The sequence below is a fragment of the Pinus tabuliformis genome, chromosome 6 (assembly GCF_031772625.1).
Source record: "Pinus tabuliformis cultivar Carrire ecotype Pingquan chromosome 6, CPIR1, whole genome shotgun sequence".
NCBI lineage: Eukaryota > Viridiplantae > Streptophyta > Pinopsida > Pinales > Pinaceae > Pinus > Pinus tabuliformis.
Window position 1 is genome coordinate 660,595,211 of NC_142292.1, and position 72,089 is coordinate 660,667,299.

Below are 72,089 nucleotides of genomic sequence, written 5' to 3' on the forward strand. Positions count from 1 at the left end.
TCAGCACAGGTACTGATGCCAGATGATCAAAGTAGTACTCAGTGAGGAGTATTGCTAGAGCACATTCCTCGCTAAGAGGGAGTGTTGATTTGGGGTAGCGTCAGATGTGCTCTAGCCACAAAATTTGGTGGAGAGGCTGGGGCACATGAGATAACCAAGACTTAGAAAGGGTTTTGGTAGATTATAAACAGATCAGGAGATATTAAAATAATTAATATTTTTAATGGAGTCCTTAAGTGTAAACTTGGGAAAATAAAATATTAATATGTATTAACATGAATCTGTGTTAGAGTGGTCCAAAAGACATGGATCAAGCCAGATCTATTCTTAGCCGTTGATTAGGGACTTAATCTAGGCCGTTGAGATGCCAACATGAAAATTATAATAGGAGGCTTGAGGGTCACTTGGAGAGTGTTTAGTCATTCTATTCTCTCGAGCGGGGTTTGCTAAGAGAGATAGAATCAGTGATCGGGAGAGCAGCTAAGGGACATTGAGTATAGAGAAACAAAGAAGGCAAATATTATGTCGGGAGAGCAGCGCAACAGCCAAGGAGGGTGACGCAAAGCCAACAAGGGCTCACACAGGGCCACGCAGAGGCAGCCAAGTGCTGCGCAGAGCACCAGAGGGGTCAGCATAGCTGACGCAGAGGCTCCCAGAGTTGACGCATGACCTCCTAGGGTTGACGTAGGCCTAGGAAGGTTGACGCAGGGCCAATGCTAGGCTAGGAGAGGCTGACACAATCCAAATTGGGCAGATGCTGGGGTTGCAAAGCAGTTTTTTGTTGTGGAACTACCGGAAGGATTTTTTGGGGTTTCATCCAGGAGATTTCTCTCAAACTATGAGGTATAGCTGCTAAGGAAATTCTCTATTTGGTAGGCCAGTTTCGGCACCCAGATTGTACTATGATATTGATTAATAAGAAAACCCTTGGATAGCTGCACTGATTTTCCCGCATTGGGTTTTTCCGGGGACATTGGTCCAAAAATAATGGTTCCATGTGGTGTGTTTGTTATTCTTTCTTTTAGTTGTTGATCTATAATATGTTGAGCATGCACTGGTGTTTATTTTCAGTATTTACTTTGTAAATAACTTGTTAAAGGAAAAATAACAAGTAGGTAGGAATAAATTAGAAAAAGCGCATGAAGGGTTTCTAAACTAAGTAGACTTAGAAACTTGAACACCTAAGTCATCTTCCTAGATAATGAGCTGAAGTCCACAGGAAGTGACCTGTCGAAGGAGGGTAATGATGAATCCCTCATCATTGACTCGAAACAAGGAATAAAGTGGAACAATATTCAGGACTATAACAATGATTCAAACAATGTATAGGTAAATAACTGCATATTGGACTTCTCTTGAACATATTGGCGACACGACTCCAGAGTGTGGCAACATCTGACTCAACACAGGACTAAAGGTCATGAAGACATTGTGGAATAGTCAAATGAGAGGCAAGATGGATTACCCAAACCTAGGAGAACAAGTGACTAAGTGAGATATCCCAAACTCGACATGAGAAGAAAAGTGGCATGTTCAAGAGCTACTTGCTGCCTATACAAATGATGTCTCATCTTCATTTTCCCCCACCATTTCTAGCGAGTACCCCAGTTATTTTTATCTCAATATTGGAGGGGATATCATATGCTTGTCATGTAAGTTCATTCTTCGAATGAATCCATCCTAGTAATTTTTACAAACCCTAGGAAGGAGAAGATTGGTCTCGTCGGGGTGACAAGGCTTTCTTCGTAAAATTTTAACAAGTTTGACAGAAGAATAGCTCGACATCTTTTTCATGGTTAGAGAGTTTGAGAAAGAAATGAAGAAGAAAACTCCATCATGTCCCTTTTCGTAAGTTGTCCCTTGAACCCGAAAAGGTAGAAAACAATATCCGAGGGAACCTCTCGACCATGTCGACCAAGGTGTACCTTTTTTGTAAATGCTCAGTCTTAGCCTGAAAAAGGGGTAAACGTATATTGAGGTGACGTCGATTCATTTACTTGAATGAGTTCGAAATGACAAGGACTCAACAATCTTTTCAATTTTCGAGAGTCAGAAAAGAGTTGAAATATGACTCTAGGGGGGTTCCTTTTTCATTTATTTTTGGAGTCCGAAAAAGAGATAAAAATAAAACTCAAAAAATTGGTCAATAATGATCATTGTTCACATCGAAGGCACCTGTAACTGCACATGAAACACACCTATCATTGATATTGAGAAAATATTACAAAATTACTTTGACAAAATGACTTTCAAAACTTATAAATAGGTAAAAGAAATTTAATTTTTTACCATTTTACCAAACTGAGCTCTGAAAGTGATTTTGTGCCCTATTTTCCTTGATTTTCCAGTGGTTGTTGCGGGAGAACCGGGACACCATTTTACGAACCGTCTGTGATAGGTAAGAGGATTTTTAAAAAGAGGATTTTTAAAATTTAGGTCATTGGCGACCATCACATGTATGGTTATCGGACCCGAGATGATCGTGCTAGAGCCCAAAAGCTCGCGTGATACCATCACACTATTTTGAAAAATATGCACGATGGCGCTGAGAGCGACTTTTAGAAATTAAAAACTCATTTTTAAAGCAAAAAATGTTGATTTTATCCATGGAAAAAGCACTAAAAGGTGTTTATATGTTGTTTGCAGGAGAAATATGGTCGTAGAATGGAAAGAAAGAGGCCATGAGGTCGAGGATCACCAAGCATCTCAAGATCCAGCATGTATAAATTCTTTGAGGGATTGTGGCCTACTGAAATTCTTTCGGACCACAGGGTTGAGGGCATAGATGGAGTTATTGCCTTATTTGATCAGCCTTTGGGATGTAGATCATGAGATCTTCATCATCAAAGGGAAAGAGCTGGAACTAGAAGAAATGGACATTTACTTCATCACGGGATTGTCCTGTCGAGGGGAAGCCATTCAACTCTTTGGATCCTACCAAGGAGGTGAAAGTACCAGGAGTCTGGTCCATAGATACTGTCCTGGTGCTGAGATAACAAATAGAGGCAAGGTGAAAATTGCAACTATCACCAATAACCTTGTTCTGAGAACAATATTGTTCACCATGGCGCATGTATCTAGCATGCAAGCTCTTCACGAGGCTTCCAAGTCTCAGTTCCAGTACGCTATTGCTTGTTTGACTCCCACCATTTTCAATTGGTGTGGAGGTCTTTTGGTGAACATGAAGCACCAACTGACCAAGGGCAAGCACGAACACTTGAAGCAGTTCGGGTTTGGTTCCATACTAGTGACCTTCTTTTTGGAGCGAATACTACTCTTCTGGTACCAGTGGGCAAAAGTACCACATCCTGCCCCTCGAGATCCGAGGCTTGTGAGATGGAGCCAACTCATGCCTCGAGGAGGCACGAGCCAACATATGCACTACCCTCCATAGTTCTTTGCATGGATTGAACGCCAATTACTTATGGTGGATGACTATGCTTATGCCGGCATGGATTTCAGAGGGGATCCAGATCTACCTTTGCCACCAGGTGAGCAGTGGACTAACGTAGGTAAAAACTTGTTTTTTGGATTTTTTCAAGTTTTTATAATTTTTATGAGAATGTAATCTAAGACTCAATTTATGACAAATGTGCAGATGTGGGACCAGAAAGACTGCCAGGCATGTCACCAATAGCACGATGAGCTGCCCATCTGATAGTGGTTGCAGACTACGAAGAAGGGGTTGACCCCTTAGCCGAGATGGAGTGCAAACTGGAGGCAATTATCGGAGGGTTTCCAAATTATGCCACCATTGATGATGTTCCACTGCGCTGGCAGAGACATACAGTCGAAGTCTCTGTGAGACTGCGTCGGCTGTTAGGCTGAGTGATCAGAGCAGTCACATGCTACCATGAGCATTGCGCAGTTTGATAGCTCTTCTAGTCTTTTACACATTTTGTAGGCTTTGAAAGCCAAGTGTCTCAGAACACTCTATTTTTTGACATTTTGATGTAAATACTTTGGCATATGCGATCTATATATATATATATATATACATGTTTTATTTCTACTTATGTGTTCGTAACATGATTTAGTTTTACAAATGACGCAAATGTCTATCAAGAAAAAAATTTGCTAATGCATCAGTTAATGTATTTAAATTACGTGGAATATGTTGATATGTAATGTAATCAAAATTTCTTTCCAACAAAATTTCTTACTGAATAATGATTGTTCAATTGTAACACAACAAGCTGCGAATCCAACTTAACAACTAAATCCCTAATGCCAAGAGCAATTGCTTCTGACAAGAGTTCAATAACTGCACTATACTAAGCGATATTATTGGTTGTTCGGCGAAGGCAGATACCTTGTAAGTTGACCAACTTGCCATTAGGGTCGTAGAGCACCCATGCTGCGGAAGAGAGGTTCTGTGTGCTATGACAAGCACCATCAACAAAACCAATGTAATGACCTGATGACATTTGCAAACCAAGTGGAACACAAGGTAAGCAGAAAAACATATGTCTTCAAAGCAAACAAAACACCAAAAAATAAAAATGCATAATGATGTACAAAAGTTATTATATGAATTTCACGCATAATAATTTTTGAGATACAACCCATTATTGGGTTGTGTCAATGCATTTCCCTCATAATCACATAGCTCATAGGCACCTTTCTGTAAGACATGCTTGACAATGTAGGGCCCATGCCACATAGGTTCAAACTTGCCTGCCCCCAACTTATCGTTGACTTGATCATAAAGAATGACCAAGTTTCCTTTAGCAAAAGTACGAGGAGAAACGGTTTGGTCAAAATGAGCTTTTACTCGTTGCTTTTTGAGTTTCGATAATCACTGCATCGATGCAACGAGTCTCATCAAGTCTCTCAAGATATAGTAGCCGCTCCTCTTTAGGAGAGGTATCCGGAAGAAGTTCGATAGCTAGCTTAAGCGAAGGGATTTCATAATCGATTGGAAGAGTTGCCTGTAATCCGTCCACTAGCTAGAATGGAGTGAATCCAGTTGTTGTCTTAGCAGAGGTTTGGTAAACCCAAAGGGCTGCGAAAAGCATTAAATTGCAATCTTTTCTGTGCTTCCCAACGATACGCTGAAGCATAGTTATCAAAACCTTATTGACTACTTCAAATTGGCCATTAGCCTGTGGATAATATGGAGTTGAGCTATCATGTCGAAGGCCCAACTGAGTAGTTAACTTCGCCATCATGTGCTGATCAAAATGTGATCCATGGTCAGTCACGATAGCTTGAGGAACACCGAAACGTGCTATAACTTCGTTAAAAAGGAACTGTGTGGCAGTAATACTGTTGACATTGTATGTAGGCATCGCCTCAGCCCATTTCATAAAATAGTCGAAGATGACTATGATATAACCATTCCCCCTAACCGAGTGAGGGTTACATGTCATGAAATTAATGCCCCATTTGGAAAATGAGCCAATGGTAATTACTGGGTTTAGGGGTGTGGGAGGGACATGCTGTTTGCGGTTGAAAAGCTGGAATTCGTGGCATTTTTTGACAGCTAGAATGCAATCTTTGAAGATAGAAGGCCAGAAATAACCAGCGCGAAGGATCTTCTAAGTAATGGCATATCCATACATATGACTGCCATAGGCACCAAAGTGGAAATCATTTAGGACCCGCTCATCTTCTTCAAGGGTGAGACATCTATGGAGGACAGAGTCACACCAACCCGATACAAGGTATCACCGAGGATCTTATAAGGTTTGGACTGATGCCGGATCTGGCATCGGTCTGAGTGAGAAAACTCAGATCAGAAGGTCTAGGTTTGGAGATAAACAATAATGTCTCCATACTAGGGGTCAAGAGTGCTGATAAGAAATAGTGTTTCATCGGGTATCTGCTCAGTAAAATCAGTTGGGGTGCTAGCAGATAGAAGAGCACAGATTAACTTGGGAAAGATGAGTGATTTATTTCTGCAGGATGACAATCCATTTGGAGTATTTTCCCCCCAGTAACTGATGAGTCAGTATATAAGTCATGGGGTTGTAATAAGAAGTTACAGTGGTTTTCCTTAAAAGGATATAGTGGCGAAACCTTTAGATGACATGAACTGCCACCAAATAAAGATTCTCAACATGAGCATAATGGGACTCAGTATCAAGAATATTTTGGCTCAGATAATAAACCACATGCTCGTTGCCATCATCGTCATCCTGAACTAACACCATAGCAATAGCGTTATTAGTTGTAGCCAAATACAGGAAATAATCACGGCGATAATCAGGGGGATGGAGTAAAGGAGCACTAATCAGAGATTTCTTTAAAGCATTGAAGGATTTTTGAGCAACTTCATCCCAAATAAAAGGAATCCCCTTCTTAAGTAAGCGCATATAACCTTTGGCAAGTTCGATGTAATTAAGGATAAATTGACAGAGAAAATTAGCTTTTCCTTGCAAGCTCTGCAATTGCAGCAGTGATGAAGGAGGGGGTAGATTGACTATGGCCTCAACTTTCAAAGGATCAATCTTGATCCCTTCACGAGACACGACAAAACCTAAGAGTCGGTCGAAATCGACACAAAACACACATTTGTGTGGATTGAGATAGATATTATAATGTCGACATCATAAAAAGATAGCTCTTAAGTGATTTGGATGGTCACGATGTTTAGCCGAATGAGCAGGAAAATCATCGAGGTACGACTGAACAATATGTCAAATGTCATGGAATGCATAGGACATTGCTCGCTAAAAAGTGGCACCAACATTCTTCAGACCAAAAGGAAGCTTTTTGTAAGCGAAGGTACCCCAAGGACAGATAAAGGTTGTTTTATGTTGATCGGCGGGTGAAATTTTAATCTGGTTATAGCCAGAAAAGACATCCATGAAAGAAAAAATATCGCTCCCTGCTCATTCATCGATGATCTGGTCGATAAAGGGAGTAGGACAATTGTCTTTTGGACACGCGCGATTCATATCGCGGTAACCGACACAAACATGTATCGTGCCCTGCTTTTTGGCAACAAGGATGATATTGGATACCCAATCTGTCAATGTAATAGGATAAATGAAACCTGCTTTCAAAAGATTCTCTACCTCTTCTTTGATAGCAACAACCTTTTGAGGGTGCACAAGGTGAAGCCACTGTCAAGCAGGCTTAGCACCATGATATGTTGGGATCTCATGCACAACTATGGCTGGATCAATACCAGACATATCCTCGTATGACCAAGTGAAAACGTCTCAGAATTCTTTAAAAGATGAGTATAGCTCTTGATCTCATCTAGAGTACAAGAAACCCCAATATGGATGTTCTCAACAATTCCCAATTTAACGGAAATATCAATAGGCATCGCAACAGTGATGTTTCCCATATTACCCTTCGATAAAATTTCATGTACCCGAATAGGCATTTGAAACAGAGGTGTAAAAGGATGAGAAACAGACGCTTTAGGATAAGGAGGCATCTCATCGAGGTGAGGAAGAAAGGAAGAACAATGATGCGAACCATTCCATGGAACTTCCTCCAGAGACATAACCTCCACGATACTCTCGTCAGTGGGAAATGTCTTGTTCAAGGGATCCAGAGAATCCCAAGAACCAAGCCAAGGGGATGGCACATAAGTGTCCAAGTTTACACTGAAGACAACATAACTTTCTGAAGCGGCCATCGAAGCTAAAACAATTTCTTGATAATTTATCTCCAATGGACTTAAAGGCATAGCAGCACCAAAAGAGTCAATTTGATCTTTAGAAGGGATAATCCAAGGATCCGTGGAATCCGAGATCATATTGATTGAATGAAAATGTGGAGGTGGGAGAGTAAAGGTACCCATCAAAGTGAAGTCTTTGAAATTACCGACGCCCATGCTCTCGTGAGGAATCTCAATATTGCCCACATAAGGAACATTACCATTGGACAAACCAAAAGAAAAGAAAGAAAGTTGATCAACTGTGATGATTTTTCCTTCATGAGGAAAATGAAGTACGCAGAACAAAGAAGACACTACAAAAAACATGGCGTGAGTCTAGCTTTGCTCGAGAAGAAGGTTGTAGTTGAGATTAGCATCTACAAATTCTACTTCTAATTCAATAGTCTTTCCTTCCAACGTAATCGGTAAGTTCATGAGAATACCTTAAGGTCACGAAACTTTGTCGTCAAAGGCTTCCAAGGTGTTTAGAGATTGGTTAAGAGGAGGAGAGCCAATGGATTTCCAACATAAAACTGACATGATGCAAGTCGAAGCACCTTCATCAATAACCGTTTGATGAATCGTCTTTCCTTTGATAAGGACCTAGATCATAAAAGTGATCTGATGAGGAAGACGAGGTACATGATTCTCTATATCAAAAGTAATCAGACTCGAATAAGAAGGATCGATAGCACCTATAGCAGACAATAGTGATTTCCATTGCATTGGACAGGATTGGAGGACCTCTAAGGCATACATTGTTGAAGGTGCCTGAGCTAAATCCTCAACAATATTGTAATGTTATGCAGCGTTGGAATTCAGATTGTAAGATGAATTCTGAAGAACACCTTTAAGGGGTGGTCAGATGATGGACTCATCATTAGGGCGCTTGATATGGAGTGGACCAGACAGAGTAGAAGTAGAAGGAGCATCATGGGCTTCTTTCTTCGTAGTCTGTATAGATGTAGCTTGATTTTCCTTGGTTAGAGTAGCGATCAAGATAGGTGACGAACCTTGCATCATGAATACTTGGGAACCTAAGGAAGCAGAAGACTAAGGCCGGTCTACCAATTGGGTCTGCTATGATGGAAAAGGTTATTTTAAGATATCCGGAGTCCCTTTTAGCAACCGACTAACCTTAGATCATCAGGGATAATATTTAGTGTAATCATCCTCCTCACAGATGAGGCAAGGATACTTCGGCTTTCTTCGAGAAGCGTCATTAACAGAAGGCTTAGGAGAGTCCTATTTTGGGGCATCACTTTGGCCTTACCTGCCTTTCTTTTTACCTTTGGAGGATTTATCTACTGTGGTAGACTGGATAGCATGTACCTTAGAGGTTTTACTAGGACTGGATGAATTCTTAGAGGGATTATTGGAACCAATGTTCGAGACCATTTTCTGCTTCGAAGAAGCTTTCACAGGAGTCTAAGACATGGAACCAATCACATCGTCAACAGGTGGTGTATTTGGAGACTTCGATGCTATCAGATCTAATGATGGTCTCGGAGCATCAGGTAACATCTCATACAATGTGCCAAATTGCAAATATACGAGGTCTAAATACTGAGCACGGGCAATAGCTTGTTCTTCGATAACACATCCACCCATGGCTATGTCCTTAGCAATCTTGCCGACGAATGATTTTGTGAACCATTTTGTCAACAACTCATCAGCAATTTCAAACTTGATGAGGCGACGGTTACATCTCCATTCATGGATATGATCAGAGATGTGGGTCGCAGTGTCTTGCTTTAGTGATGTAAGCAGATGGGTGTTAGTTTCATAGCAAACCGGCAGCTAGAAATGAGTAAGAAAATCCATAGCAAGAGAGTTGAAGTCATCGTAGGTGCCTCGAGGAAATTCGATGTACCACTTGGCGGTAGCACCAATGAGAGTTCTTTGAAAGAGTCGAAGACAAATAGAATCATAGACATATGAATTGGAGAAGTACCAGAGGTGATATGTCATCACATGGGCTTGTGGATTCTCCTTATTTTTTCCCTCAAACTTGGGGCAATCACTTGGAATCTTCGATGGAACTAGAGGCTAGTAAGGCGAATGAAGAATGGGATCATTCATGAGTCTGGAAACATCGGGCAGCTCCAACATAGCCAAGAAAGGAAATTGCGTGTTAAACGACATATAGGGCCTTTGAGGAGACCCAAAGTGTGGAGTCCACCCTTGTTGGTAAGGATTTTGCCCCCATAGTGGCGGATTTTTCTCATACGGAATTTGATTTTGTCCCCACTAAGGGTTACCTTGCCCATGAGGAGGATTCAGTCTTGGGTAGGTTTGAAATTGTCCGCCCATAGGCCACTTATGAACATTGTACGTGGCATATGGGTTATAAGGCTGCTGAACCTGCTGACCCTGGACGTAAGGATTTTGAACCTGCTGATGCAGGGGCTGACCCTGACCTTGCAAAGGCTAACCTTGCTGATACACATATAAGGCTTGTTGCTGCCAAGGCTGACCTTGTTGCTGCAAAGGTTGGATTTGCTGCTATGAAGGTTGGCCCTGCAGCTCCAGAGGCTGGCCTTGTGAGGACAAAGGTTGGGAGGAATGTTGAACAAAATACATCTGCGGCTGCAAAGTTTGTTGTGACTATTGCAAAGACTTCCCTTGCGGTTGCAGCAGTTGTCCTTGTGGCTACAATGATTGCCCGTGTTGCTGCAAAGATTGCCTTGCTACTGCAAAAGTTTCCCTTGCTGTTGTGAAGGCTTTCCTTGCTACTGCAAGGGCATCTGGACAGTTCCTCGGGTGATACCTTGAGGGTATTGGTAGTTCCCAAAATTGATCTGGCCATATCCACTAGGCACAGTGGATTTTCCAGGCTGAACATAAGGCCCAACTTGAGGAATGTAAGGTGGATTTAATATAGCTTGCGAACCATATGGGACTTAAGCCAGTTGGAATAGGACCTGAGCCATATATGGCTACTGATATTGGACGTTACCTGACCTGGATGGACCAACAGGGTTAAGAATAATGACATAAAAGGGTTGATTCATTTGAACCATGTGAATTTGTAATCCACTCACAATGGTTTCGCCAGACATCATGGGGATATTCGGATCTTGCCCCCCGGGTGGTGGCACAGTCTATCCACTCACTCGAGGGGTAGAAGAACTTACTGAGACCTGACTTGAGACTGTCGGTTGAACCGGAAAAGTCGGCCGAAATGACAAGACAGGTTGAGATAGAATGGTAGGTTAGACGAGAAATGAAGTGATGAAAATTTGTATAGTCAATTGAGAGGTTGTGTTTTGAACGAACGAACCTGATGTAGGCATAACACCAGAAGACCAGATGGGGTTCTGATACAATGACGAGGCACTATGAGTGCCCCAAACCAACTAAGCTAGAGAGGTAAACATGCTGCAATATGAGCTCACTAAACTCAGGATAAGAGAGAGATGGGAATCTTCCCATAAAAGGGAAACCTTCTGGAGGGAACTCGTATCCCTGCTCATCATCTACGTGAGGAGTGTGTGTAGCGGAAACTTCTGAATGACCCAGAGAGGAGACTAGGATCTCACCTTCTGACTCCATGGATGGAAACAACTGGTGACAAGGAACTGGAGTTGTCCGCGGAAATAACTCCGAAGGAATACTAGGTCGATCGTATGGACTAAACGGATGTTGTGGAAATATCACAATAGGATCGAACAATGGGTTTAGTGGATAAAGAACCAATCTTTGCAGAATTTCTGGAGCCTATGGACTCTCGGGTGTCTAGATGGGATTATCAGAGGAATCCAGATCAGATTCTTGTGGTGACCAAGAATCTAAAGGAGGCGAGCAAGAAGACAAAGGTTGGATGCTCAAAACAATTCCAACTTCAACACCTTGATCCTCAAGCGACTAAGGAAGTTTCGGATGAACTCCTTCAGAGGACCCTTCAGTATCAAAAAATGAAGGGGAACTATGAGATGGACTTAATTGTTCAGCCACGATGGCTTCTCCTCAATAGACAAAGGGAAAGGAAACAAATTGATTAAGGCTTTAACAATCTTGAAATTAACAGGGAATTACTCAATTTGGTCTAAGAAGCAACTGCTTGGGATGTCATGTTTATCGTGGGCAGTTATATTTTAGAAACAAAAACAATGCCTTTTCATCTTTTAAGAGTCGAGAAAAGGGCGAAAAGATGACTCTAGTTGCTTTAAATAGTTTTGTGAGTGTGAAAGGACAAGTTTCTCAATGATCTCTTCAAATTTAAAGAGCCAGAAAAGATCAAATGATTGCTCTGGTGAATCTAGGTAAAAGGAGTACCAAGTAACTGTGAACTGCAATATACACCTCAACCAATCAATTGACCAAGGAATTGACGTACCTGCAAGAAATCTCCCAGAATGCTGTGTTTGGTGTATCATGTTTATAGGGCGGAAGACTCAGCTTCCTATGGATAAAAGATTGCAACCTAGAGGGCTCTCCATTTATATATGCTACATACGGAGAGTACAAGTCCATGCTATTTTAAAGACACGGAACACGTCTCTAACCTAGACCACTAGATATGATCGTCAATGTTTCAAATGCTCCTTAGGTTAATTGGTAGGTTTTAAAGTTGATCTTGTAATTATGTCTCAATTTCAAGGCCTTAACGATGTTGTTTCTTCCTAAAATGCAAACTAGATGATGAAATGAAATCTTTCAATTCGATGAAGGCTAGCTATGTAGGGAATAAAATCACTCAAATCATGCACCAAACCAAATGCAATATGCATCTATGACTATCTTCGAGTAAAAAATGCAAAATATGAAATCTAATCCTTCATATGATAAGAAAATGCAATGCCAAATATTTAAAGCGAAATCTCTAGGATATAATGATGATTTTTCTTTTCTCTTTTCAAGATGCAACAAACGAAATATAGTGAAAAGGGAAAGAGAATGAAAGAAAACCAAGAAGTATGAAAATCACTTTCACATCAATGATTTGAATGCAACGCAAAATGTTCCAAAAACTAAGAAAAGAATTGCACTTTCACTTTCAGTTTGGAACATAAACAACTTCAAAGAAAACACTTCCTTTTGATCCAATGAGACGATTGAATTGTAATCTATCATTCGTCCAATGAAGCTTAAGAAACTTTCACTATATCCTCTAATGAAAACAACTTAAGTCACAAGAACCAAAAGTAATCTGCAAGCACGTCTAAACACACAAAGACTTTTGAACGTAGGCAAACAATCTGTGATCGGAAGACTGACGAGTGTACTAAGGTTGACCTAGAAGACCTAGAACCCTAAAAGGCTAATCAAACTTCAAAAACACTCAAGCCAAGTCAAAAGGCAGTTGCAAGCAGACAATGAGAGAGCCAATGAACAAACACACTGGTAAATCACAAGGAGAAGACAACTGAAACTGAAAATCACAGAGAAAACCCTAAATTTCTAAGTTTTCTGCAATCATCACACTTGTCAGCAATAAAGTAGTGATCATCGCTATTGTAACTACAAAACCCGTGATATCATCGCAACTGTCAGGCCCATAGCCACGATGGTCGAGGAAAAGGAAAAAGAAATCTAAAATTTTAAAAAACAGCTCAAGCTAACGATCTTCAAACATCTACCAGGTAATGACATGGACTGCAAGATAACAATGAAGTCTAAAATTAATGGTTGACCAAGGTCATCAAAAGACACGGTGAAGGAGAGGAATGAAAAGGTCATAGGCTCCCCAACGGAGTCGCCATTTTGTTGTCAAGGTTAATACTCTCTACAGATAGAGACGATCCCTCTAGCCCATTGAGTGGGTCTAGCAACTTGAGAGGACAATCAACTAGACATCTTCCTAGATTATGATTGAAAAATATAACAAGAGAGGAGGCATACCTTGCTTTGATGCTAATCCGATTCCCTTTTTTGAAACCCTCGAACTGCTTGTGCCAAGGTCTTGTTCCTGCTTCTTTCAGTGCTTATGTACCTGCAAAAACAACCAAGAGACAACAAAGCATACCAAAACCAATGGCAAATCCAATAATAATCTATTTAGTTGATCAAGGAATGCCAAACAAATACATACATGAACATATATATTGGGAATATGAACCAACAATTGTATTATTATTTAAAAAATGAAAGGGAAGCTTATAACCATAACCTTGATGTTGAAAGGCTCTCCTTGAGTGGTAATCCAAGCCCAAGCCAAGAAACTCTCCAACACTCCTCCAAGTCTAATGAATGGTCTCTAGCATAAGCTCAACATAAGGGTGCAAATGGACATTGATCAACCATTTGGGAAAGGTAGAGGGTAAACTTATAGGTTGGGAGAGGGAGTTGGAACTCCTCCAAAGATAGGATTAGGCCCACATATTAAGGAGGTAGGTCATAGGGATGAGACCAAGAGGTCAAATTAAGAGGATTCGACCTCATCTATGCGAAACCACCTCCAGCTCGCCACTCTAGAAGCTTCTAGATCACGAAGCTTCTCATCCTCTTTGGGAAAACTTCATTTTTGAGACCATCGTGAGTATGAGAGAGAACAGAGCGATGCCATCACTAGCTTAACAAGGTGAAACAGGCGATCATCGCGGTTTTGAGCTTCATAAGGGTGATGATTCTCATTTTAGGGTTTCATGAGCTATTTCTTCAGGGAAAGCTCTAAATATTTTCCAAGCAAAGTTAAAGGAGGGATTTGAGCTGTATACATTGATGAGTATACTGTATAATGATCATGTTTCAGGCACTTCAGGGTATGTCACAGGGAAGTGCAGGAGGCGTGAAAAAATACTGTGTAACACCAATATTATTCAATTAATAAAAATAAGTAAATAATTAAAGTAGATCGATTTTAATTATGAATTGATCATGTGTGGAGAGGGATCAAATTATTTAAATTGTAAGAATTTTTTAGAGTTTTACATTTTAAAAAGATATTTTGACCTTGATAAATTTGCTTCTTTATATATATGTGTGTATGGGGTTCATACCAAATGTAAATTGTATATTAATACATATTCCTATTATTACAAAACACGCATTGAATTCTCTCTCTATTAAACATAGAAAAACTTTGAGTATCATGCAATTGAAATATTTTAATTATAAGAAATATTTTACTTTTAATTTTATATATATATATATATATATATATATATATATATATATATATATATATATATAATTAATATTAAAGTATTGTATTTAAGGTAAATATGGAAATATTGTATTTGAATATTTTTTTTTGGTTATTAATACGTTTTTAAAGATGCTAGACATAATCTCTATATTAAACACTAGAGTCCACAAAACACCTATCATATTTTTTTGCTTTCAATACTTTCTACATATTTATACATACATGTGATATTGAAATATAATTTTTTTTCTGAAATATTTTTTTGCCACACACACACACATATATATATGACACTTATCAACTCCATCTTAAACAATGAATCAATTTATCTCTTTTGCATAAGATGTAAATAGCACACACTAATAATAATTTTTTTAATCTGCACTTACGTTTTTTATATACAAAACCCATTTACTTTTTTTCTGTAAGCTTAACAGTACCTTTCATTCATTCATCTATAAATAGGAAGGTTACAAATATATAATTTGTTCAGTGGCCTCAAGCTGCCCAATGGGACACCAGGTCTGTTGGCCACTGAATCATATTATAAGCCATCCAAAACATAAATAGTTTGAGTCTATTTATCCAAGCCTTATAAGGATCACAGTGTGGAAACCAACTAGTAAGCATAACACTGAAAACATAAATGATACTCAACATATACAACCAAAATTAAGCCAAATTAACAGGCATAACTTCGACCAACTAATCATCTGACGATTCCACTAGAGTATGATAATTAGCACTTGATCCTAGCAATTCAGATTACGGCAGACATGGGATATGCCTCTCAATGCGCCCAGGCGAGTGTTCTGATTCTGCAACTAAAGTTGAATTAGCTGGAGCTCTTTTTGAATGTCTCGGAGGCCAGACTCGGCCTCACTTTCACTATCTTGTTGGTGGTCGCAGTCATTACTTTGGCCACTATGCATTTCATTAACCAGTAGAGATGGACGGACTGTGTAAATAGGGTGAGACGGTCACGAGTGTACCCAGGGTCTGTGAATAGCTCCCCCTAGTCTTCGACTGATGGTTCAAGCTCAGCTTTCAAATTCAAGTCTTGCCTCCCAAGTCGCGATCCATTGTTTCACCTGCGTCACGGTCCCTTCGTAGTATGCCTAAATCGTGGCATGAATAGTCTCAGAGTTCGTTTTCCAACCCCTCTACCGCGCAGTCCGATTGGAAGACGAACCAACTTCTTTTCCTTTGCCTTCCTGGTGTCTTTGTCCCCTTCTGCCTCGGCTCTAGGCTCCACTGTGAGGTTGAGACTTCACCATATCTTCCAAGGTCGGGCCCCCTTTCTTCACCCTTCTCCCACCTTCCCACACTCATAAACCAACCCAATGTACAGAGGTCGGAAGTGGATACAACATAGGCAGACCTGGAATATGATTTATATAGAGAACCACCTGAAAGACAAGCATTAATTTAATGTATGACCAGAAAAACAAATGAAGCGTCGGACAACACTGCGTCCCTTCAGAATTCCACCACCCGAGCTAGAAAGCATACATAAATAATAAACCTTCGGGAGTGGGAGGTACCACCAGAATAAAAATGGTTGCCCCCATGCACCCCCTAAGCCCTGAGTCCATAGACTCAGCCCTGATCATTCACCAGAACCCTTACTCTCCATAGGGATTTCCCAGACAATTCAAGCTTTAAACGGGGAACCCGATTATCAACACGCAGATGAAACATCATGAGAAAAAACTGGAAACCAGTGAACATGCCCATGTGAGAAAGGATGTTGCCAAAAAAGGTAGAAATCGACATTACATAGTCGAGAAGGATAATATTTCTAGTCACAGAAAATATTAATTTAACTAGAGTTTCCTTTCCCCTCTGGACGTGAGGCTTATCACGAGTAGCAACCCCCAACCTAGGATACAGAGATAGAATTATAATGTACCAGAATTTATATGCCAACCTTGAACTAAGACAGGCAGTAGCTGGGTGTACTCGCGTTCCCAACATGCGAACCTGTAAACATCAAACTTAGGCTCCCTAAGAAGCTGAGGACCCGAGTTTATACACCGGACAGATGGTCTTAACTCCACCTCCACTCCCACCACCTATAGGCACCGAGGGTTACCAACCTTCACGTCGTGGATCTGCCTTGATCTGCGACGCTTCATGTTATCACAATGAATAAGTGTGTGAGGGTGTGGGGGATACCACCCACCGTCCCAAACCAATAAATGATCTGTCATATCAATCAAGCCCAAGCAGATCTCCAATTGTTTCACACCCCGATCGGGGATTCTGATTAGGAGCCAGGTCATGGTTCAAAATCAGAGTCAATTGGTTCATTCCTTCATCCCTAATCTCACTTATCCACAACTTATATATATTCACTCCTAGGTGAAGACAACCTAGTTTTCTAAGAAGTCCGCAACTTTGTTGCCATTGCGGCGGAAATGCGAGGGGATAATATATTTGAAATCTTGAATAAGTTCACTGATATCTTGGATCAAATGAGTAGTCCTCCAGTTCTTACTAATACTTTCCCACTAGGACCCCTGGTTGAGATTTTTAATGGTATCAATGACTAGAGAAGAGTCGCCTTCCACCACCATTTTTCTAAGCCCTTCCCTTCTGGATATTATCAATCCATGTTTAAAAACATTAACTTCAACTTCATTGTTACTTTCCATGCCACAATGCGAAGCATATATTCGGATAAACTGGCCCTGCGAGTCCCTAATGATTCCTACAAAGCCCGCATCTCTAGGGTTACCTTTGGAAGCCCCATCAAAGTTTAGCTTGAGAAAACCATTAGGGGGTAGGAGAAGCGAGAAGGGGATTGGCTAGGAGGCCCCTTTAACTTCAAAGATGAGGGTAATAGCATTTGTGGGGATAATTTGAGATTAGACAATATCCATGCTTCTTGGGGGGTGACCTTCCAATCACTAGAATGCCATTTCTCTGCTAGTATAGTTTCTCTTACATTTTGGAGTATTCATTTCCAAATTTCCAAGTGTGATAGTTTCCGGTCCTTGAAAATCCTTATGTTTCTTTCCTTCCATACTGCCCATAAAAGAAAGCGGAGAGATAGACACCTGGCTCAATTTACAACAAGACTAGAAAAATTTGCTTTCCTCCAACTCCCAATTGTGGATAAAATACTAGTATTATCTTGGTCTAGATGACCAAAAAGTGTATCTATACTCTGCCAGAGTCGGGCTACAAAGGGGCATAAATTCAATATGTGCTCCATAGTTTCAGTCTGAGAGGTGCACATATTGCAGAAAGAGGGCCCATGGATTCCTCTCTTCTATAATTGGTCCTAAGTGAGAATCCTGCCACTGCACACTAGCCATAGGAAGTACGTTACTTTCGGCCATAAATGTCTTGTTCATATTTTCCTCCAGAGTGGATTATATGGATCCAGAGGCTCCTCTGTTGCCAGTTGGTAAGCTTATTTTATGGTGAACATACCTTTGGTTTTATAGCCCCACCTGAGAATGTCTTGTCCTTCTAACGATGCAATCCTTCTAGTGTGCAACTCATAATCAAACGCATCCCATTGATTTGAGTTAGGAGGGTTGTGCCAGTCTTGTTTCATTTTCTACTATCTCCAGCGAATCCCGGAGTATGGGTCCCAAAACTAATTAACCGTCATGTTGTGGGATTTATTAGTAAAAAGGAAGATCTCAGCGAAATCCTGGTGACTCAAGAGTTTTTCCCATTGTTGCCACGAATCTTTCTAGAATAGAGCTCTCCTTACATCTCTGATTTCCTTGAAGCTATGGTTGCAGATTAACTCTTTATTCTCTGAAGCTAAGTTCCAAATTGAGGATCCTCTTGGAGTTCCCTTCTTTCTCAGTCTTTCCTCTATAGTTGAGGGCATGCTATATTTTCGGCCATAAATGACCTTCCAAAGATTAGTACCACCTTGAATCCATCGCCACCAGAGTTTTTCCCCCATCACTTGGTTTAGGAGAAAAGGATCCCGAAGACCCACCCCCCAGCCATTTTAGGTTTATTCAACCGATTCCATGAAAGGAGCGCCCATTTTTTAGCTTCCTGAGCCCCCTGCCATAGGATTTTTTTGAAGATATTTGTCATATCAAAGCAAGCAATTTTAGGAGCAACTCAACCCGAGAGTTGATATATTGGGATCAATTGCAACACAACCTTCAGTAAAACCACCCGCCCAACAATGTTTAGGGATTAGAAAGACTAGTTTTGAAGTCAAGATTGGATGCGCTCAAGGAGGGTTTTCTAACAGGAGGTCCTAAGAGAATTAGTCACTACGGGAATTCCCAGGTATTTGGATGGAAGGGAGCCAATGTGGAATCCAAAAATCCTGGCCAGGAAGGATTGGGAAGGAACCAGGGTGTTGAAGAAAAAGATATTTGATTTCTCATTATTGATCTAAGTACCAAAAGCTTGCATAAAGTCTTGCAGTATGGATTTTAGAGCCCTGGTTTCCTGAAGAGAGACTTGACAGAATAACATTATATCATCCACAAATTGTTGGTGAGATAAGGGAAGGTCATTGCCCCACAAACGAATACCTTTTAAATGGCCTACCTGGATAATGGATTTTATATATCTTCCCAACCCTTCCGCAGCCAGAATGAAGAGGAAGGGTGAAATAGGGTCCTCTTGATGAAGACCTATGGACGCATTGAAACTGTGGGAGGGAGATCCATTGATGAGAATCGAGAATACCAAGGAGGAAATGAGAGAGGAAATCCATTGGATCCATCGATGGTCAAAACCAAATGCTTTCAAAATGTTCAGCAGAAAGGACCAACTCAAGCGATCATAGGCTTTGGATAAGTCCAATTTTATCATCATGCCCTTAGATTTAAGACTCTTAAGAGAGTGAATTGCCTCCTGGGCAGTGACAATTCCATCCAGAATTTGGAGACCTTGGACAAAATTGTTTCGCTTAAGAGAAATCAGAGTAGGAAGAAGAGGTTTAAGATGATTGACCATAATGGTGGAGATAATTTTATATATGACATTGCATAAATCAATAGGTCTGAATCCATGAGGATCTTCAGAATGAGTTGTTTTCGCAATCAAAACTATAAAAGTAGAGTTAAGAGTGGGATGTACCTGCCTAGATAGTTGAGATTCTTTGACCACTTCCAAGATATATTTACCCAAAATAGGGTAGGTTGCCTGAAAGAACTCTACAGTGAAGTCGTTAGGTCTTGGGGCTTTGTCCTTCTCCAAGTCTTTAACTACCTCCTGAACTTCCTCCATAGTGATGGCCCTCATCAGTGCCAGGTTTTGGTCTCTGCCGACCAATTGTGGGATATGTCTGTAATGCGCCTAATTGCTTCCGATCTATCTTGACCCGGTTCTGACATGAGGTTATGAAAATGGTCAACTCGAAGGTTTTCCATATCTTCATGTTGGACCAGTCGATTCCCTTCTTCATCAAGCAACGAAAAAATACGGTTGTGTTGCCTATGCTGGATCATAGCTTTGTGAAAGAAACGAGTGTTTCTCTCCTCTTCTTGCAGCCATTGAACCCTGGATTTTTATTTCCAGAGTATATCCTCCTGCTTTCTTCGTTCCTTGATCTGAGTTAGGATTTTTCCTTATTCTACCTTTAGGGGTCTTGAACTCCCTTGGGTGATCATCGGTTGTTGTACTTTTTTCATGCGATCTTACAAGATTTCCTCGTCTACCTGAATGTGCCCAAATTTTGATTTATTCCATTTTTTTCTTAAGATCCTTTAAACGGATTTGAAAGGTGTGCATGCAAATGCGCCTTTGAACTGAACTGGATTTCAACTAATCCTTTACTTTGTCCAGGAAGGATGGGTCTCGCAACTAAAAGGACTCGAACTTGAAGGGTCGATTATGGTGGCCCAACCTAAGGTCCATTTCCAACCACATTGGCTAATGGTCAGATCAAAGACATGGCATAATGAGGGCTTTGAAGAAAATTTCCTTATTGATAAGGTCTTCAGAAACCAAGAATCTATCTAACCTAGAGGCGACTTGGTGAGCTTTGCCTCTCCTGTTGTTCCATGTGAATATCCCGTTGATAGTGGGAATATCTACTAATTTTAAATCCGCTATTCAAGTTAGGAAAAGATCCATTTATGGCTCTTGTCATCTTATCCCACCCTTTTTCTCTTCTAGTGAGGTTATGAGGTTAAAATATCCCCCGATCAACCAAATGTTTTCCCCACTCATAGTTCAAAGCTTTCCTAAATTTTGGAGGAAAGCTTCCTTCTCCCTTGGAATATGAGGTTCGTAGACTACCGATTGTAATACTCACTCTCTAGCCCCAATATGTCTAAATCTCCGAGATAAATCACGGGGCATACTGATCAATGGTAAAAAAGAATCTTATTAGGGTTCCAAAGAATGGAAATGCCCACTGCACTACCCCATTACATCTAAAGCTATTACTTCGTACGTGAGACACATCCAACTGAGCATTGCTTCTAATCTTGCCCTTGAAACCTTGGTTTCTTGGAGAAACATTATTTGGGGTTTCTCCTTTTTTAGGCGATCCTGTAGATATCTTAGTTTACCTAGGCTATTGAGGCCCCTCACATTCCAGGAGATTACAATCATTGAGAAACTTTGTTGATTTGGTGGAAAACCACCGATAGTGGTACCACCCATCCATAATTGACTAATGAATCTCCTACCATTTGGATCGATTCTTGAATATTTTTCCTTCCACGTTTCTTGCCTCCCTTGTTTTGGCTTCCGGGTTCTTGTGAGCCTCCCAACTAGGAGCCAATGGTATCTAGTGGATCAAGTGGCTTTTGGCTCTGCTTCGCCTGATATTGTTGGAACGTGTCCTAGTAAAGCTTCTTTTGATCCTCCAGAATGAATCTCTCATCTAGATTCCTCCATTCATGTAACAATTTTTTCAGAATTAGTTCTTTAGCGCTCAGATCCTCCTTTGATGTATCAATATCCATGATAGTGAGTTCCATGGGATGCTCTTGTTCTTCCTTGTCCGAGGGTTCCATCTGGGATTTTCGTTTTGGCTTAGAATTTTTTTTGGTTGGTTCTCTGCCTCGTGTCGATTCTTTCGGCTGATATACAACTTTGGAAATTTCCCCCATATCCTGCAGAACCCCAAAACAACTTTGATTCTTCGATTTCGTTGTTTTGCTGCCGAATGTGTTTGGGTCTGTTTCACATTCTTCTTCTTATGTGAGACCTCTTGAAAACCCTCATTATCCTCTTGTAGTGAAGACAACTCTTTGGCCTGAGACCCAACTTCTGATTCTATTTTATTCAATGGGCAGACTTTATACAAATGGTCATACTCATGGAAACTGCGACATTGAAAAGGGATATGCTCGTAATCCAACAGTGCTGCCAGATCTCGTCTTGGTATTCCAGTTCTACAAATTCGGGGAGGGGTTCAATGATATTCATGTACACACAGATGCGGGCATATGAAGTGTATCTCTCTCAACGGGTCGATTGAGCTACTTTCACGAATCGTCTAATGGAGTTGCCTATCCCTTCCAGAATTTCCGGATCCCAGAAATCTATTAGTAGAGCAAAGAGGTGAACCCGGATGGGGGTGGCCATAAATTGTTCCCAACCCAGATTGTAGCATTCCTCCCAATATGTCATAAAAATCCCTACATTGTAGTGAAAGTATGGTCCATTTTCACGCTGATGAATATTACTGTAAAAAACCCTCGAGCTCCAAGCTTCAAATCTATATGGCCTTTGGGTTGCAATTTTAGCTAGATCAACTTGATCAAATCCTTTTCTAATGGCCAGATCCCAATAAATTTACAGATCAGGGCATGATCCTTCATGTACTTGCGATAGTTCTCCAATTTGATAAAGGGTATCATGAATCTGGGTTTCTTGGTTGCATGTGGGAGGCATTGCCCATGGATTCATGCTTGCCATTGGGATCCCATTACAGGTCCCTCATTATGGTCGGCTCCATGGCCATGTGGTGTTCCAATTTTTCCACTGGTTTCATCTGCTGCCACACTTCGATTGGAGGGGATCTCTCCCCCCAGCAGGGGCGCTCACTTCCCCATGTAAGATCCATCCAATACGAAAACAATGGCTGTAGAGAATGCAGATCTAGTGTCGTCAGATGCTTCAGGATTTGCTTGAAACCTTAGCAGAGCTCATTTCTGTTCATCCCTACATATAAATTTTAGTTAAAGTCTAACTGATTTTTTTATATTTATTTATTTATTATTTTTTTTAATTAATTAATTAATTATTTTTTTGGATAACAATGAAATAATTTGGTGTTATCAACATAGTTTGCAATTGTCTTTTTTTTGTCAAGTTGTCTGTGATCCTCCAGGCTTGACCTATGGCTTGAAGAGGAGCGACCCAAGGGCATCTAAGCCGTCAAAGTCACCTGGGGTTCGCACCTACCCTGGGCCACACCAGTCCTTAGCTGACTGGATTTTTTAGCATGTCTCCTCCCCCTAACACAGGGCACAATCACCCCGTGAGGTTTGATCTTGGGTCGCCTTGCTTACAAGACCTATCCTCAACCTGTTATACTAATGAAACTTGAAAACATAGTTTTTAATTATCATATGTGAATACCATATTAAATAGAAAATAAATTACATATTTTCTTCACATTTCTTTATAAAACATATATTTAAAAACAATTTAAATTCTATAATAAATTTTTAATTATTAATTCAACATATTATATATAAATTTTATTTCCAAATTTACAACTTAATTAAAAAACATATATAAATTTGTTTTCAAAAAAATTATGCAATTATTTCTTAATTCAACATATTATATAAATTTTATTTTCAAATTTATAACTTAATTAAAAAACACATATAAATTTGTTTTCAAAAAATTATGCAATTATTTCTTTTTGCAGATAATTTTAAACGTTGAAAGTTCCTTCCCATGTGGCTTCAAACTAACTTGCATGAATTTGTTCTACTTAATTAATTGTATCATAGCAATGATGACCTTTTGCATTAAATTCAATGCGGTTTAGGTAGCTTTTAGGAAACAAAAAAGAAAAGAAAAGCGTAGTATTATATATATGTGCGTGTATGATTTTTTTAGTTATTATTATTATTTTTTTTCGAGTGTTTTTTCTCTGTTATTAGTCCCTGCCTGGGACTCTTAGCGATCGATTGTGCGTTGAGGAAGTATTAATCTCTTGTTTGACCAAAAAATATTGTTGTACATCACAACTTTAACCAAAGTTTTCATATTACAAAATAATATAAAATTTATTATGTAATTTTTTATTGGACAACAAAGTTGGGGGTCTTATTGCGCGCTTCGCAGTTTTCAAGACATTATGTTCCGGGTAAAAATAAGATACCCAAAGTTTTCAGAGATGAAAATTTTTTGTTATCCAAAGTTTTCAGAGATAAACATACATTATACATTAGTGAAAGAAAAAATGTTTTGTGGAACAATTTTTTATTCTCAAACGTATTTGAGGGTGAACAAAAATTACTTTAAATTTGAGGTCCAATTATTTAGGGTGCGCGTCATAAATGAGTAGTTTACCAATAAGTAATTTACAGATAAAGATTGAGTAATTTATATAAGTAGTTTGCTAATAAGTAATTTATAGACAAAGATAATGGAAATTATATAAACGTAAGAAAATTCGTAGTGTCAGGTTCTAGTTTTACATTGTTGTTATATATGTCTTTAATAATTATAAAATTTTGAAAATGTGTTTTACTCATTTTTATTAAAAATGAGAATTTATTGTATATAAGTATATTTGATGATAATAGTTGAATTTTTCTTATTCATTATTTCTTTAGTAAAAAACTTTCCCATTAGTAAGCGAAAGAAGTATGGTTGATGGTATATTGCATTCTTAAGGTTTAGAATTTTTTTCTTATTTAATATTGATGTGTATATGTGAAATAAACAATTATAAATAACCAAACATGCTTTAAATGGCATGTAAAGATACAAAAATTAAATTCTATAATAATTACATATATTTTAAGATAGTGTGATTTAACATATACGCCATGTTATTCTATAGTGTTTAATTGCAAATCAAGTCTTGAAGTAAATTAAAATACCATTCATTATTATTTTATTTTTAGGTGTTGTCCTTCTCTAATTGACATAACTTTATGTTTGGAGCATCACTTTTATATATTGTGGTGATTTTCAAGAATCACTTAAATCTCAATATATTTATTTTTGGTGCTATAGGACCAAATTAAAAAATTATTATGCTTTCTTTTTTAAAAAATTACTTCTTTTAATATATCTCTCAATTATTATGCAAAATGAGAATTTATTGTATATGTATACATTTGATAATAATAGTTGATATTTTTCTATCAATTATTTTTACCATTAGTAAGCCGAAGAAATATGGTTGATCCTTAAGGTTTAGGAAATTTATTTCCTATTTTAACATCAATGTGAATATGTGAAATAAATAATTATAAATAACCAAGCATATTTTAAATGGCATACAAGGATGCAAAAATTAAATTTCATAATTACATATATTTATATTTTAAGATAGCGTAGTTTAACATATATGTCATGTTATTATATAATGTTTCATTGCAAATCAAGTCTTAAAATAAATTAAAATATCATTCATTATTAGTTTGTTCTAAGTTTTTGCTACTTATTCTCCGTGTCATGCATGCAGTGTCCTGCATCCTGCAAGTGCCAGCTGTTTGCATATGCAGAGGCGTCCATGGTGGTCTACAAATGCCTTGTATATGCAGAGGCGTCCATGGTGGTCTACAAATGCCTTGTCAGGAGTGCGGAGTAAGTTCAGAGCAGAGAGTGTCGAGCATCGAGCAGCTAATTCTCCGGAGTAAGTTCAGAGCAGAGAGTGTGGAGCAGCTAGTTTGAGGAGCAGAGGAGCAGAGAGCGGAGCTTCACCTTTACAACTTGAGGAGCAGAGGAGCAGAGAGCGTCGAGCGGAGCTTCACCTTTACAACTTGTAAGTTCCCAGACCGAACGAAGCATTCCCCATCTAATGTAATATTCACCATAAAAAAATGTTGAATTTCTACAAACGTTTAACATGGTTATTTGATGGCATGTAACTCTTTGCACTGTTCCCTTCGTCTATTCATGGTAATAGTTTTGCTTCTATCACTCAAGCTTTCACTATATAAAGTGTTTTCTTAATTCATCAGGAATTAATTTCACTCTCATTTCATTATTATTTCTTTGCTATATGCTTCGGAGGTGGTTTTTCCGATTTCATATTTAAGGTTTGTCCATATGCTTCTGTTTCTAACCTTCTATCATAGCAGACAATGTGTCAAACATTCCAAAATCCTGAGCCTTTTGCGGTAAATAGTATCATCTTTCTATTTTGAAAAGAGTTATTATTGAAAATATGCATTATTAACCTTTGCAAGCCTGACTATGAATGGAAAATCTCTTTTATTCTGAAATTTGGTGGTTTTATTTGAAGTTTTATGTCTTTCCAAGTATTGTTTAGTGTCATAATCTGCATTGTTGAATCCAGATTTAATTTTCCACTCTAGGATTGCAGACCTAAGTGCATGATTTGGAATGAAGAACTTATTGTCTAGGGTCTGGTTATTAGTCATTGGAGACGTATTGATCTTGTTTTCAAGCCAAGTGTTGATGGTGCTGTACTCATATGTGAAACCATCAGCCGCGATATGGGGATCGTCCATGCAAGTGGCCGCATACTCCCACACGACAAGCAGAGCCCGACCTTTCCTTTGGAGGATAGTTTGACATGGCCAGTATTTAAAAGGCAGAGACTGGTCCGAATGGCCAAATAACCATTCAAAATATTTCATCTCCAACCACGTCTGACCGCAGGTAGAATTCACTTGAATCTGTAATTTTCATATTTTTATCATGAAAAAATACTGAAATGATTTTGTTAAAAATTTTAGTATTGCTTAAAATATTTTATAAAACATGAAATTTGGAAGAGTAACTTACTCGTACGCATGTGTACATGAGCACTCATTCTGGTTTTTCCCCTGCGAAAGTTCTGCACTTTGCAAGTAATTCTTCAGATTATGGTCTTACTGTAATAGAACTATTTAACTTGCAATTTCCACTCATTTACCAAGAAAATGTACTTTCAATATTTTAAATTCCATTGCTACTTCAAACCAATTTTTACATATTTATTTCAGTTTTCTACCTTGTTCACGTTCAAATAGAAACATGTATTTATGTTTTCAGTGTTTTACCTCGTTCACGTTGAAGAGGAAATATTTATTTATGCATTTCAATGTTTAACTTGCTTCACGTTGAAGCTGAAATATTTATTTATTATTGATATTTTTTATTTTCCTAAATATCACATATTAATGTATTTTTAATATATTAAGCTGAAATGTTTATGGAAATTGAATTTATATTAGTTATTAAGCTGAAATATTTATTTATTATTGATATTTTTTATTTTTCTAAATATTACATATTAATGTATTATTAATATATTAAGCTGAAATGTTTATGGAAATTGAAATTTTTGTTGTCGCTTCAAATTTTAGTCATAATGAGCTTGTTGTAAGCCATCATGTTTTTGTTAGTTTTTGTTTTTTTGGATAATGTGGGTAAAGGTTCAGGAAAGAAGGCTGGAAAGTCTTTATCATATAAAACCTATGGTTCAAGATTGTAATCTCCATCTTTCGAAGTGAAAATCTCCATCTTTCAAATTCACTTCGGCTTAAAACATTGAAATTCCCTACCTCAGTGAAAATGGGATAGAGCTTATGGTGCCGCGTGTTGTATATATAACTGTGCCAATGGGGCAAGTATATATAATATAATATATGCAAGTATATAATAATATAATGAGAGTTCTGTCTCAAGTTGGCAACGCAATTATGTTACTGATTACTTATTAGTTAGTTTGTCTTAAAGTAAGTGTCATAGGTATATAAAGTTATAAAGTTAATGAATGAATAGAAAAGTAGATGAGAAAAGTAAGACCATGTTTTAGTATTTTCACTTTAGTAATATTTGTTGTTTGGATTGGAGTGAAAATGTCTATTTAATTCTACCACATAATTTTTTCTAGGTAAAGTGTAATCTATATTAAAGAAAGAAAATATTTACAGAGGTTACATCATTCGAGGGGAGCATAGCCCTGCCCTCTACCAAAAACAACTGATTCCAGTGATACCCCATTACATGATTTTGTCCATTTGCGTTCCTTGGACTGCAGATATACATAGACCAGATTCTTGTATAGCAAACATACCAAAAACAAACTTTGAAAAACCTGAAGACCCTAACCATTGAAACTATAGTAACAGTAGACATACTTCCATGTTTCGACAGAGGAGGAAAACTGATATCAACCAAACTATGAACCGATAGATACATAGAAGACATTAAGCCAAAACCTGGAGAAAACAGTCCAAGACGACTCAGGAAGGGTGATTGGGCGACTCCGGCGGCCTCAGCTGCTCCGGGCTGGGCGTATCAAGCCTTATCACCATATCTTCGTCCCATTGCATCTGCCCGTCTGAGCCTGGTTGAACAGAGACATGGCTTTCCTCTCTGTCCTGAGTGAACTGAACCGGAGGTGGACTTTCCTGCACTGTGGAAGCCATAGTCGAATTCTCCTGGAACTGGGCCGGCGGAGGCTGACCAACCGGTGCTACAGCAGCCAAGGGACGGGGCATGCGGTAGACCCTCCCCTGCATATCCCCCAACAAGATTTCATTGGAATGAAATCTAGCAGAGGCCTGCGAAGAGGAAGGGTTGTCCGCAGGAGCTGCTTCAGATAGGTAAATCGACAAATTCACAATGACATCCGAGCAGAGAAGCCACCCCGGGATTCTGAGACGAATTGGCTGGAAGGAATTCGGCATAAGCAGAAATTCCTGCTCCGAGCTGGAAGAAGAATGGGCCGAGTCTTCCATAGGCACCACAGAATTCACCTCTTCACCATCCAAAACCATGCGAGTGCCTAATATCCCACCGCGGCGAGGCACACCTCGTCTGCGCATCCTGAAACCAAATTCAAAGGCAATAAGGCCCTGCTTTACCAGCCTGTGTCGATCCGCAGGCTTGAATTCATACCCAGGGCCACTCTCAAATGTCTTGTTCCAGACCTGGTAAGGCGGGCTATGCTGGTTATATATTAAATTCATTGCCTCCATCGCAGGCCGAGGACAGGGAGCCCTCATCCCTTCGCACGCTTTCACCTGCAAACTCTCACTCGGCTTGAAGGAGCCGTCCTTCCACTGCTGCAATACCTTAATAACCAACGCTAAGGGAATTAAATGGTAACTGTTCATCAATGACTTGGAGTGATAAACGATCCTGTCAACCGCTTGTCATGCGCTGTGACAGATGCCCTCCTTAAATGCTTGTGTTAACACCCGCATCCGGGTAATTCTACCACATAATTGTCTTAACCAGTTTATTTTATTTTATTATTATAAATTTTTAATAAATTTTATTATTTTTTATGAATTAATTAAATTTCCGAGTGAAAATGTGTATTCAATTTTACCAAATAATTGTCTCAACTAGTTTATTTTTATTTTTTTATTATAAATTGTCAATAAATTTTAGTATTTATGTTATGCATCATCACATAATTATATTTGAAATTTGATATTACTTTCATATATATATATATATATATATATATATATTCAATTATTCTACTAATATGTTATAAGAAATAATAATGTAACACTTAAAGTCTACACTACTTGTGGATGCTATGTTACATCTTTTTTTTCTCAACATTTACAATAAAAGAATTTTTAGTTTTTTACATGGCTTGAACTGTTTCTGTTTCTGTCCTGTATTTAATTTAATTCAGAATAAATTAATATTGGATGATTGGAAGATGATAGCAATCAGTTTTAGCAAAATATTTTTACATTTTAACATGTTCTTTGTGTTTTTTTACATTTCATATTACTGTAATACAACAATTTACATGACAATAGACAAACAATTTACATGACAATAGGTTTGTATTGTATTTGGTATTATTTTACCTATGTTTTCATCTTTTCAATAAGCAACCCTACGCTAACACCATGTAAATAAGTTAATGGAAATACAATCTGTGACCGCAAAAGCAAAAGGAAAAGGAAAATTTGCACCCTTCATAAGCTTTGTTTCAGCTAATCAGTAGGTCTAACTAAAACAAAATCCATAGGTTTCGAATAAAACCCAATTGCATATCAAATTCCGCACATCACCATGGATTTGACAGCTCTAGGTGAACTATTTCAGTTCCATTTCAAATCCCATTTCAAATCAGATAGTATACAATCCATTTGTGTTGTCCTTGCAGACCTCGGCAGGGACTACCGCCACCGCAGTGGCTCCTTGTTTTTTAGAGGGTTTTAAATCAATTGAGTTGTTTTTTATGTTTTTTTGGAGAAAAAATTTTGATAAGTTTTTTTTTTTTAAATTTTTAGAGGAATATATTGAAATCACAAGTTTGATGGCTAACCCATGTACAATCAAAATATTTTAGGGATTTTTTGGGGCACTGAATCTATATAGAGTAAAAAAACTAGTTTAAATAATACAAATCAAAATTTAACCTCAAAATTTTCCAGCACCAGAAAATCCAAAAAAAACAACTCCTAAACCAATTTACATAACTTTTGTAAGTGTCAATGGTCAAAATAACTCCTAATTTATTTAAACTTTTAAATCAACTATATAAAGAAATTCTTGAAACTCTCAAACGATTTTTCACACAATTCATTCTAATGCTCAAGTAACAGCAACAATTTATATGAGTTTGTTTTATTTAAACATTGTTTAATATAACAACGATGTTTACCTTTTATACCTATATGGGAAGGTGTTTATTTATTTATATTGAATAATATTTTATTTAATAAAATTTAATATAATTTATATAGTGCCCAAAAAAAATGTATTAAGATGTGAAAAAAATAATGTAATAATAATATATTAAAATAGCTCTTATATTGTTTAATTTAATTTAATAATATCGATAAGAGTATTTCTCACTTTAATTTAAACATACCCCTCCAATTGTAATAACCCTGGTAACTTGTAATTTCCGGTAATTGTTGTGGTAAAAACAATATGGGTGACAGCTTGTTATTAAGACATTATTATTTGTTAAAAGAAAATATAATGAACTATTATACACATGTGTTGAAAGAATGATGGCAGCCTCCACAAAGGGGCCTTTTCTATTAAAAGAAAAGAATCAGTTAAGAAACTGAACAGGAGACAACTGCCTCTCACCCAGAAAGGGGTGGAAAGGAAAAACCTCTGGGCTGTTAGGGAACAGGCAGAGGCGGACTCCAGAGGAGAGAGCAGAGTGTGAATACTGGGTTAAGTCTGGTTATGACCAGATAACCCTGCACCGTGGTGCTTGAATCTTGAAAAAGGCTGTGGCCTACAAGATAGCTCGGAGGGGAGATCCAGTGTAGTGGATTCTCGAGGTTGGGAGGATAAGAGCTAGATTACCGCAGGTGAACATTACAGCAAAGCGACAGTAGCAGATTACCAGGTACGCTTATTAGATAGCTTTACTTAAAATCAGGTAATGATTGCATATGGAATATAATGGTCTAGATTCTTGATTTAGAAAAAGAAATGTTAGCAAATACAAGTGCCTGTGTTTATCTTTATGGAGGTGATTACAGGTATATTTAAAGTGTGGTATTTATATATACAGTCGACAGTGAGACTTCTCGTTGACAAGATGGAAACCATGATTAAATATACAAATGCACTAACTGACATTTTCTTTACCGAAATAAACAGACACAGATATACGAGTTAATATTCCTGAGTCTGAGAGTGTAAATAAATGTACAGCTAACAGAATAAAATCTTGTTCTTAACGACCGCGTACAGACTCATAGATGAAATATAAGTTATAACAGAGGTGTGGCATACTGCGGCCAGAATCAAAGAAAGAAAGTTCATTATTAGAAACCAGCGAGATACAGAGCATATGCAAGTATAGATATGACGCAATGCATGTAAAGTCACTATGGCTATGAACCTGTGGTATGAGACCATAAATTACTTTTGAAGCTTAACCGATAATAAGAAAGACGGTAGAGCGCTGTGTAACAGCCGGGTCATTAATAAATAAAAAGCCGAATAATTACACTGACAAAGAACATTTAGGTACAGTAGTGCAGGGTAAACCCTCAGATAAACCTCAAACCAACATTAAAACATGAATGTCCCGGTATGCCAAACAAATGAGATGGATGTGCTGTGCGCCAACTATAAACATAAACAATTTACTAAGATGCATTTCTGAATATCGAACTTGAGTAGAAACCCTCATACAAAACCCAGAAAATATAGGCGGTAAGGGTTGGACCTGCTCCCTTTGTTCCGGAAGCAGGCCGTGATGCCTGAGACCGCAACAAATGAATCTTGTCATGATTCCCAAGAAATGAAACCAATACATACGGTAAACATGCCTGTGAAATTATATATAAATATATTAACTTCGTTCAGAGACGATGAACGTCTGTACAAAACTAAGGATAAACTTAAGATGCACGAAAAGATGCAAACATTCCATATTACATTCATTGCCATAAGGCCGTAGAGTAAGGAAAAAATAAATATGTTAACAGGCGTTACAGGTCGGGTAACCCCGGCTCATAGTAATAGCAAGTTTCAAAGAAATATGGACTGTGCATTGTGTAAAGCAAATCCTTTATATAAACGACTGTAAAACAACATGACCAAATATCAAAACCCTCGGTTGGCCTGTGGCCATAAACCGACAACTTCTAAATCCCAAGGGTTTGTAAAGTACAGAATCGGCCAAGAATGCCGCCTGTGAATAACATCAAGTCTCGAAACCAGAGTAACAGACCTGGGCACATAAATACCGTGCATCAGCTCCGTCGGTCATTAACAACCGCCAAACATTCATTCCAAGCTGACTAAATGTCTAGACATACTACTGAGAAGGGATTACCCGAAAGGAATGCAGGTCGATCAGAAGATCCCTCGGATGGTCGACGCCATGGAAGCCAAACCCTTCTGCACGGCACCGCACTGTGTAAATCATCAAAGTATGGAGGTAAACGTTAGAACCTGAGAGAGAGTAGATGCCATGAATTAACCGTAAGCTGTAACATTTTACCATAGATAAGAAGATACCTGTGCGAGCAGCAGAGTGGTATGGTGGTGGAGTCTGTCGGAAAACCTGTGTATGCATAATGTGCAAATGAGCCAGAACCGAAGAACTCGGTAAACTTATATGTCAACCAAACCCTAAGGTCATTTTTCACCGTCCGATCTGGAGACACAATCTTCATCGTTCGTTTGGGCGGGAGCATGGCACGTTTATCGAATGCACAAACCGTAGAATGGTCACATGGCTCCACATGGCCTGCAGCCACCTGGCCATGACCGTTCACCATGTGGCGCTGGAGTTTAATGACCATCCGGACGAGGGAAAACCAATGCACCAGCATGCGTTGAGTTATTAAAAAGTTAATGTATAGTAAGACCACAGACGAGGTGTAACATATGTTAAAGAATATCGATTAAGGTGTGTGAGCCATAAATCTTAATCCACGTTTATACGAAGTCATATACTCGTGCGAAACAAATGTATCCTAACCATGGTAAAATGGAAGGTAGGACATAACAAAGTTTTTTTTATGGTAAAAGTAGCAGGGTCGTGACAATGTGGTATCAGAGCGAGGTTTCAAAAACTGAGACCTCTGGAACAGCAACAAGAACAGAAAGAACAATTATCTTACATATGTATACAATACAATGTCATTAATCATGTCTTTTTGTGTATATCAGGAACATATTGAGACATTCCACAGCTGACAGTTATACAATAAGATGGAGGAAATGCCGGGAGCTGGTGGCATTCCACCAGACAACACAGGACTGTGGGTTCAGCTTGGTGCTGAGACACGCAGTGCTAATCAGGCAATACTTCAAACCGTTCAAGAACTGAAGGGTGAAATGGCACGCTTGCGAGAAGACAATGCACGATTAACTATGGAACAGGAAAGAATATTGAAGAGCTTGTCGGTAAAACAAAATCCACCCTTACCCAGTCCCAGTGCAGAACAGCAAAGGGGCACTGAGGAGCGGAATTATGCTCCTGAAATTCCAGAAGAGCGGGAAGACCATTCTGATAACGTGCAAGAGCAGCAGGCTACCAAGAGACAGAGAACGGAACTACAGGGGGAATTTCGAAAAATCAAACCCCCACTCTTTGATGGAGAACAGGAGGAAGCAGCAGAAGCATGGCTGATTAATATTAATAAATATTTTCAGCTGTACGAATATGATCAAAATCTGAAGGCACGGTTGGCTATATTCCAGTTGCAAGGCAAAGCCACCTTGTGGTGGGAAGAAATTAAAATTGTGAAGGGGGTAAGTGAGCAAAGCATAACCTGGGAAAAGTTTCAGAAATATTTTAAGGAGAGGTACTTAACTGAGCGCTTTTATGATGAGAAGGCGCGAGAATTTCATGATTTACGACTAGGACAACAATCCATGGATGAATTCATAAATCGCTTTACCTCTCTACTGCGTTATGTGCCTTACATAAAAGAGGAGAAGGCCAAGGTGCAAAGGTTTGTGAGTAGTTTGCCAGCCTATATCAGAGAGCGAATCGAGTTTGACAACCCCCGAACTATGGATGAGGCAATTAGGAAGGCCAGAATTTGCTACCAGCAGCACAAACAAAAGGGAGAAATTCCCAGCAGAAAATGGAATGAGAGAAAAGGTAGCAGAAATGCTGGAAACAACAAAGGCAGCCACGGAAATGGTGGCAAAGGGGCTGGAAAAGGACAGTTTAACAGAAGCACGAGTAAGGGAACTTTCCGGCCTAAGCCAAACGAGAACAGGATTAGTGAACCCCCTGCTAAATCAGAGGTTGAAGGAACCAAACCACCAGTTCAATGCTGGGTATGTGAGGGACCGCACTATGCTAGGAACTGTCCGCAGCGTAAAAGAACTGATCAGATATCTCAAATCCATGAAGCTTCCACTGTAGGTGACGTGGCACGCAGTGTACCAAGGATCAACGCAGCATTAGAAGATCGGCAAGCGGAGTATCAACCTTCCATGGTGGAATTCGAAGGTAAGATCTCAAACCTTTCTGTAGCTGTACTTATTGATCCAGGGGCTACGTTAAGTTACGTTAGTCCAAAAGTAGTGGAACATTGTAAGCTACCATCAGAAAAGTTTAAAAACCCATGGTTGGTCCAGCTGGCCACGGGGGCCAAAAGGCGGGTTTTGGCTAAAGTTAGTAACTGTTCTTTTAGTATAGCTGGACAGCCCGTAAAGGCAGATTTGAATATACTTCCGCTAGGTTCCTATGACATTCTTATCGGTATGGATTGGCTGGAGAAGCATTGGTCGCTGGTGAATTGTAAAACCAAGACCATATACTACAAGGATGATTTGGAACAGCAGCAGGAGTTGCAGGGAATTAAACGTCCTGTTCAGGTTCGACCTATAACTGCAACACAACTAGCTAAGTGTATTAGAAAGAAATGTCAAATCTATGCCATACAGGTTGGCTATGCGAATCAAAAAGATAAGATGTCTGCATTAAGTGACATACCAGTAGTGCAGGAATTTACAGACGTCTTTCCTGAAGAGATTCCGGGTCTGCCTCCAAGAAGGGACATAGATTTCACTATAGAGTTGGTACCAGGGGCAGCTCCAGTATCGAGGGCACCATACCGGATGAGCATACCAGAGTTGACGGAATTGAAGTTGCAGCTCCAGGAATTGCTAGATAAGCAGTACATTCGACCTAGTGTATCACCTTGGGGAGCTCCAGTATTGTTCGTGAAGAAGAAGGATGGGACCTTTCGCATGTGCATAGATTACCGACAGCTGAATAAGCTCACGGTCAAAAACAAGTATCCTCTACCCAGAATAGATGAACTTTTTGATCAGGTGAAAGGAGCAAAGGTGTTTTCCAAAATTGATCTGCGATCTGGTTATCATCAGATCAGGATCAAGGATGAGGACATTGCCAAAACTGCTTTCCGAACACGCTACGGGCACTACGAATTCGTAGTGCTACCTTTTGGTCTAACCAATGCGCCAGCCACCTTTATGTGCATGATGAATAGCGTGTTTCACCAGTTTTTGGACAAGTTTGTACTGATATTCATTGATGACATTTTGATATATTCTCGTTCCCAGCAGGAACATGAGGAGCACCTTAGATTGGTGTTGCAAACTCTTCGGGAGCATCAGCTTTATGCTAAATTTAGCAAATGTGATTTCTTTAAGGAAGAAATTCAATATCTGGGTCATGTGATTACAAATGAGGGAATTGCGGTTGATCCCGAGAAGATAAAATCTATTATGGAGTGGCCTACACCCAAGGATGTTTCGGACATCAGGTCCTTCATGGGATTAGCTGGTTATTACAGGAGATTTGTGGAAGGCTTTTCGAGAATAGCCTATCCTATTACCTCATTACAAAAGAAAGGAAGGGCGTTTAAGTGGACAGCAGAATGTCAGCAGAGTTTTGATCGTTTGAAACACCTACTCACCACCGCACCCATCTTAAGAATCACAGATCCTAATAAGGATTACGTGGTGTGCACTGATGCAAGCAAAGAGGGCGTGGGGGGAGTATTGATGCAGGAAGGGCAGGTAATAGCCTATGAATCTAGGAAATTAAAAGAACATGAACAGAAATACTCTGCATACGATTTAGAATTAACTGCTGTAATTCATGCCCTTAAAATGTGGCGACATTATCTTCTCGGAAAGAAATTTCTGCTGTTAACCGACCATCATAGCCTAACGCATTATTTCAATCAGCCCACTTTGAACGCGAGACAAGGTCGTTGGGCAGATTTTCTAAGTGGGTTTGACTTCGAAATAAAACATTTAAAGGGCAAAGAAAATCGGGTAGCAGATGCCTTAAGTCGAAAAGTTCATAATTTATGTGAACTTTCAGCCAGCCGGTGGCAGAGTTCGCTGGTTGAACAAATAAGAACAACAGCGCACAACGACTCAGAATATCAGCATTTGAAAGTGCAGGTACAGCAAGCTGATCATGACAAGTTACAGCAAGGGTATACATTGGATAACACGGGGATGCTGTATCTCAATGGAAAAATGTATGTACCCAACTCCGGTGACCTTAAGAAGCTGATCTTAGATGAATTCCACATCAGCCATTATGCCGGTCATCCAGGATATCAAAAGTTGGTTATGGCACTCAAAAAAGAGTATTACTGGCCTGGAATGAAAAGGCAAGTGGTGGAATATTTGGCAAAATGTTTGGAGTGCCAGCAAATTAAGGCTGAACACCAACACCCAGCGGGACTGTTACAGCCCCTACCTATTCCGGAATGGAAATGGGAAACCATCTCCATGGATTTTATAACTAGTTTACCACGAACGAAGAAGGGTAATGATTCTATTATGGTTGTAGTTGATAAACTAAGTAAAGCAGCACACTTTATACCCGTACAGTCTACCTACAAGGCGGTACAAATTGCGCATCTCTTTATGCAGAATGTGTTCCGCCTGCATGGAATGCCAAAGGTAATCATATCGGACCGTGATGTGAAGTTCACCTCCACTTTCTGGAAAACATTGTTTGCTGAGTTGGGCACCCAGCTGAATTTTAGTACAGCATATCATCCACAAACCGATGGACAAACTGAGCGTGTCAATCAGGTATTGGAAGATATGCTGAGGGCAAATGTGATGCTCAAGCCTACTCAGTGGGAAGAATATTTGCATTTGATTGAATTTGCCTACAATAATGGGTATCACACCTCCACCCAGCTAAGTCCCTTTGAGGTTTTGTATGGGCGAAAATGCCGCACACCCTCGGGTTGGAGTGGGGTAGAGGATAAATTGAATTTGGGTCCAGAAATGTTAAAGGACATGGAAGATATGGTAAAGAAAGTACGAGCAAATCTAAAGGCTGCACAAGACAGACAGAAAAGTTTCGCAGACAAGAAAAGAAGATTTGCAGAATATAAAGTGGGTGATCATGTATTTGTAAGGATTCAAACTAGAAGAAGCGCACTGCAGTGGAGCGGGTGCGCTAAACTAGCTCCCCGATATTTCGGACCATTTCAGATTCTCGCTAGAGTAGGGCCGGTGGCCTACCAACTTGCTTTACCCAGCCACATTAGGATTCACAATGTGTTTCATGTTTCTGTCCTAAAGAAATATGTGTATGACCCTAGACATGTTATCCAATGGCAAGATGTACGGGTAAGAATTAATCCGATTGGGTTTAATTATACAACTATACTTAATGAGAAATTGATTAAGTGCTGGTTGTTTGCAGGTCGAACCGGAAGGCGGGGTCCTAGTCGAACCACAGAGCATTCTCGACCGGAGAGAAGTGCAGCTGCGGAAACGGGCTATTACCCAAATTAAGGTGCTGTGGCAGCATTATGGCCCTGAGGAGGCTACGTGGGAAGACGAGGAACTTTTCAGAAAAGCCTATCCAAATTTATTTGATAAGAATGGACATCGGGACGATGTCCAATCCTAGGGGGGGAAGATGTAATAACCCTGGTAACTTGTAATTTCCGGTAATTGTTGTGGTAAAAACAATATGGGTGACAGCTTGTTATTAAGACATTATTATTTGTTAAAAGAAAATATAATGAACTATTATACACATGTGTTGAAAGAATGATGGCAGCCTCCACAAAGGGGCCTTTTCTATTAAAAGAAAAGAATCAGTTAAGAAACTGAACAGGAGACAACTGCCTCTCACCCAGAAAGGGGTGGAAAGGAAAAACCTCTGGGCTGTTAGGGAACAGGCAGAGGCGGACTCCAGAGGAGAGAGCAGAGTGTGAATACTGGGTTAAGTCTGGTTATGACCAGATAACCCTGCACCGTGGTGCTTGAATCTTGAAAAAGGCTGTGGCCTACAAGATAGCTCGGAGGGGAGATCCAGTGTAGTGGATTCTCGAGGTTGGGAGGATAAGAGCTAGATTACCGCAGGTGAACATTACAGCAAAGCGACAGTAGCAGATTACCAGGTACGCTTATTAGATAGCTTTACTTAAAATCAGGTAATGATTGCATATGGAATATAATGGTCTAGATTCTTGATTTAGAAAAAGAAATGTTAGCAAATACAAGTGCCTGTGTTTATCTTTATGGAGGTGATTACAGGTATATTTAAAGTGTGGTATTTATATATACAGTCGACAGTGAGACTTCTCGTTGACAAGATGGAAACCATGATTAAATATACAAATGCACTAACTGACATTTTCTTTACCGAAATAAACAGACACAGATATACGAGTTAATATTCCTGAGTCTGAGAGTGTAAATAAATGTACAGCTAACAGAATAAAATCTTGTTCTTAACGACCGCGTACAGACTCATAGATGAAATATAAGTTATAACAGAGGTGTGGCATACTGCGGCCAGAATCAAAGAAAGAAAGTTCATTATTAGAAACCAGCGAGATACAGAGCATATGCAAGTATAGATATGACGCAATGCATGTAAAGTCACTATGGCTATGAACCTGTGGTATGAGACCATAAATTACTTTTGAAGCTTAACCGATAATAAGAAAGACGGTAGAGCGCTGTGTAACAGCCGGGTCATTAATAAATAAAAAGCCGAATAATTACACTGACAAAGAACATTTAGGTACAGTAGTGCAGGGTAAACCCTCAGATAAACCTCAAACCAACATTAAAACATGAATGTCCCGGTATGCCAAACAAATGAGATGGATGTGCTGTGCGCCAACTATAAACATAAACAATTTACTAAGATGCATTTCTGAATATCGAACTTGAGTAGAAACCCTCATACAAAACCCAGAAAATATAGGCGGTAAGGGTTGGACCTGCTCCCTTTGTTCCGGAAGCAGGCCGTGATGCCTGAGACCGCAACAAATGAATCTTGTCATGATTCCCAAGAAATGAAACCAATACATACGGTAAACATGCCTGTGAAATTATATATAAATATATTAACTTCGTTCAGAGACGATGAACGTCTGTACAAAACTAAGGATAAACTTAAGATGCACGAAAAGATGCAAACATTCCATATTACATTCATTGCCATAAGGCCGTAGAGTAAGGAAAAAATAAATATGTTAACAGGCGTTACAGGTCGGGTAACCCCGGCTCATAGTAATAGCAAGTTTCAAAGAAATATGGACTGTGCATTGTGTAAAGCAAATCCTTTATATAAACGACTGTAAAACAACATGACCAAATATCAAAACCCTCGGTTGGCCTGTGGCCATAAACCGACAACTTCTAAATCCCAAGGGTTTGTAAAGTACAGAATCGGCCAAGAATGCCGCCTGTGAATAACATCAAGTCTCGAAACCAGAGTAACAGACCTGGGCACATAAATACCGTGCATCAGCTCCGTCGGTCATTAACAACCGCCAAACATTCATTCCAAGCTGACTAAATGTCTAGACATACTACTGAGAAGGGATTACCCGAAAGGAATGCAGGTCGATCAGAAGATCCCTCGGATGGTCGACGCCATGGAAGCCAAACCCTTCTGCACGGCACCGCACTGTGTAAATCATCAAAGTATGGAGGTAAACGTTAGAACCTGAGAGAGAGTAGATGCCATGAATTAACCGTAAGCTGTAACATTTTACCATAGATAAGAAGATACCTGTGCGAGCAGCAGAGTGGTATGGTGGTGGAGTCTGTCGGAAAACCTGTGTATGCATAATGTGCAAATGAGCCAGAACCGAAGAACTCGGTAAACTTATATGTCAACCAAACCCTAAGGTCATTTTTCACCGTCCGATCTGGAGACACAATCTTCATCGTTCGTTTGGGCGGGAGCATGGCACGTTTATCGAATGCACAAACCGTAGAATGGTCACATGGCTCCACATGGCCTGCAGCCACCTGGCCATGACCGTTCACCATGTGGCGCTGGAGTTTAATGACCATCCGGACGAGGGAAAACCAATGCACCAGCATGCGTTGAGTTATTAAAAAGTTAATGTATAGTAAGACCACATACGAGGTGTAACATATGTTAAAGAATATCGATTAAGGTGTGTGAGCCATAAATCTTAATCCACGTTTATACAAGTCATATACTCGTGCGAAACAAATGTATCCTAACCATGGTAAAATGGAAGGTAGGACATAACAAAGTTTTTTTTATGGTAAAAGTAGCAGGGTCGTGACAATGTGGTATCAGAGCGAGGTTTCAAAAACTGAGACCTCTGGAACAGCAACAAGAACAGAAAGAACAATTATCTTACATATGTATACAATACAATGTCATTAATCATGTCTTTTTGTGTATATCAGGAACATATTGAGACATTCCACAGCTGACAGTTATACAATAAGATGGAGGAAATGCCGGGAGCTGGTGGCATTCCACCAGACAACACAGGACTGTGGGTTCAGCTTGGTGCTGAGACACGCAGTGCTAATCAGGCAATACTTCAAACCGTTCAAGAACTGAAGGGTGAAATGGCACGCTTGCGAGAAGACAATGCACGATTAACTATGGAACAGGAAAGAATATTGAAGAGCTTGTCGGTAAAACAAAATCCACCCTTACCCAGTCCCAGTGCAGAACAGCAAAGGGGCACTGAGGAGCGGAATTATGCTCCTGAAATTCCAGAAGAGCGGGAAGACCATTCTGATAACGTGCAAGAGCAGCAGGCTACCAAGAGACAGAGAACGGAACTACAGGGGGAATTTCGAAAAATCAAACCCCCACTCTTTGATGGAGAACAGGAGGAAGCAGCAGAAGCATGGCTGATTAATATTAATAAATATTTTCAGCTGTACGAATATGATCAAAATCTGAAGGCACGGTTGGCTATATTCCAGTTGCAAGGCAAAGCCACCTTGTGGTGGGAAGAAATTAAAATTGTGAAGGGGGTAAGTGAGCAAAGCATAACCTGGGAAAAGTTTCAGAAATATTTTAAGGAGAGGTACTTAACTGAGCGCTTTTATGATGAGAAGGCGCGAGAATTTCATGATTTACGACTAGGACAACAATCCATGGATGAATTCATAAATCGCTTTACCTCTCTACTGCGTTATGTGCCTTACATAAAAGAGGAGAAGGCCAAGGTGCAAAGGTTTGTGAGTAGTTTGCCAGCCTATATCAGAGAGCGAATCGAGTTTGACAACCCCCGAACTATGGATGAGGCAATTAGGAAGGCCAGAATTTGCTACCAGCAGCACAAACAAAAGGGAGAAATTCCCAGCAGAAAATGGAATGAGAGAAAAGGTAGCAGAAATGCTGGAAACAACAAAGGCAGCCACGGAAATGGTGGCAAAGGGGCTGGAAAAGGACAGTTTAACAGAAGCACGAGTAAGGGAACTTTCCGGCCTAAGCCAAACGAGAACAGGATTAGTGAACCCCCTGCTAAATCAGAGGTTGAAGGAACCAAACCACCAGTTCAATGCTGGGTATGTGAGGGACCGCACTATGCTAGGAACTGTCCGCAGCGTAAAAGAACTGATCAGATATCTCAAATCCATGAAGCTTCCACTGTAGGTGACGTGGCACGCAGTGTACCAAGGATCAACGCAGCATTAGAAGATCGGCAAGCGGAGTATCAACCTTCCATGGTGGAATTCGAAGGTAAGATCTCAAACCTTTCTGTAGCTGTACTTATTGATCCAGGGGCTACGTTAAGTTACGTTAGTCCAAAAGTAGTGGAACATTGTAAGCTACCATCAGAAAAGTTTAAAAACCCATGGTTGGTCCAGCTGGCCACGGGGGCCAAAAGGCGGGTTTTGGCTAAAGTTAGTAACTGTTCTTTTAGTATAGCTGGACAGCCCGTAAAGGCAGATTTGAATATACTTCCGCTAGGTTCCTATGACATTCTTATCGGTATGGATTGGCTGGAGAAGCATTGGTCGCTGGTGAATTGTAAAACCAAGACCATATACTACAAGGATGATTTGGAACAGCAGCAGGAGTTGCAGGGAATTAAACGTCCTGTTCAGGTTCGACCTATAACTGCAACACAACTAGCTAAGTGTATTAGAAAGAAATGTCAAATCTATGCCATACAGGTTGGCTATGCGAATCAAAAAGATAAGATGTCTGCATTAAGTGACATACCAGTAGTGCAGGAATTTACAGACGTCTTTCCTGAAGAGATTCCGGGTCTGCCTCCAAGAAGGGACATAGATTTCACTATAGAGTTGGTACCAGGGGCAGCTCCAGTATCGAGGGCACCATACCGGATGAGCATACCAGAGTTGACGGAATTGAAGTTGCAGCTCCAGGAATTGCTAGATAAGCAGTACATTCGACCTAGTGTATCACCTTGGGGAGCTCCAGTATTGTTCGTGAAGAAGAAGGATGGGACCTTTCGCATGTGCATAGATTACCGACAGCTGAATAAGCTCACGGTCAAAAACAAGTATCCTCTACCCAGAATAGATGAACTTTTTGATCAGGTGAAAGGAGCAAAGGTGTTTTCCAAAATTGATCTGCGATCTGGTTATCATCAGATCAGGATCAAGGATGAGGACATTGCCAAAACTGCTTTCCGAACACGCTACGGGCACTACGAATTCGTAGTGCTACCTTTTGGTCTAACCAATGCGCCAGCCACCTTTATGTGCATGATGAATAGCGTGTTTCACCAGTTTTTGGACAAGTTTGTACTGATATTCATTGATGACATTTTGATATATTCTCGTTCCCAGCAGGAACATGAGGAGCACCTTAGATTGGTGTTGCAAACTCTTCGGGAGCATCAGCTTTATGCTAAATTTAGCAAATGTGATTTCTTTAAGGAAGAAATTCAATATCTGGGTCATGTGATTACAAATGAGGGAATTGCGGTTGATCCCGAGAAGATAAAATCTATTATGGAGTGGCCTACACCCAAGGATGTTTCGGACATCAGGTCCTTCATGGGATTAGCTGGTTATTACAGGAGATTTGTGGAAGGCTTTTCGAGAATAGCCTATCCTATTACCTCATTACAAAAGAAAGGAAGGGCGTTTAAGTGGACAGCAGAATGTCAGCAGAGTTTTGATCGTTTGAAACACCTACTCACCACCGCACCCATCTTAAGAATCACAGATCCTAATAAGGATTACGTGGTGTGCACTGATGCAAGCAAAGAGGGCGTGGGGGGAGTATTGATGCAGGAAGGGCAGGTAATAGCCTATGAATCTAGGAAATTAAAAGAACATGAACAGAAATACTCTGCATACGATTTAGAATTAACTGCTGTAATTCATGCCCTTAAAATGTGGCGACATTATCTTCTCGGAAAGAAATTTCTGCTGTTAACCGACCATCATAGCCTAACGCATTATTTCAATCAGCCCACTTTGAACGCGAGACAAGGTCGTTGGGCAGATTTTCTAAGTGGGTTTGACTTCGAAATAAAACATTTAAAGGGCAAAGAAAATCGGGTAGCAGATGCCTTAAGTCGAAAAGTTCATAATTTATGTGAACTTTCAGCCAGCCGGTGGCAGAGTTCGCTGGTTGAACAAATAAGAACAGCAGCGCACAACGACTCAGAATATCAGCATTTGAAAGTGCAGGTACAGCAAGCTGATCATGACAAGTTACAGCAAGGGTATACATTGGATAACACGGGGATGCTGTATCTCAATGGAAAAATGTATGTACCCAACTCCGGTGACCTTAAGAAGCTGATCTTAGATGAATTCCACATCAGCCATTATGCCGGTCATCCAGGATATCAAAAGTTGGTTATGGCACTCAAAAAAGAGTATTACTGGCCTGGAATGAAAAGGCAAGTGGTGGAATATTTGGCAAAATGTTTGGAGTGCCAGCAAATTAAGGCTGAACACCAACACCCAGCGGGACTGTTACAGCCCCTACCTATTCCGGAATGGAAATGGGAAACCATCTCCATGGATTTTATAACTAGTTTACCACGAACGAAGAAGGGTAATGATTCTATTATGGTTGTAGTTGATAAACTAAGTAAAGCAGCACACTTTATACCCGTACAGTCTACCTACAAGGCGGTACAAATTGCGCATCTCTTTATGCAGAATGTGTTCCGCCTGCATGGAATGCCAAAGGTAATCATATCGGACCGTGATGTGAAGTTCACCTCCACTTTCTGGAAAACATTGTTTGCTGAGTTGGGCACCCAGCTGAATTTTAGTACAGCATATCATCCACAAACCGATGGACAAACTGAGCGTGTCAATCAGGTATTGGAAGATATGCTGAGGGCAAATGTGATGCTCAAGCCTACTCAGTGGGAAGAATATTTGCATTTGATTGAATTTGCCTACAATAATGGGTATCACACCTCCACCCAGCTAAGTCCCTTTGAGGTTTTGTATGGGCGAAAATGCCGCACACCCTCGGGTTGGAGTGGGGTAGAGGATAAATTGAATTTGGGTCCAGAAATGTTAAAGGACATGGAAGATATGGTAAAGAAAGTACGAGCAAATCTAAAGGCTGCACAAGACAGACAGAAAAGTTTCGCAGACAAGAAAAGAAGATTTGCAGAATATAAAGTGGGTGATCATGTATTTGTAAGGATTCAAACTAGAAGAAGCGCACTGCAGTGGAGCGGGTGCGCTAAACTAGCTCCCCGATATTTCGGACCATTTCAGATTCTCGCTAGAGTAGGGCCGGTGGCCTACCAACTTGCTTTACCCAGCCACATTAGGATTCACAATGTGTTTCATGTTTCTGTCCTAAAGAAATATGTGTATGACCCTAGACATGTTATCCAATGGCAAGATGTACGGGTAAGAATTAATCCGATTGGGTTTAATTATACAACTATACTTAATGAGAAATTGATTAAGTGCTGGTTGTTTGCAGGTCGAACCGGAAGGCGGGGTCCTAGTCGAACCACAGAGCATTCTCGACCGGAGAGAAGTGCAGCTGCGGAAACGGGCTATTACCCAAATTAAGGTGCTGTGGCAGCATTATGGCCCTGAGGAGGCTACGTGGGAAGACGAGGAACTTTTCAGAAAAGCCTATCCAAATTTATTTGATAAGAATGGACATCGGGACGATGTCCAATCCTAGGGGGGGAAGATGTAATAACCCTGGTAACTTGTAATTTCCGGTAATTGTTGTGGTAAAAACAATATGGGTGACAGCTTGTTATTAAGACATTATTATTTGTTAAAAGAAAATATAATGAACTATTATACACATGTGTTGAAAGAATGATGGCAGCCTCCACAAAGGGGCCTTTTCTATTAAAAGAAAAGAATCAGTTAAGAAACTGAACAGGAGACAACTGCCTCTCACCCAGAAAGGGGTGGAAAGGAAAAACCTCTGGGCTGTTAGGGAACAGGCAGAGGCGGACTCCAGAGGAGAGAGCAGAGTGTGAATACTGGGTTAAGTCTGGTTATGACCAGATAACCCTGCACCGTGGTGCTTGAATCTTGAAAAAGGCTGTGGCCTACAAGATAGCTCGGAGGGGAGATCCAGTGTAGTGGATTCTCGAGGTTGGGAGGATAAGAGCTAGATTACCGCAGGTGAACATTACAGCAAAGCGACAGTAGCAGATTACCAGGTACGCTTATTAGATAGCTTTACTTAAAATCAGGTAATGATTGCATATGGAATATAATGGTCTAGATTCTTGATTTAGAAAAAGAAATGTTAGCAAATACAAGTGCCTGTGTTTATCTTTATGGAGGTGATTACAGGTATATTTAAAGTGTGGTATTTATATATACAGTCGACAGTGAGACTTCTCGTTGACAAGATGGAAACCATGATTAAATATACAAATGCACTAACTGACATTTTCTTTACCGAAATAAACAGACACAGATATACGAGTTAATATTCCTGAGTCTGAGAGTGTAAATAAATGTACAGCTAACAGAATAAAATCTTGTTCTTAACGACCGCGTACAGACTCATAGATGAAATATAAGTTATAACAGAGGTGTGGCATACTGCGGCCAGAATCAAAGAAAGAAAGTTCATTATTAGAAACCAGCGAGATACAGAGCATATGCAAGTATAGATATGACGCAATGCATGTAAAGTCACTATGGCTATGAACCTGTGGTATGAGACCATAAATTACTTTTGAAGCTTAACCGATAATAAGAAAGACGGTAGAGCGCTGTGTAACAGCCGGGTCATTAATAAATAAAAAGCCGAATAATTACACTGACAAAGAACATTTAGGTACAGTAGTGCAGGGTAAACCCTCAGATAAACCTCAAACCAACATTAAAACATGAATGTCCCGGTATGCCAAACAAATGAGATGGATGTGCTGTGCGCCAACTATAAACATAAACAATTTACTAAGATGCATTTCTGAATATCGAACTTGAGTAGAAACCCTCATACAAAACCCAGAAAATATAGGCGGTAAGGGTTGGACCTGCTCCCTTTGTTCCGGAAGCAGGCCGTGATGCCTGAGACCGCAACAAATGAATCTTGTCATGATTCCCAAGAAATGAAACCAATACATACGGTAAACATGCCTGTGAAATTATATATAAATATATTAACTTCGTTCAGAGACGATGAACGTCTGTACAAAACTAAGGATAAACTTAAGATGCACGAAAAGATGCAAACATTCCATATTACATTCATTGCCATAAGGCCGTAGAGTAAGGAAAAAATAAATATGTTAACAGGCGTTACAGGTCGGGTAACCCCGGCTCATAGTAATAGCAAGTTTCAAAGAAATATGGACTGTGCATTGTGTAAAGCAAATCCTTTATATAAACGACTGTAAAACAACATGACCAAATATCAAAACCCTCGGTTGGCCTGTGGCCATAAACCGACAACTTCTAAATCCCAAGGGTTTGTAAAGTACAGAATCGGCCAAGAATGCCGCCTGTGAATAACATCAAGTCTCGAAACCAGAGTAACAGACCTGGGCACATAAATACCGTGCATCAGCTCCGTCGGTCATTAACAACCGCCAAACATTCATTCCAAGCTGACTAAATGTCTAGACATACTACTGAGAAGGGATTACCCGAAAGGAATGCAGGTCGATCAGAAGATCCCTCGGATGGTCGACGCCATGGAAGCCAAACCCTTCTGCACGGCACCGCACTGTGTAAATCATCAAAGTATGGAGGTAAACGTTAGAACCTGAGAGAGAGTAGATGCCATGAATTAACCGTAAGCTGTAACATTTTACCATAGATAAGAAGATACCTGTGCGAGCAGCAGAGTGGTATGGTGGTGGAGTCTGTCGGAAAACCTGTGTATGCATAATGTGCAAATGAGCCAGAACCGAAGAACTCGGTAAACTTATATGTCAACCAAACCCTAAGGTCATTTTTCACCGTCCGATCTGGAGACACAATCTTCATCGTTCGTTTGGGCGGGAGCATGGCACGTTTATCGAATGCACAAACCGTAGAATGGTCACATGGCTCCACATGGCCTGCAGCCACCTGGCCATGACCGTTCACCATGTGGCGCTGGAGTTTAATGACCATCCGGACGAGGGAAAACCAATGCACCAGCATGCGTTGAGTTATTAAAAAGTTAATGTATAGTAAGACCACATACGAGGTGTAACATATGTTAAAGAATATCGATTAAGGTGTGTGAGCCATAAATCTTAATCCACGTTTATACGAAGTCATATACTCGTGCGAAACAAATGTATCCTAACCATGGTAAAATGGAAGGTAGGACATAACAAAGTTTTTTTTATGGTAAAAGTAGCAGGGTCGTGACACCAATATTGCATGACATTTCTCAAAGGAAATATCATTCCAATAATATTATTGGTTGATAAAGAAATTTTAAATATAATACAAATTATTTAATATATTTATTTTATTATTATTATTTTATATTTATATTTTATATTATATAATTTTTTCTATTCATTTATTTTAAAATTTCTTATTTTTTTATTATTATTATTTTATATTTATATTTTTTATTATATAATTTTTTCTATTCATTTATTTTAAAATTTCTTTATTTAAATAAGTTTTATATATGGTTTTAATTGCTTTTTGCAAATATATTTCTTATCTTTATGATAATATAGTAATGATTCTAAACCTAACTTTGAAATTTTAAAAACAAATATAAAGGAAAAAATGTATCATCAATTATATAAGATTCTTCCAATAATTCATAATTGTCATGCCTAATAAAGATGGCTAATAAGAGATATTATGAATATAAAACGAATCAATAATTGTAAATTCTCAATTTTGTAGCATTCATAGGTTATGTTTATTATCCCATTAATTATAAGATTTTCTTACAACATGTAACTTCTTTCCCTTCCCTCTTAAACTATCAACAAAGAGAACATAATTGTGAGATTGATCTTATAGGTGCTTACCAACCACTTTGAATTGAATACATTTAGTATCTTATTAACTATAAGATGTGTTTATAGTGTGTTGTGTCTTTCCTTTTCCTTTTCCACACTGTAAACAAAGAGAGCATAACTATGGAATGTACTTAGTATATTCATCATTATTCATCATTTCAAGTTAAATGAGAAGGTGTAGGGTACTTAGGTTAGACCAGATCATATTCATCATTATAGAATGGTGGAGAGTACATGAGGCTTCCTTTAACTTCTCTTTTTTAATATTTGACACAAGTCTTAATTAGTTAATTGCCTCATGTTAGCAACCCAAAGTTCTTATTTATCACTTAATGTTGTAAATGCCCCTACTCCTCATGACTACTTTCTATGGTTTACCCATTTGCCATTAAACTAAGGGAAAGGAGTATAGGATGATATATGAGTATACCATATGAGAAGGTAACTAAGGCTGAGTGCGCATCATTATAGAATGGTGGAGAATACATGAGGCTTCCTTTAACTTCTCTTTTTTAATATTTGACCCAAGTCTTAATTAGTTAATTGCCTCATGTTAGCAACCCAAAGTTCTTATTTATCACTTAATGATGTAAATACCTCTACTCCTCATGACTACTTTCTATGGTTTACCCATTTGCCATTAAATTGAGGGAAAGGAGTATAGGATGATATATGAGTATACCATATGAGAAGGTAACTAAGGTTAAGTGCGTATGCCTCATCAAGGTGCTCTCACAAAGATCTTGAGACATAATTGGATGTGCAAAAGCATGGTGTTTCAAGGTGCATATTAACTTGCAAGTTGGAGATTGGACAATAGAATGCCTTTATATTACCTGGTTATTGATGAGAAGGAATACTCAAGTTGAGGGTATTATAACAATATTTGTTAACAAGATGGCTAAATTCCTTAAAGGAATTAGACTAAGCTTCCTTGCATATTTATTTTAGGATCACTTACAAAGAGAGAAAGGAGTGATGAGTGAACAATGTGATGGAAGATTCATGTTGTGGGTAGGTTATATGTATAGTTAGAAGAGTTGAATGCAAGATATGTACTAACAAGTTATGTGTAAGGAATGTGAAAAAAATGATGAACTTCCAGTTATTTGGTAATCAATAATGGTGGAATAAAGCACTCCAATGTGTAGACTTTTCTTATTGGATAGAGTTGAACTTCATAGAAAATAATTTTATGACATGAAAATCTAGAAGTAGATAAAACTTGAAGACAACTAAGGGTAAGGAAATGAGATGTCATATGATGAATTCTTAAGCTTGTTGGAAGGTACTGGCTGTACTGCAACATTATAAGATGATTCCAACAATAAATGAGAATTTTTCAAATGAGTTGAAGATAATGAATGTTGAGTGCAATATAAATATACAAAAATCAAAGAATAAATATAAGTTATTGTAGTAACTTCCAGGTGTGGAGAAAAAATGCATATGAAGTGGGAAGAATATATATGCTAATTATTAGTTGTAAATGTTTAATCTACTTCACAACAAATACATATGGAGTTGAAATGATATGAAGTATATAGCATTATAGTGTGTCAAAATTTATGGAAAATGAAGTTAATGTTGGGGAAACATTGACAAAAAAAAAGCAATGGCTAATAAAGTAATATCAATAAGGTTTGGAAATTCAAATAAATCAAGTTGGGCATAGTTAGAATTCCTCAAGAAAATGAAGTAGTAATTAAAAAAAAAAAAAAAAAGTGAACAAAATGTAGAGGCAACTTAAATAAGAGAAAAGATTGTTTCCATTGTCAAATGGGAGTTGCAACCATATTGGAATAACAAAGGAAGCTCGAGGAAGTTAAGGAATTGTTGCAACAGAAAATGGTGAAAGTGGGCCCCAAGGTATATATATTAATGAAGGGAATTCTCTCTCTTTAAGTATTTTTTAAGTGATAAAAATAGAATGGCACATTTATAAAAATAGCATTTTCATTGATAGAAATAAAGTGACACACTTATAAAAATAACAAGTATAAATGTTGAGAATTGTTATTTGATAAAAAAAAATCACAACTAATCCATGGTATGATTTGCAAAATACCATGAATAGAATTAGCTAGGGGATTATCAACTCTTCTCTAGCTACATTAAGATTAAGAAAATTACTATGTATAGTGTTTTAAACCCTATGAATATTGAAGAGATTAAAATAGTTAGAATAAATATCCATTATTCGTGATGTTGAAAAATAATATATATGTGTGTGTTTCAACATAGAGTAGTGTGGTATTATCTTTGACATGAATATTATGCATGACATGAATATGGATTGATAATTAAATATAATCAATATGGTTGTGTTGACATAGAATAGTATGACATGAATATAGATTGATAATTAAATATAATTAATATAGTTGTGTATTATAAATGGTTGAGAGCATTGTTAAAAATGTTGACGATATTAATATATATCATAGTTATTTTTATAGAAAAGGGATAATGTCAACCATGTGCTTATAAGAGGTTAGTGAAATGATTATGTAAGTTTTTGTAAGATATAATTTGTTACACTTATGTTGCATAAGTGTTAAAGGAAATTTAGGTAAGAATTTATTTACTCATGATTTGGTATCATAAATTTGTTATGATTTTTAAAATATTAATAATGTGAAATATATTATAAAATTAGTGTTTTGATATTTATAATGAAATGATGTTTTTTAACATTTATTAACTATTTTTGTTTTTTACCGGTGGAAAAACTTACCATAATTCAATTTTCAAACAAGTAGTGAGGACAACTATCTCCAGTTCTTATTAGCAAATGCAAGTTGACTCATCACCATTATTCAAGAAAAACCACCTGGAAGGATAGTCATCTCTCCGATACAAGCTCATCACCCTTATTTAAGAAAAACCATATGCCCAAATGAAATTGCTTAACATTTAGCCTCTACAATGCTCCGCAGATGAAATTGCCTAGGACTATCATTTGCTCCCATGTCTCAAGTTAGGTTATTATTTTTTAGAAAGAAAAATATTGTTGGGAGCCAAATTTGTGTGCAAACAAAAAAGGTTATTTTTTAGAAGGAAAATATTATTGAGAGCCAAATTTGTGCGCAAAAAAAATATAATTAAATTGTAAATTTATTTTAATTTTGAATCTATCATGTTTACATAGAGATTAAATCTTTTAAATTGTAAGTGTTTAAAAAAAAATGTTTTCATCTTTATGAATTTGATCTGTATCAATCTATTGATTGTTTGAACCAAAAAAAGGTATATATATATATATATATATATATATATATATAAAATGATATTTGTGGGTCCTCACCAAATGTAAACTCTATATTAAACATACAACCAATTATACATATCCCTCACATTACACAACATGCATTGAATTCTCTCTGGTTTTATTTAGCACTGAAGGAATTTCAGTAGTATGCAATTGAAATGTTTTAATTATAATAAATATTTTATTTTTTAATTGTTATATGTGTAATTAAAATATTTTATTTAAGGTAAATATGGAAATATTGTATTTCAATAATTTTTTTTTATTAATATTTTTTAAAATGGTAGACAATAACTACATATTAAACACTAGAGTTCATAAAAGCAACAATTATATTATAATAACATTTTTTACTTTTAATTAATTTCTATGTATAAATATATGTATTTATAATTGGAATTGAAATAGTTTTTTTATTAGAAATTTTCTTTTGTCATTAATGTATATACTTTAAATGACTCCATCTTGAACAATGAGCAATGTATATATTTTAAATGACTCCATCTTGAACAATGAGCAAATTTATTTTTCTTTGATTAAACTGTAAAAAACACATACTAATAAGGATTTTTTAATTATATATATATAATTTAATTAAAATATTTATTTTAATAAACAAAATCAAACAAAGGATTTACCTGTTTCGAACCTAGATCTAGGTTCATCATCAAAACCATGATGATGAGCAAAATCAACAGACCAAAAATATATAAATCCCAAAAATACAACGATAAATTCCACCGATCAAATCTGAAATGATTTAATATTATCAATATAATTTTCAAATATCACATATTAAAATAAAAATTACATATCTTTCATTATAAATTATAAAAAAAATACTTTTAAAAATAATTTAAAATTTCAATAAAAGTTAACCTTTACTTTTCCATTCAAACTATTATATATAAATTTTACTTTCAATTTTCTATTCCAGTTTTATCGAAAAACATATATGAATTTGTTCTAAAAAATTATGCAATTATTATTTTCCATATAATTTTAAACATGGGAAGTTCCTTCCACGTGGCTTCAAACCAACTTGCATGAATTTGTTCTACTTAATTAATTACCTTTTTCACTTAACTCAATGCGATTTAGGTAGCTTGAAGGCAAACAAAAAACATATCAGGTATTATATATATTTGCGTGTATGAATTTCTTTTTATGATTTTTATTTTTATTTTTATTCCTAAGTGGTTTTTTATTTTTTTCCGGTAGTAAATAAGCGGGATAATATATTATCAAATAAGCTATATGACAGTTACATACAATCAACATTCATTAGAGTATATATGATCTTTCAATCACAGTATTAGAAGGATGAGGTGTGATCTAAAATCACAACCAAAATCCCACGAAAGATGATCAATTCAACTGAGAGACATTATATTCAAAATTTCTGAAACGCCTGTAAGAAACCATATTATCAAAGCATAACAGTCTTGTCTATATGCCACATTCCCTCAATGGGCATCAGAAAAACTAGATAATAGACAATTACACAAAATTACAAAAAAGAGTGAGAACATGAAAGCTAGTGATTTAACCCGGAAATGGGAAGTCGTCCATGTCAAAGATGTACTGTTCCCAAGTGATCTCCAAGTACCATTTGAGCCTTTCTTGGAAAATCTGTCCCCTTCTTTGTTCAAATTCCTTCCAATATTTTGGATTGTGGAGTAGCCGTGGAGTTGCCATAGAATTTCAATCCTTTCCAGCCATCCATGTAGCATGGGGTTATTGATGGAGGCCTTCCCCATGACCTGATCAATAATAATCTTCGAATCTCCATAAATATGCAAAATGGGGTTTCCAAGGAATTTGTTGAACCATAGGAGTCCCCAGAGAGCTAATGCTTCTGCTTTGGTGTTGGTACCGCAACCACCATTCCAGTAGACCCTATATGACAAATCAACAGTCATAGCTATCCAAAAGCCACATGCACAGGAGTTCCTTTGAGTTGCCCCATCAAAAAACCCCATCGGGTACATGAATTGTATATTTATATGCTTTTGTGGACTGATATTAGTGCATGGGGATTGAGTAGAATATATTGAAAGATTAGTGGTGATTCTTTCAACAACCAAAAAGAAATCTTCCAGAGAGTTCTCGAAGATGTACTTGTTTCTCCAGTTCCAGATGACCCAAAAGAGGAAAAGGGGAATGACTCTCCAGGCAGATTTTTGTGCACTCCACCATTTTAATGAGTCTCTGATGCAATTATGGTGAATGTACGGGAAGCCAATGAGGGAAGCTATCTTTTTCCATACCAGAACAATATATTGGCAGTGAAGAAAGATGTAGTTGTTGTTCTCGGCATCATTTTTACAAATAGTACATATCCTAGGACTTTGCAAGTTGTTTCTTAATTAGTTTTGGCAGTGAAGAAAGATGTGGTTGTTGTTCTCGGCACCATTTTAACAAATAGTACATATCGCAGGACTTTGCAAGTTGTTTCTTAATTAGCTTTAAACTGATTGCATGAATTTATACTCCACTTTGCAAGTTCTTTCTCAATTAGGTTTAAACCAATTTGCATGAATTTGTGAGCATTAATTGTCATAGTAAATCATAATGTTTTCTGAGCTTTTGGATTTATTATATGGATTTAAACTAATTTTCTTGAATCTGTGAGTATAAATTATCATAGTAAGTTATAATGTTTTTTGAGCTTTTGGATTAACTGTGCAAAGAAATTCCGAGCACCCTCAAAGATCTTTTCACAAAACTCAATCAACAATGTGTATGAGTTTATTTTATTTAATATTATAGTAATGTTTATTTTTATACATAAATGAAATAATATGTTATTTAATAAAATTCAATGCAATTTAAATGGTGCGAAAGTAAATAATGAGTTTATTTTATTTAATAAATTATTTAATATTATAGTAATGTTTATTTTTATATATAAATGAAATGATATGTTATTTAAAAAAATTCAATGCAATTTAAGTAGTGTGAAAGTAAACAATAAATGTAGGGTGTTAAATTGGCAACTAGGGCCAAACTCCATGTGGGTCGGCTTATTTATGGCAGCTAATATTTTTATTGGATCCCTCTCGTCGAGAGGTGTAGGATTGATCCAAAGATCATCCGATTCCGATAAGTATTTATGGAGATATGAATTTATTTTGTTTATGTAATTATAGTCAAGCCGACCAGCTCTTATGTAGGCTCTAGAAGCCCAGCCGACGTGTCTATTCAACCTCTACATTTTTAGTATAAATAGATGAGGATTTATGTCATTTAAAAAATATATTCTTGAGTGATCTCCTCCTCTCCACGTCTTGGGTTTTTGGAGAAGGAGTGATACACCAAGAGTGATATGTTGGCCTTATGAAAATGCCCTAGCCGCAGTACAACGCAGTCATGGTAAAACGCTGGTCATGGAGACAAGTCATACGCTAATATATACAGGTTATGGAGACAGTCATTCCACAAGGCATTCAACGTATCTGTTTCGTTGTCATATGGAAGCGCCGCAGTACAATCTTAACGCTGTTCATGGTTCATGTTATACGCTGGACATATTATGCTGTTCATGATTTATACGCTGTATATGTTGTCATCTAACGCAGTCTATACGCAGTGATTAAGCAAAGGAACGCAGTCATATAATATAGATCTAGCCGCAGTAAACCCTAGCCGCAAAATCTGGCCGCAGTCAAGTTTGAAGTTAAGAACCGCAGGCATGTTGGCCGCTGTCATGAATTGAAGCCACAGGCATACCTGGATACGCTGTTCAAGATATATACAGAGACATATATATACGTTGTTCATGATTTATACGCTGAACATATTATGCTGTTCATGGTTCAAGATATATACAGAGACATATATATGCACTGTTTATGGTTCATGATATATACGCACATATATATATATATATACGCTTTTCATGGTTCATGATATATTATGCTCTCTACACAGTCAACATAATACCCTCATCATTTATACGCAGGGCAGAGAGACCATGCTGGCAAATTCCGCAGCAAAGGAAGGGCTGATCAGCAGCCCTATACACAGTAATAAGGAGGCCCTGATACGCTGATAAAAAGGAGACCAGATCTACTGTTCAAGCCGCAGTCCAACCATGAGTTCTAACCACAGTTGAAGTAAGGATTCTGTTGTGCCCTAGCTGCAGTAGAAGGAACCATAATGCAGCAAGGTTAAGGGACTGTTTGAGCATCCCTTGTGCAACCGTTTGAGAGTGGTTTCTTCTTGTTAGAAGGCCGAGTTAAATGGAGCAGTGGAACAAACTTGTTGAGGTATCATTGGAAGAACAAGTATAACGTTTATGCTGCTACAGGAAAACTGTGTGTTAGGCCGCAGGCCATAACACCACAGTCAAGCTTTTCGTATGGGTATGTGAGGGCTCAGATCATTAGCATAATACATGGAGTTGTCGTGTCTAATATTGTTGAGATCTCAAGCTATTAGATGGTTGTATGACACTGCTGCAATGTGAGATGGACAAAGCTATTGTCATGGGTTAGTATGACTATGTTGAGGGTATGTCAGATGACAAGGATGCAACAAGGTGATGGTTGCAGCATGATGGGGCAACAAAGTGATGATGGATGTTGTTTGATGAGTGCAGCATATAAGTCATTGAGTGCAGATCAATGATCAAAGAGCAGCTCAATGATTGGAGCAGCTCAGTGATAGAAGCAGCAACATGAAGTGCATAATATGGCCATGATAAGTGCAGCATGGTGCAGCAAGAGGACAAGATGCATCACCTTAAGAATCAGTTGAAGTAGAGTGTCTTCAACTGATCTCATTGCTATACTAAATGGTCTTTGCTCAGATCTAGATAAGTCAAAGTGTTGACTTCTGTTGTAAATATACTATCTCTCTCTCTCTTTCTCTGCTGAACTTTGAAGATAAAAGAAGATTTGATCAAAGGGTTTCCCCACACATTGTGGGGTTTGTCCCTGGCTTGCGCCACATCTTGTGTCCTCTTGTCTTGGCTTGTCTTCTGCGTTTTATATTTATGTTCTATCTGCAGTTTATCATAATGCTGATGTGATTGCTAACTGTGAAAATTTAAATAAATTGCTCTAGCATAGAACATACCTAATCTTAACATGGTATCAGAGCAGAGGTGAAGACAATGCCTAAGCAAGAGTGAAAGAGCAATCACCGAAGACAATTGGGACAAGAAAAAAGGATCAATAGGTTCCTCATAATTCACCTAGGGTGAAGTCGAACCTGAGAATGGTATCAGAATGGCGCAGTGGAAGTTTCTGATGGCCCATCTAATGATCACTTCATTGTGAAGTTCGGATCTAAGGGTGGAAGGAAAAGCGGATGCCTTGTTGAAATAAGTTCGGCCGTTGTGCATGGCAGAGACACATCTCTTGATCAAGATAACAATCATTCCTGAGACATATTCTATGATCAAAAGAATGACTGGTAATGCAGGTCATCAAGGAAATGGTCGACTCTTCCACGAAAGCAAGGAACCCCAAAATCTCTTTTATGTACCTGATCGAACCTGATGTCCATCTCGGAAATGGAAGTCAAAGGTTGCAGGGTGGCACTTATCGATGGAAAGGTACGTGTTTGAAAATAGATCTTTTAAAGATGTTTTTGAGTTCAGGGTTGTATCAAGTTGCAGGAAGTCCACTGGGGACCATGTCCATTGACTCAGCGTCTGTGAGTCAAATGGTGACTAGGATGCCTGAATTCAAAAGGAAGCATGAAGGTACATGTCTGAAATGTACCAAAGGAAAATATTATAAGGGTACCATTCCCCTCATGCAGCAGGTTCACATGTTTGGAACAACCCGAGGAGTTTGAGAATCATGATCAAGGAATCTCATGTATATAGGTGGAAGAAAGCCCTCTATGGATTGAAGAAAAACACCTCAGGCATAATATGAGAGGATTGATAGCTGTCTAATGCAGCTGAGATTCACTAGGAGTGAAACCGATCCAAACCATTACTCGAAGGTTGTGAATGATAAACCTCTTGTACCGGCACCTATGTCTGACAGGTGCAGACCCTCTCATTTATAGGAGGTAGAGGGAGTTGGATTCTGAATGTGGGAAGATAAGATGCAAGCTTGTGACTGCCTCGAGGATCTTAACTTTCAGAAGTTATATGGTAATAATGTCGGACCAGATTTGGGAAATGCCTCTGAGTTTCATAAACTCATTCGCGTTGATGTTCTTGGAGAACCTCCGTCCGGACATCTGTGTTGCAGTTAGCATGGTGAGCTCATATTTGGTTGAGCCTCACTAGATTGGTGCCAAGAATCTTCTAAGATATCTTCAGGGCACAATCTCTCATGAATTGAGATACACTGCCGGAAATATGAAACCACATGATTATTCGAATGATGAGTGGTCAGGAAGTATGGAGGATCACTAGAGCACTTCTTAGTGCTGTTTGGAATCTGCCTTGATATCCTGGATGAGCAGGAAGCAGAAGTCGGTGACTTTGAGCACCACCAAGGCAGAATACATTGCTGATAGTATGGCCTTCTGTGAGGCAGTCTGGTTGCTGAAGCTCTTCAGTGAGCTGTTTGTACACATGATGAATACCACTGTGAATCTCTGTGACAACCAGAGATGGGATTCGATTATTGAGGAATCCCGTATTTGACAATTGCTCCAGCAGATAGACATCAATTACTGCCTTATCTGGGATATGGTAAGTCGATGATCAAGGAGGCTCCATCACACTAAGATGATGTACAGGACAGAGCCCTGAGGATAGATCAAATTTGTGATTTTCCCGAACGACTTGGAGTCGTCGAGAGACCTTTGTAAAAAGGTCCTGCATGCTGCATACATTGAGCTCTAGGAGCTTTGGGGGGCTTGCAGTTCTATTGGAGCAACATACGACCACAGGGTGACTCACCCTCCCCTGGTGGTGCGCACTGAAACAAGATGATTCGCTCTCTTGTGGGACAAGATGATTCGCTCTCTTGTGTAGCAGGATGATTAGTTCTCCTGTGAGGCCTGGATTGATGTGTTCTCCATGGCGATTGTAGCAGGATTGATGTGTTCTCCTGTGAGGCCTGGATTGATGTGTTCTCCATGGTAGCCTGGATTGATGTGTTCTCCATGGCGATTGTAGCAGGATTGATGTGTTCTCCTGTGAGGACAGGATTGATTAAGTTCTCCTGTCGAGGCTTCCTACCCATGCAGTCTGGGACTCATGGGAAGTACCTTTCATCTGATCAATGAGCAGGGAAATGAAGTTAGGGACCATAGTAATATCGATGGACGCATCGTTGTATCTACCGTACTCCCTACGCTAGGATGTCCTCCATTGATCTGGGATCAATGATACTGGTCTGGGACCAGTGGTAGGAGTTGTACATGCTATGACGCTGACTTTGGGTCGGCTGAGACTGGTCTGGGACCAGTGGTACATACTCCGAGACTGACTTCGTGTCAGTGCAGTACTGGTCTGGGACCAGTGAGAGTGGTACATACTATGACGCTGACTTCGGGTCGGTTGAGACTGGTCTAGGACCAGTGGTACACTCTCTGAGACTGCGATACTGGTCTGGGACCAGTGGTAGGAGTGGTACTTACTATGAAGCTGACTTCGGGTCAGTTGAGACTGGTCTGGGACTAGTGGTATGCACTCTGAGACTGACTTCAGGTCAGTGGAGAATGATATGACTCATTCTCGATCAATTCTTCTTCTTCATAGTTCAGCGGAGATGAGCAGAGCAGAGCCAGCAGAGCAAAGCTAGTAGAGCTGAGCTGAGCAGAGCAGAGCCAGCAGAGCTGAGTAGAGTAGAGCAGAGCCAGCAGGGCTGAGCAGAGTTGGGCAGAACAGTGCAGGGCACTGATGGCAGAGATAGTACAGTCGTACATCAGCGGATGGAGTTCTCCCTAGTTGAGAGGGAGTGTTAAATTGGAAACTAGGGCCAAACTCCATGTGGGTCGGCTTATTTATGGTAGCTGATATTTTTATTGGATCCCTCTCGTCGAGAGGTGTAGGATTGATCCAAAGATCATCCGATTCCGATAAGTATTTATGGAGATATGAATTTATTTTGTTTATGTAATTATAGTCAAGCCGACCAGCTCTTATGTAGGCTCTAGAAGCCCAGCCGACGTGTCTATTCAACCTCTACATTTTTAGTATAAATAGATGAGGATTTTATGTCATTTAAAACATATATTCTTGAGTGATCTCCTCCTCTCCACGTCTTGGGTTTTTGGAGAAGGAGTGATACACCAAGAGTGATATGTTGGCCTTATGAAAATGCCCTAGCCGCAGTACAACGCAGTCATGGTAAAACGCTGGTCATGGAGACAAGTCATACGCTAATATATACAGGTTATGGAGACAGTCATTCCACAAGGCATTCAACGTATCTGTTTCGTTGTCATATGGAAGCGCCGCAGTACAATCTTAACGCTGTTCATGGTTCATGTTATACGCTGGACATATTATGCTGTTCATGATTTATACGCTGTATATGTTGTCATCTAACGCAGTCTATACGCAGTGATGAAGCAAAGGAACGCAGTCATATAATATAGATCTAGCCGCAGTAAACCCTAGCCGCAAAATCTGGCCGCAGTCAAGTTTGAAGTTAAGAACCGCAGGCATGTTGGCCGCTGTCATGAATTGAAGCCACAGGCATACCTGGATACGCTGTTCAAGATATATACAGAGACATATATATACGCTGTTCATGGTTCATGTTATACGCTGGACATATTATGCTGTTCATGATTTATACGCTGGACATATTATGTTGTTCATGGTTCAAGATATATACAGAGACATATATATGCGTTGTTTATGGTTCATGATATATACGCATATATATATACGCTTTTCATGGTTCATGATATATTATGCTCTCTACACAGTCAACATAATACCCTTGTCATTTATACGCAAGGCAGAGAGACCATGCTGGAAAATTCCGCAGCAAAGGAAGGGCTGATCAGCAGTCCTATACACAGTAATAAGGAGGCCCTGATACGCTGATAAAAAGGAGACCAGATCTGTTGTTCAAGCCGCAGTCCAACCATGAGTTCTAACCACAGTTGAAGTAAGGATTCTGTTGTGCCCTAGCTGCAGTAGAAGGAACCATAATGCAACAAGGTTAAGGGACTGTTTGAGCATCCCTTGTGCAACCGTTTGAGAGTGGTTTCTTCTTGTTAGAAGGCCGAGTTAAATGGAGCAGTGGAACAAACTTGTTGAGGTATCATTGGAAGAACAAGTATAACGTTTATGCTACTACAGGAAAACTGTGTGTTAGGCCGCAGGCCATAACACCACAGTCAAGCTTTTCGTATGGGTATGTGAGGGCTCAGATCATTAGCATAATACATGGAGCTGTCGTGTCTAATATTGTTGAGATCTCAAGCTATTAGATGGTTGTATGACACTGCTGCAATGTGAGATGGACAAAGCTATTGTCATGGGTTAGTATGACTATGTTGAGGGTATGTCAGATGACAAGGATGCAGCAAGGTGATGGTTGCAGCATGATGGGGCAACAAAGTGATGATGGATGTTGTTTGATGAGTGCAGCATATAAGTCATTGAGTGCAGATCAGTGATCAAAGAGCAGCTCAATGATTGGAGCAGCTCAGTGATAGAAGCAGCAACATGAAGTGCATAACATGGTCATGATAAGTGCAGCATGGTGCAGCAAGAGGACAAGATGCAGCACCTTAAGAATCAGTTGAAGCAGAGTGTCTTCAACTGATCTCATTGTTATACTAAATGGTCTTTGCTCAGATCTAGATAAGTCAAAGTGTTGACTTTTGTTGTAAATATACTATCTCTCTCTCTCTTTCTCTGCTGAACTTTGAAGATAAAAGAATATTTGATCAAAGGGTTTCCCCACACATTGTGGGGTTTGTCCCTGGCTTGCACCACATCTTGTGTCCTCTTGTCTTGGCTTGTCTTCTGCATTTTATATTTATGTTCTATCTGCAGTTTATCATAATGCTGATGTGATTGCTAACTGTGAAAATTTAAATAAATTGCTCTAGCATAGAACATGCCTAATCTTAACATAGGGACATTCACATTTTTAAATTCAATTTAATAATATCCTAATATCCCTCCTTTCAAAGATGCATGGCATTTTTCAAATTTTTTATTTGAATTTAATAATATCCTTTATTCCAAGGAGCAAGAATATTTCTCACTTAGATTTAAGAATACCCCTCAACCTCTCACTAAAAAGGATCACTCTAATAATAATACTTGTTATGGGAATGATTCAATAATTATAATAAATTTTTATTGTGTAAATTTCTATTATTATTATTTTATTGTTTATTTATTTAATTTAATTTTTTTATTAAAGTAAGTTTTATACATGGTTTTAATTGTTTTTTTCGAATATATTTTTTATTTTTATGATAATATAACAATAATTCTAAATATAGCTTTAAAACTTTGAAATCTTAAAAAAAAAAAAAAAAAAAATACATCATAAACCATATAATATCCTTTTAATAATTCATAATTGTCATGGCATATATCAATTCTCAAGCTTGTAGCACTCATGTATTATTGTTTATTATTTTATTAATTATAAGATTTTTTTACAACTTGCAACTTCTTTGGCTTCCTTCCTCTTACACCATCAATAAAGAGAACATAATTGTGAGATTGTTGTTCTATGTACTTACCAACCACTTTGAATTGAGTATATTTAGTATCATATTAAACTATAATGTGTTATGTCTTTCTTTTCCATTTTACACATGGTAAGCAAAGATAGCATAATTATGGAATGTACCTGGTATGTTAGTCATTTCAAGTCATATGGGATGGTCGAGGGTACTTATTTTAGACCGGATCATATTCATCATTTCAAGTTATATGTAATGGTGGAGAGTACTTGGGTTACACTAAATCAATCTGAGGTAGATGAGGCTTCCTTTGACTTCTCTTTTCAATATTCAGCCCATCAAGTCTTCATTAGTTAGTTTCCCCATCTTAGTAACCCAAAGTTTTTAGTTTGTCACTTAATGTTGAAAATGCCTCTACTCCTCATGAATACTTTCTATGGTTTACCCATTTGTCATTAACCTTAGGAAAAGGAGTATAGGATGATTTATGAGTATACCAAGTGAGAAGATAACTAAGGTTGAGTGCATATGCCTCATAAAGGTGCTATCACAAATATATGGAGGCATAATTGGATGTGCAAAAGCAAGGTAATTCAAGGTGCATATTAACTAGCAAGTTGAATATTGGGCCATGAATGCCTAAAGATTACCTATAAACACTAACGTGTTATTGATGTGAAGGAATACTCAAGTTGAGGGTATTCTAACAACATTTGTTAACAAGATGGTTAAATTCCTTAAAGAAACAAGACCAATGTTCGTTGTGTCATTAGAGAAATTTTGAGGTCTAAAAGGGGCCTCCTATGGAATATTATAAAATAATAATGGAAATAATAAAATAAGATTAGATTACCTCATCAAGTTTTGGATGGAAAAAATAAAAAACTACTTTTTGAACTCATATTTTTAACTTAAGTTTTAAAAAGAAAAAACTAGTTTTTGAACTCGTATTTTCAACTTATATCCCTATGATTTTACTCAAATTTTGAGCAAGGGCACTCGTTGGATGCAAAATTTAATTTTGCATCCAAGGAGTACCCATGTTGCATACTTTAGATGGACCCTACTACACGAAAAATGTGAAATTATTTCGTGTAGTAGGGTCCATCGAAAGTATGCAACATGGGTAATCCTTGGATGAAAAAAAAAAATATGTATCCAATGAGTGCTCCTACTCAAAATTTGAGTAAAATAGTAAGGATATAAGTTGAAAATATGAGTTGAAAAAGTAGTTATTTTTTATTTATACTTTTACCTTTTTACTCTAGAAATGGGGAATCATCCACCATGGTTGACATCATCATATTGAATCCTATTGGTTCTTATAAAGTTAATTTTTGTTGTACATTTTTGTTTTGAGGCTCAATTTTTACCTCAAAAATTCTCTAATGATTGATTTTATGATCACTTATGGAGACATAAGGGATCAATTTGATGATGTTTTAGCCAAAATGAAATCAAGGCATTGATTATGATCAACATATGAAAATTGGGTCTCAAATAAGAGTTGTGCAAGTCATGATCATTTAGTTAGTCGTTAACTACTAAAAAACAATAATGACATGTACATGGAGTCCAAAAGATACTAGTAAATAAAATGGAATTATTATGCATAAAGAAGGGTGAAAGCACTTAACCTCTAGATGTAAGGAAAGGGAAACAATTTGTGGAGGGTTTTCAAACCTAATTGCAAAGGAGAAAGTTATGGAAGCATACATGGTATATGGAAGCTACTAAGAAGAAGAGAACTTGAATGAAGTGAAGAATGAACAATGTGATGAGAGACTCATGTTGTGGGAATGTTATATGTATACCTATACGAGTTGAATGTAGGATATGAACTAGCAAGTTATGTGTAAAGAATGTGAAGAAAATAACGAAATTCCATTCACTTGGCAATTGATAATGGTGGAATATAGCACTCCAATGTGTGCCTTTGTCTTGCTAGATAGAGTTGAACTTCATAAAGAATAATTTAATGACATGAAAATCAAGAAGGAGATCAAGTTTGAAGATAACTAAGGGTAAGTAAAATGAGATGTCATATGATGAATGCTAAGGTTGTTGGAAGGTGTACTGCAACATTAGAAGATGATTCCAACAATAAATGAGAATTGTTTGAATGAGTTAAAGATAATGAATGTTGAGTGCAATATAAATAAATAAAAAGAGAAAATCAAAGAAGAAATATAAGTTGTAGTGACTTCCAAGTATGGAGAAAAAATCCATATGAAGTGGGAAGAATATCTATGCTAATTATTGGTTGTAAATTTGAGTCAACTTCATAACAAGTCCATATGAAGCTGAAATGATATGAAGTATATACCTTATAATGTGTCAAAAATTATCACAAATGAATTTAAGGTTGGGGAAATATTGACTAAAGAAAGAAATCACTAATGAGGTTATAATAGCAATAAGGTTTGGAAATTAAAATAGATCAAGTTGGGCATGGATATAATTACTCAAGAAAATGGAGCAATAATGAAAAAGTGAAAAAATTGTAGAAGCAACTCAAATAAGAGAAAAGATTGTTTCCATTGTCAAATGGGACTTGCAAGCATATTGGGATAACAAAGGAAGCTACATGATGTTAAGGAATTGTTGCAATAGAAAATGGTGAAGATATGCATACCAATGAGGGAATTATCTCTCTTTAAGATTTCTTTTAGTGATAGAAATAAATTCATAAGCTTATAAAAGTAGGAAGTATAAATGTTTATACTTGTTGAGAATTGTTATTTGGTAAGAAAATCACAACTAATAATCCATTGTGTGATTGGAAAAATAACATGAATTGAATTAACTATGATGTGGAAGTCCATGTTATGAAAAAAGACAAAAGGGTGGCGGGTGGGGGGGGGGGGGGATGCTTAACTCTTCTTTGGCTAGATTAAGATTAATAAAGTTACCATGTATATAATGTTTTAAGGCATATGAATATTGAAGAGAATAAAATAGCTAGAATAAATATGCATTATTGGTCATGCTGAGAATATATATATATGAGTTTCATGTTGACATAGAGTAGTATGGTATTGCGTATGACATGAGTATGGATTGATGATTAAATATAATTAATATGCTTGTGTAACTATAAATGATTAAGAGCATTGCTGAAAATGTTGATGATGCTACTATTTATAATAGTCATCCTTGTAGAAAAAGGATAAGGTCAACAAAGCGTTGATCAAGAGGTTGGAGAAATGATTATGTAAGTTATTGTAAGATGTTAATTGATAAGGTAACATCAAATAAGTTGATGTCAAGCTGACAATATGGATTTGGTTACACTTATGTTGCATAAGTGTCAAAGGAAATTTAGGTAAGAATTCCTTCATTCATGATTTGGTACCACAAAATGATATGTTTATATGTTTTGAATGCATTTATGTGAATAATATCCCACCTAGTAAAGGTAGGAAACTTTGGATGTATAAAGATTGTTTAAAATCTAGAATGCATCATATGGAATATATTTCCATGCTATGTTTTTCTCATTATGATGTATTATTCAAGACAAGACACAACTTATTATCCTATTATGAAAGTTAGATAGCTAGGCATGAGGCAATATTATTGTTGGATAAAGAAATATTATATTGTTGCACAAGTGTCTAATGGTCTCCTAATATGTCAATGTCCTAGACTATGCCTTGGAAGAAAAAGAAGAAGGTTTCAATATGTTTAAGAAAAAATTAAGGATGTAGTTGGATGATGTGTCGAGGCATTAGATAGACCTTATAGCTCATCATGGTGTAGTGCATGGCATGAAAATATGGTATTCTAGAATCAATGTAAGGAGGCATTAAGTGGATGTGCAGAAGTCAATTATGTATGTTTAGACTATGCATTCACAAGTGATTGACAATATGTTTGATTACATGAATTGACTGCATGCATGTGCTATGTTTCATTGTAGTTAATATATTAATAGTTGAAGTGGTGAAATTATTGGCATTCATAAATTGTAAGATCATTTCAAGATTTGTTGTCGATGTTGTAGTGAAAGGACTATATGTATAAGAAATCCCATTTATTTAGGGAGAATATAATTATGAAAAGGGATGTCTTAGATATGGCAAGATAGGGACTATTATGTACACAATTAAATGCTAAATGTAAATGCAATTTTTATATTTTTTGGAAATATAATTGTTGTAATAATTGTTTCCAAAGATGGTTGAAAGATAAAGATATGACAAACAATATTTATATGTTTATGGATATGACACAAGTGGATGGCGGATCTACCGAGTAAGTAGAGATGATGGTTGTTGTAAGCTAAAAGTATTGGGGAGAAAGCTATAGTGATGGTAACTAAACCCTATAATATATCTTGAACACCATATGTAATTGATGAGTTAGAGGTCACTTGTGGGATGCTTGGTAGTAAAGATTTATAATTTTGAACTTTTATTTCATGTGGAAGCCTTGGAAAGATGGATCACCTAAGGGACTATTAGAAATGAAAGGGATGCATGAGCATAGAAGGATGAGTTATTGCAAGGAAGAGAGAAGTTAAATGAACCCACTATGATAGATTCATAAGGCATGTTTTCTAGAATCAAGAGGGTGTCTCAGAAAGGATAACGAGTTGAATTACTACCCATGTTAGCCTTGTGAAGCAAATAAATATTCATATAGATAAGCATTGGCTAATCATACTTATTTGTATGTTATATACGTACATTCTTACATTGTGGAGTTGGAAGGTCTTATGAATGAAATAATTGTTGCATAAAAATGGCTATAACAAGCATATTTTCATTGATGATTGTTATAGGAGTAGTTAAGAATGAAGACATGAATTTATTATTGGAAATTTGAACACCAAGGATGATGTTATTACACGGAGAAGAGAATATAATATCACTTATGAATATTTGGCATATTGAGTAAGTATATGGTATTTGGGTAAGTGCATTTCCATTTCATAACATTGGAGTTAATATTAAATAATAAATTAATATAATTGATGGGATCCTATAATGTTCTCAAATAACTTACTTTAATATCAATCGAAGGTCATTTTACTTACAAACCTTCAAAAAAAATATGCATTTTTGGCTTTATGCATTCCATAGCTCGAGATAGAGAGGAAACTATATACAATTATTTACAAGAAAAACCATATAGACCATTGGTAGTTGAAATTCTAAATTAGTTTTGATTCAAATACAAAAGTAAAACAAATGAAATTTTCTCTAATTAAGTAAATAAAAGTAACTATAACAATACTAACTAACAACAAGAAAACTAACTATCAACAATGAAACTAATCTATTGTGCTAAAGAAAAATAAATTCAAATGAAGTTTCTACATAAACATAATACAACTAAGGGCCTGTGCATGAAGATGGGTTACACTTTTGGGTCAAATGTGGCGATCAAATTTCAAAATTTTACTCCTTTATCGAATTGACGCCCTCAAAATTCATATAGGTATTGTATATTTTGATTCGGAGTAAAAAGACAATTTGTGGATAATTATGTTGTTGTCCTAATCATATTTTTTGCAAAAAAATTTAGTGTCATGTAATTTGTCAATTTTCCAATAAATGAAATGTTGGACAATTGAAATTGATTGAATGGTGTGTGGCACTTGGTATGTTGGCATTGATGTCAACTGAATTATCATTAAGGATAGAAGCATCAAATGTTGGCATTGATGAGAATGTTATTCAAGGGGAGTCTCATGGTTGTTACAGTATTCTGTAGAGAATCGTCATAGTAGCAGACTTAGTGGAGAAACCATAAAAACATGATTATGATGGATGGGGATTCCTAGAATTTGGAGGAGATTATGTCTCAAGAGATCAAATCATTTATTCCTAAAATTGTCAGTTGGAAAGTGCCTGGAAATATATTTCCAACGGTATGAGGAATCTTGTAATTGGATCTCTGGATCAAAAGTTAGAGGCAATCAAATTTGGGCCCACAAAAATCAAAATTCCAAGAACCCCGGAATCCTAGAAGATCGGAAGCCCAGAAGCTCATTTAAAAAGGCTTCGGGATTATAGTGAGTCGGGGAAGTGGGAATTTCGAAACCCCGGAAACCCAGAAGCCTAGAAGGTCAGAATCCCGGAAGGTCTGAGCTCGAAGGTTTATTTAAAAGGGGTTACGAGATGGCAAGGAGTCATGCCAGTAGGGCACATTAAGCAATGGACTATCCACTGATAAAACCCATAACATATTTCAGTTGAACACTAGGCAAATAGAGTTGGGAGACGAAGGAGTATAGCACGACATAATCCTAAAATCCTGGAATCCTGTAACTTTTTAAAACTAGAATTATTGGAAATTGTCAGGATTGAGGGCTCCGAGCATTACAATTGGTAGTAGGTCATGGGAACATTGAACCATTTACAAAAGAAATCACTTGGAAGACCAAGGATCAAGGGACCCTTTCTCTCTCCTATGACAGGACGGGTGGCAACATATTATTGGTTGGAGATGATGTCAACATGACATTACCCTCAACATGTGGAAAGTGGTTTTGGCATTCTTGGGTACCCAAAAGACCCATATATGGGTGACACATGGACCTCTCATAGGTCGACACATGGTATGGATGACATCAACATGATGTCACCTTGGTAGTGGGCATACCCTAGAGGTCGAAAACCCCATAACTATTTGTTAAATGAATTTCTTAAAGGTTCTGGGCACCAGGGATCATTAGCTAACAAAACAACAAGAGACAAAGTTATTTTTATTTTTATTTTTTATTTATTTATTTATTTGTTATATATATATATATATTTTAAATTTTTATTTATTTTATTTTATTTTTAATTTTTTCTCCGATATTTGACATTACTTCAAAAGTTTAAAGGCGCACTTAGGACTTGTTTTTGCGGTTGTTTCCTATATTAATGGTGACCAAGGGTCTTTGGGCTATTAATAAAATAATAAGACTGCAGGCAAGCATTTAAAGGAGTGTGGGCCAAAGTTAGAGGAAATGTGTCAAGGAAAGGTGTTAAGGCTAGGTGGGTCATGCTTGGAACCCTGTGAGCCCATAAGTCTTATGAAATTACATTTAAAGAAGAGCTACGGGCACCAGGGCTTCCGAGGTCTGATTGAATAACGACTTATGTTTAATGGCATGGATGAGTCTGTAGCTCTTGGGAATTGTGTGCCAAATTGACCATGGTCATAGTTGGGATAAGCAGAGCTGGAATAATCAAGTAAATGCATGTAGAAGAGTTGGGGTTGTCGTAGTAATGGCGACTGCAGATATCGTTGAGTATAGGCAAAAAGGACCACAATTTGCAGAAAAGATTAATGGGCTTGTAATCAGCTGAAGCAAGCCATCCCTGATCTTACTAGAACTATTTATTGAATTAAATGTAGAACAGAGCCTCAGGGATAAGAGATTTTATCATAGAAAGAATAGAGCCATATTGGATTACTTTCTGAGCACTGTGATCAAATTAATAAGCATAGAGATCCTTGTTGGAGTGTGTAGGTTGACTAAGAACTTATTCTCAGTATGGGAGACACTTAGGTGGTCATTATCTGCATTAATTATAATGTTTTTGCGGTTGTTATAGTATAGAAGACACTCAGATGCCCATTATGTCATTTAATGTAGTTGTAGTGACTAGGAAACTTGATATAACAGCAACATGAAGAGACATGATGAATATACTCTTAGACACTGTGAGACAAAATCATTTCTAGCGTTGTAGAGGAACAAAACAGTTGAGAGTAGTTGAGCAAAGTGGGGGAATGTAGAATTGTTGTGAGCTAAAGGGTGCAACGTTGTGAGTGCGTGAACAGAAAAAGTAACTGAGGCCAAGTATTAACTGAAATATATAGTGGAACAGAGGGTCGTGACCAGAGCCGGTTGAGCAGCAAAGAGTACAAATCAAAGGAGAACTGCAGAGTTGAAGGAAAGGAGTGGGTACTGCAGCAGATCATATATATATTTATGTGTATATGTATTAGCCTTTGTTTTCAGCTTGAAAATTGAATGAAAAGTAGAACATTGGCTAGAGCATGTAGTGGCTTGTATTTTTAAGAGGTTAGTGCCTCTTGGCAAAAAACATCTTGCTATCTAAAGGGAGTTGGGGCCTGCCGTGAGTGGGTTCTCACAAAAAAATTGATGTAATTAAGTAGGTGCTGAATTTACATCATAACAACAAACATGTTAGTGATTTTCTCCCTTCAGGTTTCCACCTAAAAAATACATGTGTTAATATGTGTGTGCTACTCATTTGATGGATTGTTTGTACATGTGATTGGATTGTCTGGTTGTTTACCTATATTGTATTATGAATAAACTCACAAGTGACTAGTTGTAAAAAAGAGAAATATTTATGCTTAAATATTTAAAACCTCACTATTACTGATTCACTCACCCTTTTAGTAATTTCTTATTCCAACATGAAATGCTTGTCCTTACAAATTTTTGCACATCTTAAAAGGTATGTGTGTGTTCACGTACGATAACTTAGTCTAAAATGTATAATTTTTAATATATATATATATATATATATATATATATATATATATGAGCATGATCTACACACAAAGAAAGGTTGTTTGTGGCACACATCAACATGTTTGTGGAAATCGCAGGGTTTGCACGAGGCGATGTGTTGTCTTGGAGTAATGAAGTCATCCCTTGTCAAGATTGGTTGTAGTCGATGTTGGATGAAGGGACTGAGATGCAGGTTGATTATTCATAAGATTCCATTGATTTTGTGCCCATATATAAATATTTGTGTCAAAATTATGGTGTATATTTGCATCTGCTCATGAATTTTTAATCAAAATCACCAGACACAAACCTACTCTACTGCTCTGTGGAATTTGATTCACAATTTATAACATCAATCACAAACATGCAATGAGAAATAACACACACGCACATAGAACTTCTTTTCTAGGGGAAAGAAATCTACTAAAAACCCCTTTGACTGCTTGCATTAATATGATGAATAGAGATGTATTACAATTTCTTTGCTCAACTAAGCACAAACTGAAAGTAAATAGCCTATCTCTCTGCTCACTAGGAAGATCTGACCCATACTCAATCAATTTCCACCTTTGCTTGAGCCCCTATTTCTTTGCGCAATTCCTTGAGAAATTAGGCCCTTATTATTTAGGAATTTCTCCAAAATGGATTGCACAATTCCCAAGGTTGATCATTTGACTGCATGAAACACTTGTACACTCAAGACTAGTCTACAACTGGTGTTACACTGCCTTCTAATCTCCACCACAGCCAAGGAACTCGAATTCTCTGCATGCACTAGACATTTTGGTTTGATTGATCAGTTAACTAGATGATCATTGAGTTGGATTGAAGTCCCACTACAC

At 38.0% G+C, this 72,089-nt stretch overlaps 3 protein-coding genes across 3 annotated transcripts; 2 read left to right on the forward strand and 1 right to left on the reverse strand.

The window, feature by feature from the left end:
* Positions 1 to 32,425: 32,425 nt before the first annotated feature.
* On the reverse strand, positions 32,426 to 33,086 carry LOC149260333 (uncharacterized). Its single transcript, XM_089379912.1, has 2 exons — positions 32,781 to 33,086; positions 32,426 to 32,675 (listed from the first exon to the last, which is right to left on the reverse strand). Exons 1-2 carry the CDS (start codon positions 33,065 to 33,067, stop codon positions 32,561 to 32,563), a joined length of 402 nt encoding a protein of 133 aa, XP_089236038.1. The 5' UTR covers positions 33,068 to 33,086; the 3' UTR covers positions 32,426 to 32,560.
* Positions 33,087 to 33,479: 393 nt separating this feature from the next.
* On the forward strand, positions 33,480 to 37,960 carry LOC149260334 (uncharacterized). The gene is made up of 4 exons (XM_089458254.1): positions 33,480 to 33,890; positions 34,059 to 35,420; positions 35,904 to 37,402; positions 37,936 to 37,960. Exons 1-4 carry the CDS (start codon positions 33,480 to 33,482, stop codon positions 37,958 to 37,960), a joined length of 3,297 nt encoding a protein of 1,098 aa, XP_089314380.1.
* Positions 37,961 to 40,967: 3,007 nt separating this feature from the next.
* On the forward strand, positions 40,968 to 45,448 carry LOC149260335 (uncharacterized). Its single transcript, XM_089458266.1, has 4 exons — positions 40,968 to 41,378; positions 41,547 to 42,908; positions 43,392 to 44,890; positions 45,424 to 45,448. The coding sequence occupies exons 1-4, from the start codon at positions 40,968 to 40,970 to the stop codon at positions 45,446 to 45,448; spliced, it is 3,297 nt and encodes a 1,098-aa protein (XP_089314392.1).
* Positions 45,449 to 72,089: the final 26,641 nt, after the last annotated feature.

Excerpts from the sequence above, each read along its gene's own strand:
- LOC149260333 (XM_089379912.1), bottom strand. The coding sequence starts at position 33,067 with ATGGTCATTAAACTCCAGCGCCACATGGTGAACGGTCATGGCCAGGTG. Across the intron at positions 32,676-32,780 it reads CCACTCTGCTGCTCGCACAG|TGCGGTGCCGTGCAGAAGGG; the intron begins GTATCTTCTTAT and ends TGATTTACACAG.
- LOC149260335 (XM_089458266.1), top strand. The coding sequence starts at position 40,968 with ATGGAGGAAATGCCGGGAGCTGGTGGCATTCCACCAGACAACACAGGA. Across the intron at positions 42,909-43,391 it reads AGCAGTACATTCGACCTAGT|GAAGAAATTCAATATCTGGG; the intron begins GTATCACCTTGG and ends GATTTCTTTAAG. Across the intron at positions 44,891-45,423 it reads GAATTTGCCTACAATAATGG|GTCGAACCGGAAGGCGGGGT; the intron begins GTATCACACCTC and ends GGTTGTTTGCAG.
- LOC149260334 (XM_089458254.1), top strand. The coding sequence starts at position 33,480 with ATGGAGGAAATGCCGGGAGCTGGTGGCATTCCACCAGACAACACAGGA. Across the intron at positions 33,891-34,058 it reads AACAGGAGGAAGCAGCAGAA|AAATATTTTAAGGAGAGGTA; the intron begins GCATGGCTGATT and ends GAAAAGTTTCAG. Across the intron at positions 35,421-35,903 it reads AGCAGTACATTCGACCTAGT|GAAGAAATTCAATATCTGGG; the intron begins GTATCACCTTGG and ends GATTTCTTTAAG.